Source organism: Netta rufina (genome assembly GCF_964035555.1).
Source record: "Netta rufina genome assembly, chromosome: 9".
Lineage (NCBI taxonomy): Eukaryota > Metazoa > Chordata > Aves > Anseriformes > Anatidae > Netta > Netta rufina.
Window position 1 is genome coordinate 2,576,720 of NC_140132.1, and position 72,089 is coordinate 2,648,808.

Here is a 72,089-nt window from a genome sequence, read left to right on the forward strand (position 1 = left end):
GTTCAGGTTCTGCATGGCCTCATTTATAGTCTCGCCTATGTGCAAGACCCATAGAATAAAAACTGATGCGATAAGAGCCACAGTAACTGTGTGAAAGAGGAATGTTCCACGGCAGAACAGAAACAGCCCTTCAAATATTTGTCCAAATATTTCGCTGTACATTTTCCATCCTCTGTTTTAACTCATTTTAGTCTAATTTATGCTCCTTAGTATTCAGTATACTAGATCACTCGTGTTAAATAACAATCTTTTTGTCGCTAAGGACAATTCACCTTATATTAAAAATAAATAGATAGAACAACCTTATTTCTAGGCCAGCTTCACTTTTTAAACACTACAACTTGTTTGCTTTGAAGGAGCCAAAAACACGTATTTTCCTGGGCAAGTACACACCCTAATAGTGCAGGTACACAGTATAATCACAGTATAGCCTGTGGAGACAAAACCCAGCCATTCCTCAGACATGTCAGCTGCACTTACCTCAGCCTCTGCAGTGAACATTGCATACATGTAGACTGAGGGTTAAGTAACTACAATCAAAACTCCACAATTCAAGCTACAAGAAAATTTTTTTTTTTTTTTTTTTGCATTTAATGCTTAAATATTTTATGGCACACCTTAATATTTTATACGTGGTAATTATATTTAGATTTTTTACATGTAATATTTAGAGAACTCAAATCCCGACTAGCTGAGTGATTCCCCCAGAAACAGTATGGCCCCAGCCTGAATTCCCCAAGATCTGCCTACTAACAAACCATCCTTTAACAGATGGGGCTGGCAAAACACAGTGCTGTGAAAGGTTTGACCCTCACTAGAACACTTCCTGACATGACTTCTTAATGCTTCAAGCCTTTCCCCTCTGTTAGAGGAGAGGGATGGAGTGGGAACAAAGTGAAGTTGTTCTTCCTGAAAACAAGTTTCAGCAAGGCTTGATCTTTTAAGACAAATTAATTTTGGATGAAAGATGGAAGCTTATGCTGTTATACACCTAGAGCGTGATAAGTTCTGGGTATTAAAACTCATGTATCTAACCTATTCAGGATAAATACAGATGCCAGATTCCTCAAACACCACTCAAAAGTGAGGTTCTTAAGACCAATGGACAATTTCATAGATTGCAATATGAACAAAAATTATGTAAAATTGAGTAGCTGCCCAAACTGGAAGACCCATGAAATTATTTAAGTCTGTATTGTAGCAACACCAATAGAGATGAGTGAGAAAAGACTGCACAGTGGCCTTAAAAATTAAGGATGTTTATATTTTTGCACATTTCCTTTTAGTACTGGGTCAAATGTCTAACAGCTTACTGAAAGCCTCGTGCAGTAGTAGCAGCTGATTCCCCTTGAAACACAATTATTTCCAATGATGCTAGAATCTTCAGCAGACTTTTTTTTTTTTTTAACTGATGGGTACAGCAATCTGCCTTCTCGAGTATGTTTCTCTTCAGATGTTCCTTCCAAGCAGTGTGTGCAGAACCAGCACTGCAGAAGCAGCTGACATGGACCAAAATTAAAACACGTGTCAGCTGGTCACAGAACAGAAACATGCAGCAAACTGGACAGCCTATCTGTAGCAAGCTGTTCCCTTAACCACATATTTCTCCTTTATGTTTACTTCCAGTTACACAGGTGACATTTTCAATAAAGTTAATTTCAATAAATATTTATAAAGTCCTGTCTGTGCAGCTGAAGGAATTCCAGAATTTTATGACTGTCCTGAGGACATTATGGTGCAGTAAAGTCTCTATTTGACTTTTATTAAAATTAAAAACCCCTTCTCAGCTGTTGTGTAACAGTTTTATGTTCTAAAGGAAATTAAGAGATTCGACTTTTATAACTGCATACCTTAAAACAGGCACTGAACTGTTCCACATCAAAAACTTGCACAACCTTTGGCAGGTCACACCCAAGAGCTACCTTAGCCACACTGCACCAATACACTACTCTCTGCTGCACCCATTTTAGTGTATTCCTAATCCCCCTATGACCAAAAACAGTGTTAATGGCTAATGAACATCTTAGCATCCTCCACCCCCAAGGTTTGCATTGTCCAGGAACCCCTGCACCTCTTAAGGGGGTCAAGTGTACCTCTGGTCAACAGCCCCAGACCAAGGGGCCATTCCCCAGGCTGTGCAGAGCTTCCACAATTGCTTGCTGACAAACCCCTGAAGAGCACAAATGGTGGTCTGTATTCAGACAAGCAGCTACAGAAGTTTTTCAGTCCACGCAAAAGCAAGAATAGAGCAAACAGTTCAAGGGGTATCACAACGTACCACATTTCTTGACTATGAGTCAAGTGAAAATCTAAGATTGTTCTTAACTGGGAGATTCATACAATCTCTCCTAAACAATTGCTCTGGACTTGAACAACATGAAGAGTTCATATTCCAGCCTCTCATCACACGGGGGCACATGAGGCATCCTTCCACTTTTTGGTCTTTCACATCTTGCAGGAACTCAGTTGCCTTGGGGGCATTTGCTCCCCAGATTGACTGATGGGCTCCAACTTCATGGGCAAAGAGAGGAGACAGATTGAGGCACGGCTGCCAGGCGAGGGCCCCGTTCTGCGGTTCCTTCCTCCCATGCACCTCATCACACAAACCTGTCCACCCCTGTGCTCAGTTTACCTTCCCACAAGGAGAGTCAGCCTCCTGAAGCAATAAAGCTATATTTTGCTTGTTTTGTCAGGCTACCTTTTTCCAGGTTTAGCAAGCTCATGCAGGTCACAGTGGTCAAACAAGCATGAGAGGTGGTGGCAGGAAGGCAAGAGGAGAATGGGACCAGGAGTGGGAGTGAGCGGGCTGCAGAGTGCAGCATCGATTCAGCCCATCTTATCCAAACAAATGCTCCAAAAGAAAACACTGTGGATGAAGTCACATGTTAGCAAGTGAACCACTAACAAAAACGAGCAGAATCCTGAAACAAAACAACAAGAAGCAACAAGCTTTTTCCCGCAAGAAACGAGGTTGATCCTGCAAGAAACAAGGTCACTGGTAACAGCAGGAGGAGAGCAGCAGCCATTACGGCTTGGCAACACAGGCAGAATCAAAGTCAACCACCAGAAGAGCTGGCTAAGCCAGGGAGCTGTTCTCAGCAGAACATGCATGAACATCATCACACTTCACCAGGTTTAAAAAGAAAACCATTTCTGGATATTGGCAAACTGACAATTTTATTGTCACCATGGCATTTGGAAAATTTTCTGCGTTGAATACAAAACGAAAAAGACAAAAAGGTTAACGTGAAACTATCATTTCCTCTAAATAACCACAAACAGAAAACTTTCCAGCTTATGACAGAGTTACACAGTAAAACAACCCTGTACAAGATTAGACATCAGAAAAGTAACAAACGGAACAAGCTTACCCATGAAAATTGACTGTGCTGACAGAAGCAGGTTGAAGAAAAAAATGTATGCAATTCTTTAAGATTTCTGCATCCGACACAAAAAATACATGTGGACAAAACTAAATTAACATCTGTTATGATTCTGAGCAACAGAAGTTAGAGCAGCAGCATGAACTGGTGGTATACTGAAAGTCTGGCAATATCTCATGCAGTAATGAGAACAAAAAGAAGTTTCCGAGTATTACCATGAAATATTTTAATGAAATATACATCTAGGAACTTAACAGCCTTATTCAAGAGAGCTCACTCTCTTTTCAGGGTTTGACTGCTAGTATGAGATTTATAACTTGCCAAATCTCATATTACTAAGCAGCTTATTTTAAAAGAACTACAAAATTTGCATGTGTATTACTCCACTGCTGCTGTCTTCAGCTGTACAGAATTTATTTGTCTTGTTGGACCCTCATAACTACCCCAAAAAAACTAAATTGTTTTCAATAAAGAAGTACCTAGAAAGTAGACTAAGCTTTACTTGGAAGGCAGTGATTCAGATGTCCTTCAAAAACTGCTTTTACCTTAATGTACCCATGTATGAGTTCTTATGGAAGCATTCAGCATAGACTCAAAATACTTGAGAAAGTCTCTCCCCAAATTCTTCAAGTAGCTCTATTAAAGTACAAGCAAGCAATCTAAACACACAAAATTCAGACCTTACTCCATCTGCAGAAATACAACAAAGAATGCTTCAAGTTTTTGTTACAAGCATTAATTCCAACAAAGGACTGTGAATGTGTGTGGATGGGGGAAAAAAAAAAAAAAAAAAAAAAGATTGCCTGAAGTGATCAAAGATGCTCAAAATGAATCTGCCATTTTTGGCTATCTTGTTTTTCATCACAAGATTTCTTTTACAGACACGGTTAAGAGACATAAATATTTTCTCTGTTTAATATGCCAAGAACATGCCTTAAACAACATTTGACCCTTAATTCCTCCTAAAGATAAAGGTGGATTTTCCATTTTAGTGCTGCATAACCTAAATGTCTCAAACATTATTTGTGCCAGAGTGGACTACCAATGCAGTTGTTATGACATTAGCTTTAAAATCTGTCTCAGAAACACATTAAATAAAAACCAGTACACATTTCGAAGTTATCCCAACGCTGGGGTCTTGAGTCAACTACCAGCACATGTTTTTAAGGCAATAAAAGTCTTCATGGAAATCTAGCATTTAAAAAATAAAATAAAATAAAATAATAAAAATAAAAATAAAAAACATGATGAAAAATCATTAGAGGGTATGCACACCAATATGTATCCTCAAAAACTAAGACTTGAGGGGGGAGCATTTTGAGGGTTTCGTTTGTTTCAAAGAAACCTATCTGGGGCAAGTTTGGGCTTAACTTCTTCAAACTATGCAGCTTTTTTTTTCTGTTGTTGTTTTAATAAGTATTACCTAGGACAACAGCAGCATAACTTCGAGAACTGCCTGTACAAAATTAAACTACATCCACTCAAGACACACTATCCAAGTAACAAATATAAAGTTCATAATCAAAAAGGCACTGGAGTAACTGCATTCAAAGAAACAATGAATACAGAACTTCAGCACTTTAAAAGGGCTCGCTAGTGCAGAAGGTGATTTATAAATGCAGAAAGCAGCATTACATTCAGTATCACTGACACTGATGCGCTAGTGAAATCTTCAGATGGCTACAACTCTAAATAGATGCTCTGTAAAACAAGATTTGTCATCCGTGGGCTTTATCCTCACACTTCTAAACATGCAAGAAGGCAGAACTTTTGCACAGTGCCTAAGTACGAGCCTGACATTGACGTTCAGAAACCAACTCTTCCTCAAATAGCATTACAAAAGGTATATGCAGCTGGTGTGCAGAGGAGTCAAAGGAAGTCACAGGGTTTAAAAAGACAGTTAAGTTATAAACACTTCTGTAATACCGATAAAGAAAACATTTGAATTTTCAGGAGTTTCTATGCAACCAAGTAGTTTTCCTCCCATGAGATGGGGTCCATTTCCAAAGTGTGAGTGCAATTCTTAGAGACTCACAGAAGTCAGGACTGGTTCAGGAAAAAAATATTAGACAAACATTTAACTTCTTATCTAGGTCTTTAAACAAATACGAATGTGCTGTAATACTCAATGCTACACAAAGCACCAGGCAGTCTTCGCCAAAATGTATGAGCATGAGAGGCCCTAGTATGTTACTAGGGATATCTAATATATACTTAATTTCTCATGTGAACCCCTTTCCCAGGTCCTGACCCCACGTGGCGATGACCCTTAACAGCTGTTTTTTCAGGCTGCAGGGACGTTACTCAGCCACACAAGAACTCAGATGGAGCCAGCTACTCCATAAAGCAGGGCAGGAGCCCCTTATCCATTCATCTGTCCTCTCCCTTCCAAAGCAAAGGGTTGGTTGCTCACTGACTATGGAGTATTAAAGCACAGTGGACTCTCCTCCTAAAGAATCACAAAAAACATCGGAAAACACTGGATTACACCCCCTTCAGGTTACAGCTTTTTTCACAAGGATTCACCTCAGTTCCACTTGCTGAATCCCGGGATGACAATTGTGCCTACCCTATGTTAAGTAGGTGATTTTTCACCAATTGACCTTAAAATGCTACAGAGCATTAGTCAGTCAAACCCAAGTCACACAGGAATGGACATAGTGACTACACCTTGTCACTCTGCCAAAAATAAATACACCATAGGCAGCCTAATTTTCAGTCTTCAGTACTAATTTGCAGTCTTAAAAAAAAAAAAAAAAAAAAAAATTACCAAAATAGTGTTTCCCATATACTTTTCTTTGCAGAAACACCGAATTATGAACAAAAGCTATTCATAAAAGCAGGGAAGAAAATGCAGAGTAGCCAGAAGCATAGGATGTTATTTTCAACAAAACTGCTACACAAAACTGTTACTACATTAGTAACAAAACTGCTCTTCTAAAATCAGGGATATGAAGCAAAGAGTAAGAAAGAGGTAGGACAACGCTTATATAGATGGTGGTTAGACAATAAAGATACTGACAATAGTTATTATAAAACTACTACAAAGCAAATACTACTACAAATGGGTGTGCTCCTTTAGCTCTGTAGCTACTTGGCTTGAACCTTTTATAATTACTGATTGAAGTTTTATAAAAGCTGAAATCAAAATTAATTACTGAAAAGTATGGCTAACCCATATGCTAAGTGATTGCCTACCCTGAGGATTTTTAAGCTCGTAAATGAAGTACAGAACTGATTCTGAAGATGTAATATTCCTATGCAAACTATCCTCACTTTACTCAAAACAGCACCATTTATCATCGCTCTATTTACAAGCAGCTCCAAGACAAAAAATAATAGTTTTAAAATAATAGTTTTAAAGAAGTTAAGCAGATCTGAAGCAAATGATTTTAGTACCTACTTTTTGCTCTAGAAAACTTCATGTAGTCTGTGCCAGGTCTGAGTAGAATGTATTTAAGAAAAAATTAACTTAGTTTCTAATAGTTTAGCTGCCAAAGTCTGTACATCCAAAACACCTTGTGTTACAGGGAGAAATAAAAATATAAAAAATAAACTCTGCATATTTCTAAAACAGATTCTTTATAATGTAATATAAACAGATATAAGGTGTATTCTTTTCTCATTATTTAGGAATCTATTCAACACCCATTCTAAGAAAGTCTTTACAGTACACATGTAGTCTCCGTATTTTCAGCATTCCAGGAAATCTCTCAGTTCTCATTAGCAAAGTTCTCAGTAATTCTTCACTTAGTTCTTATGTTTACGATTTATATAATCCTATAACAAAGTCCACCACCAGGAAGAAACTGGAGAAAATATATGCTCTTTTTAAATTAAACATGCATGTTTTTCAAGACATTTTAGGTCCTGCTTCTGAAAGGGTTGCTTCTAAGGCTATACACATATACAACAAAAGGTTTTTCCCATCACATTTACAAAATTCTAACAAATGTATAACCTCTAAATACACAAATGTGATAGCAGGCCATCATCCAGCAGTCCATGCCTGTAGTAAGTACAGCTTTTTGCTTTCAGAAACAGCTCACAGGAGGCCAGATCCCTTTTAATTTTATGTTTTTATTACAATGTGCCCATACCTCCAAGTATAAACATTGAACCCTCCAATTTCTCAACCCTCCCCCCGCCCTACCCACAGAAAGGTTGCATGATAGAGACCAAGGTGAAGCGATTTAAAGCCACATCAATGCCTAAACACAAAACAGGTTTGAAGGGAAAGCCTAACATTAAAAAAAAAAAAAAAGCTTAACAGCCTCTCAATTCCAAAATATTAATAAATAAAATATGTAATTAAAAAATCAGCTTTTCTCTCTATTTTGAAGAATTTCCACAACAGAGGAATAAATCCAATAAAACAGTGTAAAAGTCCTTTCAGAGTAAAAATAATTTTTGAAAACAGTAACGTACTGTAGGTTGCAATTACTGTACTTATACTTGAGGGAGAAGTCATAGAGCCCCATACTTGCTGTCCTTGTCCCCAGTAAATGCCACAAATATGGCTTGTTGTTACATCATGTCTATGTATGTATCAACACGTATGTATGTAAACACATACACACAATTGCATCTCTGCAGAGGCCCCGCTTTTTAGAGAAAAAAAAAAAAAAAGCTCAAGTTTCACATGTATTCCTTGCTTTTAAAAAGCAAAATACCAAGCAAATATTTACTTGTGAAGCTCATAGTTTTAGGGACCAGGCTGCTCAATTGTTCTTACAGCAAAGTATCAATGTAGGAAAGAAAACCCATCCACTGGATTCAAAAGGTGTTTTTATCTTAATAATCAAACTAGAGATAACAGGAATAGAGCTACTACTATACTGAAGATCTAAGCAACATAGTATGTCTGAAATACACGGTACTTCCAAACAAACTATGAATTCCTTTATCAATCCGTATCACCAGTGGGGCAAGAAAACAACATCTTAATTTTCTGTTCAGATTTTATTTGAAATCTAATTCAAATTGTCAAAGCTACAAAAAGGGGGAACATTTGAGTTATTTCTGCTATGTCACAACATTCTAAAACAAAATATCACTACTGCCAGCAGATCAGTTACACACGTATCTGATGAAACTTCTAAACACAAAAATGTTTCATTTGGGAAATAGCCACAATGAAGATATTTTGTACAATATAAAACAATGACAGGTCTACAGATGCAGATACTCATGAGTATACACGTGCATTCACAAAAAAAAATCAGGAATGCTTTTTTTGTGTGTGTGTTTTGTTTGTTTTTTTTTTTTAAACAGACTGTTCAGGCACAAAAACAAAACCGCATTTCCAGTAAGTGACAGCATCATAAAAAATATTAACATTGTCAGTGTTTGCTTTTCTTTGACTTCTTGTGAGATCTGTGAGGAGAACGGGACTGAGATCTGGATTTTTTCCCTGACTTTTTAGGGGATCTAGATCGTGATCTTCTGGATCTTTTCGGTGTCCTGGAACCAGATGGCGACCTGCAAAAAAAAAATTAATATTCAAGTCAAATCGTAATCGATAATATCAGCTTTTTCTACAGTTATTCGACCTTTGTTTTTTGACATAATCTAGGTAGATTTTTTTTTTCCATGTTGAAGGGAAGTAACAATTATCTTGGGATTTAGAAAAAGTCAATTTTTACATTGTAAGGTTTTAAACGTATTTTGACTTAACTGCACTGCTTGAAACCAAAGGAAAAATGGCACCAACTTGTGTCCTTCTGAAACCAAGATAAGGAGTTTACCAACTTCCACATACGCCTCAGCCACCATGGCTCTAATGTTTATAGCAGCCTATATCCACACAGAAGACAACAGAATTATCTTGAATTGTTATGCTTTCAATTCTTGTTCACAGCTTATTACATTACTTCAGGGAAAGAAAATGGACACTGTCATCTCACCCACACCTATCACAGAATTTCTAGGTTGGAAGAGGTCATCGAGTCCAACCTCTGACCTAACACTAACAGTCCCCACTAAACCATATCCCTAAGCTCTACATCTAAACGTCTTTTCAAGACTTCCAGGGATGGTGACTCCACCACTTCCCTGGGCAGCCTGTTCCAATGTCTAAAGGTAATGGATCTCATAATCTGAATTGAATCTTAACTCTATAATCTGAATTAACTCATAATCTGAATTGAATCTTAACTCTACCAAAATGCCTTTCTAATTCTAGTTGAATTCCTAACTCGTAACACAAGATTCTGACTACTGTAAATATGTACTCTGAGTTTTTCCCTCAACAACATCACAGGAATTTCTTCAGCACATCTCTGCAGTAAGATATTCTAGACCTCTTAAAGAAGTGGAAACTGAACTAAGACAGAAACAACAATCAAAATATTTAAAACAACAAAAGGACCAATACAGTAATAAAATCTCATACCCGCCTTAACAATAGCTAGATGTTTATATTTGTGTCAGTTTGGAAATTAGGTAGTATTTATTCCTGTAAACAAAACCCCATGACCAGTATCTAATCTAGATTTTATTCATGGAAAAAAAATGTCAGAGAAGCTTCACAAATGAGAATCAGTGAAAGATGGTATGCTCACTGTAATTCTGTAAGTTCTATGATTTGTCCTTTGAAAATAAAAAGCTCATAAAAGAGCAGGTAAACAAGAACACAGAAGTGAACTGTCTTGAACTACCAAGGTAGAAGAACATGCACATTTCAGATACCAAGCATCCAAATATGTTAAATCAGGAACAGACAGTACAGTCCATTGAGAGAAAACACTTCTGTATTCAATGTGCTCTGTTAAAAATCCCCAGAACTATGTTTCCAGCTTTCACAAAGCCTGAAACAGAATAGACTCCAGCTTACCTTTTGGCTTTTTTACTGACATCTCTTGGAGAGTCTTTATGTGATGACCTGGAACGTGAACTCTCTTTATGGGACCGTTCAGAGCGCTCTGAGCGTTCGGATTTTGGTGATGGGGATTTTGCTCGTCTACTGCCACTGCTGCGAGATGGGCTAGGGGAAGCACTGTGTCGCCTTTTCCTTTGTAAAGAAAGCAAATACAGTTATGTACACACAGAAGAAAAAATGACTATTAAGAAAACTGAAGTAAAAAGTAGTGGGATTCTAATTACTGAAAAATCAAGTTCAACATGTGCACCAGACCTCTGGCTGAAAAAAATTAAGGCCTATGACTCATCTTTGTTTATAGCAGTGTAAAAACATTCTGTCACAGGTTCTTGAACAGCAAGGCATTTTACCACTTAATAACACAAAATCTTTCTCTAGAACTATTATAAGATTACACAATTACTCTAAACTTGCTGTTCTGAAGAATTTTCACCATCAGATGAATAACATTTAAGCCACCACAAGTTATTTTGTGGTATGACTCCATTACAGTTTTCTGAGTAATAAACAGCAGTAAATTTACTGCTAAAAGCCTGAGTTAAATATACACTCCTTTCAGTTGGTCATTATCTTATCATGTTTCCTTCAGGGCTTAAATGAACAGCATGAGAATTCTATTCACAGGTTAAGTTACTCAGGGCAAAATAAAAACAGCAATTCCTTTAAAATTTTGAAACCTTTCAATTAAAAAAAGTTTCCATTATTAAAACAAGCATTTTGATTCAACAGAAATTCAAGGCTTCCATTGCAAACAGATATTAACCATGAGGACTTTCCTCCCATTCAGTTTACTTCAAAGTAAAGTAGTACCTCTCCTTTCTCGTTGGTGTACATTCCTCCTTTTCTTTCTTATCTTTGGACCTAGAATCAGATTTTTCCTTGTCCTTTTTGTCCCTCTCTCGTTCTCTTTCCAATTCTTTTTCTTTTTCCTGAATTAGGAGAAATCATTATTTCAGATGAGATTAAAGTAAGGATAATCAAGAAGCTAATCACAAACAGCATAAAAGCACTAAGTATTGAACAAACACAGCACTTAATCTAGGAAGAAACTATTGGTCACACCATACCCACTATTCAAATCATTACTGCTGCTTCTTACGCAGGATAAATATTATTAACACCAGCACTGACCAAAAAAACAAACCATGAAAGATGGCACCCTATGTGAGAGAGTATATCTGACTATCTAAGTGGAAATGGAACAGTCTGTAATTTTAAAAATTTCAGGGGAAAATTACAGCTGTAATAGATTTTCTAAACTAAAATAAACATGAAAGGAATACCAGGAACCTATTTCTACTTAAACATATGCATTCAACTTTGTTACTCCAGATTGAAATTTGAGACAAATTTTCTAACTACCAAACATTTAAAAACAAAACAAAAATAAAAATAAATTTAAGAAATTAAAAAAAAAAAAACAGAAGACAAATCTGACCTATGTCTATACATCACCAGGACCATTTTGAAAGAAAATATATACTCTAACAGCTCTAACAGATCATTAGAAAATTAATTATATATAAAAAAAGAACTAGAACAGCAAGTCTGAGCACGAATAGATATGCTTCTTCTAGTACTAACATGGAAAAAAAAAATCTTCCATAGCAAAACACAGATATTTCACTGTGTACCCCATATGGAAGGGAACACAAAAAAGCAGTCATTTTGCTAAATGAAAGAAGGGGCGGGGGGGGGGGGGGGGGGGCAGGGGGAGTGTAGGGATAATAACAACTGCAAGAAATAGCTGAAGAATGACACTGTACCTAGTCTCACACATTCTTTGCACAGAAAAACTGCAATTAACATTTAGAAGTGTCCCATATCATTAGACCTACCATTAATATCATTATACCTACCATTACATGCTATTGTTAGATTCCACTAATATCACTGGACTCTTAAGATGTGCCTAGTTTATTTGGTAGCATAACTAATTATTTTATCTTAATAAATAGCAATAAACAGCAATAGGTTCCTATTCTGTAAAGAATGTACAATACGAGCAGGAAGTTTACTTATAGAAAGCTTATTCTATAGTAAATTAGACAGAAAATGATGACCAACTAACAGGTTTGTAAGAATTATAATCAAAACTCATGTTACATTATTATAAAAATAACTTCTGTGGAGCTAAAGCAAAAAAAAAAAGTTACTTTCTTAACAGTGGAGTTATTAATGTATTAACAAATATATGTTATAATTATCATGAAATATTTCTTAACTATTAACTTAGTTACTGAAAGGAAAAACAGAAAAGTGAGGTAATTACTAAAAACCTACAATATTGTAAACCAGTTGAACTAATTCAACACAAAGTATCTAACAAAGTTACTAGGATTAGAACTTATGAGGTTTTTTTGGATGACTGTCACACTAAGCATTCTGTGCTTACTGTATATATCACCTCCTTCTCCAATTACAGAAAACACTGAGGAAGCAGGATGTTTTAGGATGCAATTGTATGTAAATCAAAAGTCTCTTTAATTCAAGGTACTGTGCAAACTTACTTTAGTGAATTAGTCAGAGCTTGAGCATTAAATAACCCAAAGAATGAGTGAGAAACACCAGGTGAGAACTGCTGTGTTTGTATGTAGCTTCCAAAAAGCTGCATGGGTATCTGTAATTTCATTGTTGATCTGTCAGACTGTGAAACCAGATTATAGAAGCAGACGCCACTCACTCTCTCTCACTAAACACATTGTCAAAAATGGTTACCTTTTTTTTTTTTTTTCAGTTGTGTTTCAAAGATTCAGACATATATAATACTAATTATTAAAGCTGTTCTGAATTTGTAGTCCCAATAGTACTACCACAGTAGCAATGGTACAGAATTATCCACTTTCGGGTAACGGTATGAGATGGAATTATCTAGAAAATCATAAACACTGGAGAAATCAGAAGTGCGTTGGCTGCTTAGGACTACTCCCTTTCTTCTTTTGGAAGCTTTTAACATGATTGGTCAATTACAAAAAGCAAAACTAAAGTCTGATGAACATCTTGAATTGACTGTGCTCTTTCCATTCCCACACCTAATGATTTGCTTTATGTAGTTCATCAAGAAGTGAGCTCTATAAGGTTTTAGTATACTCCAATGATACTCATCTGTACAGTGTGAAGTATTACATTTATTTTGATCTAAAAGAGATTGCCTCTACTGTGCAGAAAGCACTTGGACTTAGACATGCAGTTTGACATTACATTACAATTTTAACAAGAACCATTTGTTGTTATACTTAACGCCACCTTATGCTTGATAAACTCAACAAAAGCCTACCATAGAATCAGAGCCAAACAAAGAACATTTCTTACCCTCTGAAGCAGCTTGTCTCTATAGTGTTCAACCTGTTCCTGAAAACTCTGGCCTGGTTTCTTGGGTCTTTTCCCAGACTCTAACTCATCCTGAAACTTCATCACCTTAAGCTGTGAAAATAATACTGACCATTAGGTTATTGGGCTTATTATTATCCAGTCAGGCAGGTGGCTGAAAATGAAATTTCTGTAATTTATAATCTGTGTTCTTCATTCTTTCCATACAAGTTTGTGCATAAGAAAATACTGACTTTATTCAACTGGATCAAAGCAACAAAACCACACACTTGTCTGCAGGCACCTGCAGTTGTTTACAGACGTATCAAGAACTAAAAATAAATGGATTTTTTTTTCCTGTCACTCTACTAAAATCTGTTCCCATCATTAGAACACTACGCCCTTACATTTCTTAGATGATCGCCTTTTTCTTTCAAAATGACACTATTTATTGCAGGTGTCTTAATATACCGCTTCAATTTCTCGTCTGAAGTTGTCCTTCAGAAACTGCCTTTTCTCTATTTAACACTAAATATTAAAAATCAAATGACTGACGTACAACATAAAACAAGTTAGTTTCCTCTTCAAGACAGTTGCACAGAGTGGTTGGGTGAAATGATTTCTCTCAAATAACACAATACTATTTCATGCACCATATAGTCAATCAGGCCTACTACAATCCCTGGCAAAGGATACCATGTGTTACAAAATGCTGAGGTAACAGCTCACTACAGAAAAATTATTTTCCACCTGCTCTCTCCACTCCTGTGTTCCAAAGGGCCTCTCCTCCATCCTCCCCTTACAGCAGCAGTGCTTGGCCAAGCCTTCCATGAGCCAGGTGAAATCACTAATCCAGCAGAATCCTAGCTCACAACCCCTGATTTTTTCCTGCATTAGGGAGTTGTACTGGGCTCAAAGAAAGAATCAGCTAGTGCCAAAGTTCACAGGTAGGATCAGGATGTTCCCTCTAGCAGAGATGAGTGGTCAGTTCAGCTCATCCCACACTTTGATGTATAGCAGCTTTTGCTACTTGCTTGATTTGGTCATCTCCCTTCACCATTTCACTACTCCTGGCATACTGGCTGTACCAAATGCTCTTCTGATTGCTTCGTATAAGGTATATATTTATCTTCTTCTCATAGAGCTGCAGATACCACTCCAGCAGGAAGAGATCCTTAAAACTGAGGTTTAAATCTGCTTCAGCATCTAATTGAAAAATGCTGTAAACATTCCACTTACTTAATGTGCATTCAGAAGGAACTGATATATTCCCAATTGAATGGTTATTCTTCTTAACTACTCTTGTACATCAGAGAAAAACTTTTAAGCCCCTTAATTCTTCGGATCAGAGATACTGACTTTTTCTAGACCATCTCTGGGTGCATGCTAATATGGAAGAGGAATATTTTTCATGTGCTAAAACTCTGGAATGCTAATTTCTTGTTTCTGTTTTAGACAGAAAGTCTCCCACAACAGTTTAGAGGTCTTCATTAGCCGTACAGCCCTTAACGGAGACTGCAAAGTTTCAGAAATCTGGAGTTCTTATGAGCAATTTCTACTGGATGCTCCATGCTCCAATGCAGGGATCATCTTTCTCACTAAACACTAGGAGGTATCTCACATAACTTTAAGAGAAACAGCTCCACAACACTGCCCCTTTTCTATCAGTTCTCATTTTGAATGTTTTCCCCTTTCCTCAAACTCATTAACAAGTCATTTAAAAGAATCAGTCTTCCCTAGAAGTTGAGGTTTTCACTACTGAATAACCAGTATCAATTTACAGAACAGGGTAACATTTTGCTACCACAATTCAGACAAACCACAGATTGATACAAACTAAGCCCTCCCTGTAGCTTTTTCATTATGACACAAACAGATGTGCTGTGGATCCCTTGCTTAAAGGAAATCAATTTTCCAAAATTGCCCCTGGTATTCTAGTTTTCTGCTGATACTGAGCTAATACACAATGGTCTTGGGGCAAAAAGACTTTTTAGCAAGATATTATTGCACAAGTATACAGCCTCAGAACTTAAATGGCCAGGTTCAAACACTACTTAATTGAAGCAGAGTAGCCGTGTATGAGATGCTAGGATTAACAGGGAAGTTAATCTGCAGATCATTGATGAAAGAAGAGTTTCTGGCTGATGTGTAATTGCACTCAAATCTAGAGGGATTACATACAGAATATACTTCTGAGCAGCCCAAATTGCTCTGCTCTTCTTTATAAGACGACAAACTGACAATGGCTGCAACATATCCTAGACTTCACCAGAAGCAGTGCAAAGTATTACTTTGGAAGCTTCAGTTTTCCAATGAGCCTGTGATTAGCACGATTTTCGCAGCTGAAGTGTTAATAACAACAGATAAGAGATATACTAATATGCAGATTTGAAATACCTCTTCAGCCATAACAGAACTCCGGGGTGCTCAGTCACACACCCAGGATGCCATATGGCTTGGAGCTAAGCAATTTCTCAGTATTGTCTTTGTGTAAAAAAAGGTAGATTCAAAGACTTACAATAGACCAGAATTTCTGCTGAATTAAGACAGTCATTATCCTCTAAGGAAGAACTGCTATAACTAGCAGAACTTTTGGTCAAGCAAGAGCCAATCTATCTCATCTGTTATGATGAAACTGCAGTGAGTACCATGTTCAAAATGGCAAAAAGATAACATATTACAGTGGCCTCAATTAAGCTAGATACAGACACCTCTGCAGACTGTAGAGACCTAAATGTTATATTGTTACTGAGATCATTACAAGCCTTAGATAGCTTCTATGAGTTTTATGATAAAACATTTAAAAAGATAGGTATTCTGAATACTAAACACCATAATCCAGAGAAAGAAGTAACATAAACTGCATGGAACTTTAGTTTCTTTACAAAAATAGAGAGAGGGCGTTTAAATCTAAAAGAGGTCTTAGATACAACCTTCCCTTGTGGATTATGTTTAAACCACTCTTACCTCAAGCCCTCAGCATTCTCCGTTGGAGTCTGAATACTACACTAAAGGAACTTTAATCTGGTATGGTACCACAATCCGTACCGAGAAAGTAAAGACAACAACCTCTTTTCCTTTGTGACATACAGAAAGAATCTCTTGGGCTCTTGATAGAAAAGTAAGTTGTTCCTCAATACCATGGCATATTTCTGTGGAGAAAAAAAATCTCCCTACTTATGCACTGGGCAGGGGGTTACTGACAGAATTCTGCGTGACATAATCCAGCCCTACATCTCCTGTAGTGGAAAGGCTGTATGGGAAGACTGAAGACCACTAGTTTTCTACCTCTGATTAAGAAACCAAACATTACTTTGAGGTCTCAGGCGGCTCACACAGAAGGTGAGCAATGGCAGGTATTAAAGAGGACAATCTACTCTGGTTCTGACCCTTTTAGAAGCACTGATATATCTCAATTTATGAAAAGCCATTCTGCTGCAGATAAAGCCTATGCTGTGTTTTTTTCAGGGTAGGATCATAAGATCTTGTGCAGCACAAAACCAATCAGTAAACTTCAAAGGAATTAACCATCTAGTCATTTTGTTCAGAAATATGCCCCTGCACCTTCCAGAATGAGCACCTCTGTAATAAGAGAGACTTTAAGATCACAAGTTACCATCTGCAATAGAAAACTGGTATTACACCTGGCTGAAAAAAGCAAACTGCCAATACAAAAACAGTTGGTTTTCTGAAGGCCTGAAAACTAGCATATCCAGGTGATTCCAGCTTCTGAAGCAAAGAAAATTTGCATCATTTAAGCATGCCAAAAGCACTTGGTGTAGCTCTAAAGCATGAGAGAATGCAAGCTAAACTCAAAACAATTCTTGAAGCAGATTTTTAGAAAGGTGCCTCTGACACTTCACAGGAGACAGTCATGGACTTCGGAGCTCAAAGTCTTCCTGTAAATTGGAGACAGAGGTGAAGTACCTTAAAGAAAGGTGCAAGAAAGACAATGCTGCTTCATTTCGTCTGAGAGTTTTTGTATGCTGAGAGGAAATAAGCTTAATGAACTATTAGGCAATATAAAAATCCCCATTTTTCTTTGCATCACTGAGTTCGCTTTACAGACAAGAATATACTTTAAAAAAAAAAAAGTTCCAGAGAGAGGGAGGCAGATGCAAAGCACTGTAAAGACCACCCTTAAATCTGAGTTACACCAAAAAGCAGAGCAACAATCTTTACAAACTTAAAAACTAACAAAAATAAAATACAACCACAGTTAAGAAATCACTGTTCTTCAGTATTATAAGAAAGCCTGTCCTCTTGCTAAGCTCTGGAAATAACTTATATTTCAGCAAGGTTAACAGTTACGAGTAGGAGAAGAAGCAAAGGGTTAAGTAACCTGCCTCCTCTGGCAGCACCAGTCTCTGCTACATGTAGACAGGGGCAATGCTTGATAAGTTCCTTTATTACTCTACTTCCCCCTCCAACTGACAAATGTAATTGACTAACTGCGCCAAGGGGAAGAATGGTTGCTTGCATGGCATAAATATCCTAAAAATGTGTTAAAAAAAAAAAAAAAAAAAAAAAAAAAAAAAAAAAAAGCTTCAGCTTTCCCAGTAGCCACTGTGTAAAATTCTAGAGAATTAGACTTTGACAAAAAATCTTCAATGGTATTTTAAGTTATGCCATCTAACATTCACTGTCAAATGAACCAAGAAGTTTTGAGTATGAGCAATTTAAAGTAGCACATACAGTGAGCACTCATCTATCAATGACATATCTGAGCAGAAATTTGAAAATAAGTACTTCTACCTAGTGTCTGGAACGTTCTGAAAATTAAGGATTACATTCCTGTTCTGGTGATTCCAAAAGTCTGAAACCAATACGGTAATTTACTTACCACAAATAATATAGATGGCAACATACATTTGAAAAACTCAAGATGTTTTCTATTTAAATCTGTTACAGCCAGGGGATACACACATAAATGCATCCCCTGCAGTGTAAAATTGGCAATGGTTGAAGTAAACCACTTCATAACCTACCTCACCAATTGCTAGGATAACATGTATAAAAGATGCCCAATCTGAAGCGAGCCCTTTTCCATGATTGCTACCATCATTACCACAGCACAATGGAAACTAGTTTCATTTGTACTTTCGTAAGTCTAACATCACAAATTTTCTACAAAAACTACTGCCACCATGAGTTAAGCGAGAAATAAGTTTCATTTAGCTTTACTCAAAGAACTCAGAACCTACTCACCTCAAATGGCTATGTACCAAGAATTTTCAAATCACTATGCAAAGCAAGAGGCATGTAAGTGCTTAGTTAAAGTCTGTTATTTCTGAGAATTTGAATTATTAAGTGGTAACATATTTGGGAGAAAAAAGGGAGTGATGTTTTACAATACCATTGCTTGTATATCTTGAAAGAGTATTACAGAAGTTTGCTGATGTCCCATTTTAACTAACAAGTACGTTATAGCACAAATAGGTAGGCATTTACAATTCCAACTTCAAAATTGTAATTTGTCACTTGGAGATGCTCCAACTGCAACAGCCGCTTAGCAGTTTGCTAATATTTTAACGCACTAAACAGAAGGTACAAAAAAGTTCAGTATAAATGTATTATGGGTTTTAATGCCGAATAAAAAAAAAAAAAAAAAAAAAAACAAGAATTAGCATGTGGTTTTAAACTGGATTTGCATGGCACTGTATGACATGAAAAAAAATCTAGCTTCACTGTTAAACAAAGCTCGTGCTAAATTCAAGTTCTAGGAAGCTGCTCACTCGACAAGAAGCTTGGAAGCATAAGAATCTGTGCACCATCCTTAACATCCATTCTAACACTTAGGCTTGGAGAACAGATTTAAAAAAACTAAGCTCTATACAGTGGATTCAAGTCTTTATCTGAAGTCATCTGAAGTGCCCCTATTCCAAGACACCTGGATTAGTTGTGCCTGCTTCTTTGTTTGCTCACTGACATAGTGAAAAGAGCAACTTTTAAATGCATTAAGATACAGATGCCAGGACTTCAATGCAACAGAGAGAACAAGAAAGGTGAAGGGCTAAGGTCAAATCCAAAAATCACTCCCAAGTCACTGCCAAGAGAAGGGAAGCATAGAGGAACCCAAAGAAGCTAACACTGCCAGTGGTACTAAAAAAGATATTGGGGAGAAAAGACAACAAAAACTAATTATCAACCTGCAGTATCCCGACTCAATCTTTCATTTTTTTCCTGTTATTATTTTTTAAGTGAGCATAAGCAAGGCAAGGCTGTAAACAGGGGCACCTTTATAAAAATATACCAGACTAAATAACCCTATACAGGAGAGCTATAACATTTAAATATATTTAAATATTTCAAAATAATTCCCTGTAGTATGTATTGAACTTGGGGGCAGAGGAAATTGGAAAACTACAGAAGATTGACACAAAATGTACCACATGCTGACCTCAATCTCTCGGAGTTTGGCACGCTTCTCTTCACTCATTTCTGAGTATTTGACTGATGACTTAGATTCAGGCATCTCTTCTTTAATAGGATTTGAATACATGTGTTGCTCTTCTGACTTAGAGCTCTGAGTGTCTTCCTCATCTTCACTTTCTTCTTCTGGACTTGAAAGAAAACCAATACACACCAGTTAATTCTCTAGGACAATCTGTTACAAAATTTACCATCTCTACTGTTTCATTTCTATGTTTAGTTACTAGTTTTGAAACCTACTAAATATGAGTACATCAAAGTGTGCAATTATGAAATATCTTGATCTGTGAGGTAGGTATCTTAGTATTTTCATTTAATTAAATCATTAGTTTTTATTACTCAGATAATTTATATTTTTGGTATAAACAGATGACAAAAGGATTCTTGAAATTTAGAGTCAGCAAATCCAGATGGAAATCGTAGCTAAAAAACAAGCTCACTACCTCAACAAAATCTCTAATTACTTTAATTAACGCTACAAAAGAACAAAATTAACTACATTTTCTTTTTAGAGGCAAACCAGAAACGTGGCACATATGCAAAATGATATTACCAGATTGGCCACTAGAGAGCTGCAGCACAACATTTAACACTCTTAAGATGTTTTCAGTATTAATAATAGATGCTTTCAAATTGCCTAAAGAACAAAGTAAGAGTGCTCAAAAACAACACAAGGCATGGAGCCTAATAGTGTCCAAACACAGACAACAGAACATTACTTGTTCTTGTGATAACAAAGAAAGGCAGAGTTTTAGTTATTCGCATACAAATTTGACATTCCATATTTCCTAACTGTAAAATACTACCCTAGTTTTTACTATTTAACATAAGTTATCAAATCAGCATCATTTTAAAGATTATAGTTAACAACTCCACCACTTTAATGTTTATAGAGGCTAAAAGCATCCTGCACTAAAACTCTGATTCTCTCCATTTTCTTATTTTCCTACTTGGAAATTTTCATTTTTGCTCTGTTCTTGCAATACATACAAAATTTATAGGAAGTTTCAAGACACTCAACCTCAGAGGTAGAAAATGAATACTTTTTCTTCAGAATGAAAAATTATTTAAGTGCTCTCAATTTTAAGACACCAAGTAAATAATGTGATAAATAATGTGCTAGCAAGATACAACACTAATGCAAGTATGTGTTTAAAATGTTATGTTGCACCACTGGTTTCAGTTACAGACATTTCTTTAAAGCTAGATGCCAGACATCTAGACTGAAAGAAAAAATTCCAAATATTTACTTTTGAATTTCCTCCTCCTCAGATTCTTCATGTTGGTCAAAAAGCTCCCACTTCGAAGTAGTCACAGCTAGAAGACAAAATAAGATAATTTCAACAATAAAAATCTATTGCTTTTTTCTAAAAATCAGTATCTCTAGATATGATGAAATTTACAGTATGATAAAAATTTACAGTATCTACTACTTAATACAGACTTTGTTTCATAAATATCCAAGTTGCATTTTATCAGAATATTTACTCTATACAGAGATATTCACTCACACTGCCTATTATGTTTCAGTAAACCTTTCAGAAGCAGCTAAGTATTTGTTAGTTTGTAAAAACCTTATCTTTCACAGAAATATTTGGAAAAGACTGCCAGAATACCCAGATTCTTCCAATACTTATCATTAATGAATTGAAAATTAGTTTTAAAGGTTGGTAGGTTACTGAAGTAAAACAGAAACATAATACACCATTTCCTTCACTGAAGACACAACCAAAAAAAATCACAATAGAAAACTCTGTTGTATTACTTTAGAAATCATATGAACGTTTTTAAATATACCCTTTGAAAATAATAATTAAATAGGTAAGTGACACTAAACTTTCAGTTTACTTAGGAAAGGCTTTTATTTTAACAGATGCTTTGAAAACTAACCTTGAGCTTCCAATTCTGATTCATCCACTGCTTCCCACTTCGAAGGAGCAACTTTAAATATAGGCTCATTCTTTTTCGAATCTTCAGCCGTATCCACTGTTGAATAAAGACCCAGAAAAATCATTTCCAAAGCTCTTCAAAAGTTCAAACTGAAAAATCCTAACACAACAGTCCAATGTAAATACTGAAGTATATTGTACCATTTCATTAAATGCAAAGAAAAGAAATTCGGATTTGGAAGCTGATGTGCACCTATCTATATAACATCAAAAGAGATCTGCTGTGTCTCCCAAATCAAGTACAATCTAAAAGAAATTCTTCTTAAAGAAGAATTAAGTTGAAATTTATGAGATACTAAGCTACATGGCATATTCTTGGCTGCTCTTGTAAAAACTACTTGTTTTTAAAAACTATAATGAAAAATTGAAGATTCAAATTGCAAGTGAGGTTGGAATGTTTCATACAGGGTACTCCATCCAGATCGTCATCCAGCGATTTAATTGGGACTCCATCCAGATCGTCAATAGGAGCAGCATCAATAGGAATTCCATCCACATCTTCTAATGGGGCACCATCAAGCTCTTCCTCAATGGGAGCACCATCAAGATCGTCTGGCACCTCCTGAAAGCAAGTAATATTGAATTCTTTCAAGAATAAATTTAACTTGTTTTTCTTTATAGGTTTTTTTTTTTTTTTTTTTTTTTAAGGAGTAGCTTTAAAATGACCTGGAACACTCAAAAAAGCCCTTGACTTTATCATACCAAGTACAATTGCTTATTGCAGAGGAAAATGACAGCATCTTCCTACACAAAACTATAAGCAAGAATCTAGCATTCGTCCACAACGCACTAGAAGCTTTGCAATATCTATTCAAATATCTTTGCAATGTCTTGTATTCCAAAGAGGTTCACTTGCAATGAGCCAATAAAGATAAATTATACTTACTACATAAGAAAGATTCCCTGAAAACCAGTAATTTGAACAACTGCCAAAAATACTAAGTATTTAGCAAGAACACATGTCAACGAAAAGCATGTCTACGTATTATTTCTAACATGCTAGGCACTGTCCATCATATGTGCATTCTCTTGGCCCCACTGCTAAGGGAAATAACCTAACCTTCCAATTACAGCAGTTCACCTGTTATTCTGAAAGACACGTTTACAAACAATTAAAAAAAAAAGTTTAGGATAAACATACATCTATTTATTGGTTTCTTCTCTTTAAATAAAATTTATACATAACTGTAAACAAATCAGTACACATTCATCCAGTGCCTAAAGTATTCTAGAAATTTTAACCATTGAGCTTCAAATATTAACAGTTTTTTAAATATTAACGGTTTACACATTAGTAACTAAAATTCCCTAAATACCTTGTTCAAAATAATCCTTATGTGCAGAGAGGAGAGCAACTGTGTAGCTTAACTAGGTTAGCAACTTATTGCTGTAATAGGATGCACAGGTGAAAGTAGAATGCCACCAGTGTAAATGATCAATCACAGCTTTCCCAAACTAACAAAGATCAGATGGCTCTATTAAACTATGTGCGTGACACTCACACAAAAAGGAAATGCACGGTTCATTCAACCAGATGCCAAGTTACTTAGAACTCCCAGAAACTAAAATTAATGCCTGAAATTCTAACTCAGAATTCACAGATACTACAGAGTATTCCCAATCCATAGATAATGGCTGTCATTTTGTGTGGAGGAATGGTTAAGTGAAGTAGGTCATGTGAATGTTGAGCAACTTGGAGGTCGCGAGCTAAGAAAGTATCGAACGCAGCTCATATGAGTCTGAGAAAGTACGTAACGTCTGGGAGCTAATCAGGCACAAGGACACGATATCTGTTGGTGGTTTGGGAAAGTACTGACTGTGTTATTTCGGTTGATGGGAGTGAGAAACTAGCTGATAAAATAGAGAAATGCACTAACCAATCATGAGCTTAGCTTTTGCAATACGTATGAGCTAATTATATTGAATTAGATAAAAGACGACTGAGCTATCCAATAAATCGAAGTTCACTGATCACTCATATTGAGCATCTGTGTCTTCCTTCCGTCGACAACAAATGTCCTCGCAACAATTTTGCACTAGTCTTTGCTCTGAATTGGTTCCACAATGTAACTGCACCATAGCACTTAATCTGCAAGCAGTGAGTGTATAAACATATTAGATGGTATTTGCATCTCAAAATATGTTACACCTGTCTTTAAAATATTATACCTATCTTTAAAAGCAAGGATTTGGAGTTTAAAAAAAAAAAAGGATTGTGGTGCTACATGTACCTAAGCATGCTAATACTACTCATGTTAAATAAAAATCCATAAACTGCTGTTACAAAGAGCAGCGTTAATCACCTAAACAAAGATACCAATTATTCCTTGCCAGTTTTGTTTTACGCTTAGACATTTTTTCTCACTACCTGCTAAGCATCACTACTAAGCTTACCTCTGTTTCTTTATCTTCCATGATATTTACAAGTCCCAAGAAGATATTCTGGAGTTTGATCAAAAATGGTTCTGGGTAGATGGCCCAATCTTCCCACGCTCTGAAGCATGTCATCACCCGTTGCTAGAAGTAATAGGAAAAAAAAGTGCTCTTTCATTAAGAAATTTTAACTGATTGGAAATACACCATCGAGATTTACTCCTAAAAAGGTCCATATTGAAGTATACTACAATGTACCATGTTGCACAAGAGTAGTAAAGTAAAAATGTATACATACACAGGAACTACTTTTTTTTTCCCCTTTAAATAAATCACTTACAGTATCACTGGGATTTCATTTTCCCTTTTACTTCAGATTACACTGTTTATCCATTTTTGCTACTCACAGTTCCTATCCTAATAGTTCTGAGTGAAGATGATAAGAGAACCAGTATAAAACCTATAATATGGGAAAACTAGCTACACTGCAAATTTCATATTTAAACTAAAAAAAAAAAAAATCTACTGTTTTAAAGGAATCTTTACACCAGCAGAAGAAGAAGGGCCAAGTATATGAGAACGCTAGAAAGAAGAATGCTGCTATCTGGAAAATTACTAACTACACATGCTCAGACTGCTCATCAAACCTCAAAAAAACAACTCTATTTATCACCAAAAATGTTAAAAAGCTATTTTATGCTGTTAAGTCCAGACATTTATTTCCTCACTAAGAAGCAAAAATATATTTTTCAAACTAAAATATAGGAGGTACTAAAATAATTAGGAAGCTAGAAAGCCTTGTTGGTATAATACAAGTACTAGATATGGTCTCTACTCCCCAACTAACATCTACTGGTACATTTCATCTGTTACACATTCATTTTCTTCCTAATGCTTCATTGATAATGCTTTCTCTTGTGGAGGAAAGTAAGTGTGAAATACAAAAGATGCTTTTTCTTCAATAATTTTAAAAGACCACTGTTAACTTCAAGGCTATCTTTGCAAGAGAGGAAACAGAAAATTAGCGAAGCTTAATTAGGAAGCCTGAGTTTCAAACCACCTATTTTAATATTCAATAGCTTGTGCAGGAACATCTGTTTATTTGACTTATACATCATGTAAATAACAACAAAATACATACCTTGAAATTTTCAGACTGTAAATGGCCTTGTATTGTACGGTAAGTAGCATTGAGATCAGAGAATATCTGACATAATTTTGTTTCAAAACTAGAATTAAACATATACATTTCTTCAGTTAAACTTGGTAATATATCTTTTCTGGACATACATAATTCTTGAAATTACCTGGGATACAGGACTCAGAAGCAGACAGTTGCATTCCCTACAGCAGCTATGAACTTAACTATAAGGTAACAAGTAATTACTACATATTAAGTCACCTTCAACAACAACAGAACTGTGAAGAGAGATCTTCACATCTGCTGGAGTCTCCTTATACAGCCTGAAAAGACTGGAGGATAAAAGGAGTTTTACAACCTTACGTACAAAGAACTGTCAAAGAGTTCAGTTTATATTTTTAAAATTTCTTAGTTATGTTTCTATTCTCTCAATGAAAGGCCCTCAGTGAAAGCACAGTGAGGTGAGGTAACAGCTGCCTTGCTTCTCTTGAGCGTATCCTCAATATACAAAAAATAAACTAGCAAAGACACACTGCAGCAAGAAAAATGATTTGCAATCACTACAGTTTTGCAACATGCTGAATATTCCCCATCGTGCTATCATAACATTAATGAGACTCCAAGCAACAGACACAGCCAAATATCTGTACAGAGCAGAGGTTCTCTCCCTTGTACATTTTTAGTAAATTCTGCTCAGCACCTTAGAAACAAAGTACTCAATCCCCTTGTAAGGTCTCCAAACCAAACTTGGTGAAGAGTTTAAAAAAAAAAAACAAAAAAAAAAACACTTAAAACTAAACCTCTATTACAAAAATGTACTAGTTTGCATAGATGATTTGCAATATCAGATCTGGAAAATCCTTTACAGCTTCCCATAAGGAGACGTACACATGCTATCCTCATCTCTGTAAGGTTCCACGCAAGTGGTCACTCGCATAAGGTATATAAAAGAGCTTTCTTTGTATTACAAAGCATCTTATGCACTGATGTGCTACATCTTGGTTCTATCTCTTTGCATGAAAATGTATATGAATGTTTTAACAGTATCTTCAGAGACAAGTGTGAATTTCTCTACTACTATGTTATAATTATATTCTTTTTTTAACCAATCACCTAAAATATTATACTTACAATTTTCTATAATAGGAAGCATTGGCAACTTTAGCTGAAGAGTTGTACAACACATCTGACACCAGATATAATCTTGCAATCTACAAACAAGAACGTATAAATTAGATTTTTACTTATCCTGAAAATATATGCATTTTTCCAGATCTAACACAAGACAGTTTAAACTATTGAGAACTATGAAGTTAGAACTAACCAGATGTAAGTTAGCCCCCTGTTGGTTAATAACCTGCACTGCTAACCACACTGTAGGATGGAATATATTCATTGCATAATATTACAATGGACAGATTGCAGCACTCCACGTTTTTTTTGTTGTGTGTTTTGTGTGTGTGTGTTTGTTTTTGTTTTGTTTTTTAATGTTTGAACAGACTACTTTTTTCAACGTCAGAACAAGGTAGAACACTGCTTACAAGCACGTCCAGCAAGAATGAAAATATATCGCAAAATCCCACAGGGAAATAAAAAAACATGCACTTAAATTTAAGCACAGGTTTTAAGTAAAAAGTTCGACACTACCTGAGACTTATGAAATAATGCTTGTAAATTACATGCACAAACAGCTAATTGAGCTCTTCCCCAAAAACAGAAGTATGATTATACAAAATCTTCACACCTTCTTAGGAAGTGGAGTCTTCAGAATGGACAATGATTCTGTAATGCAGTCTACAATTTCTTCAGCAGCTTCTGCATTATTTAGACAGAAAACCATTGCATCACCAATATCATTCTTCCGAGGTGTTAATCCACGCAGAATTTCCTCCAATTTATCTCTTTGTCTGAAATAGCAGGATTTTTATACTTTCAATATAAAATGAACAGTACTCAATAGAATTTCCATTAAATAATGTTCTTGATTTTGCCATCTTCGGGACCAAAGCAGTTTAAAATATTTTTATATTCTGCTCCTAATTTTTTTCAATGATTCACAAGCACATCACAAAAATACACGCACATCACAAACAAAATACAAAAAAATTTCCACTTAAGTCTTGACTATATACAGAAATCAAGGAAACCTAACTGAGGAAGAGCTAATACAGAAGCATAATATTATTGATAAACTATAACAAAAAATATAATTATTTTAAAATGAAATGAAAATGAATAAATGTAAGGTAAGTAATTTCTGAATCTAATTACTCTAATTCTACAGCAGAGAGCTGGTAAGAAACAGTTCTTTCATGTTTTCCCTGAACTTGGTGTATAAAGATCCCTCTTAAAAAAAAAAAAATTAAGCCTTTTCAAAAATAAGATAAATTACGTATTAAGGTGTCTAGAACCATAATCTTAGATTTACAACAAAATGAACAAAAACAACAAAAAAAAAGTTATGAACACAACTTAAACAATAATAGTAAAATTTTTTTTAAAAGTGCATATATTTCCACTACCATAGGCATTCCCACCATGCTTACAATTCACAGGAAAGAACTCTGATCATGTCTCTTCCTGCTAATTACTAACTGCTCCCCATTTTAATTTCTGATAAGCAGTATCAACAAATTTAAGACTGTAATAACCGTTCAGCTTCATTCAGTTCTAATAATGCTGAGATAGGCGCGACATAACCTCACTAACAGATTGGAACAGAAAATGAAGAAAGCTCTCATCCTCCCCATTCCTTTCAAAGGGTTAATGCCAATTCCATAGAAAGGATCCATTGTTCAAATGAATACAATTCTAACAAAATCCAGAGTGTATTTTTGTATCATCAAAAAAGCATTAAATAAAAAAATGAGCTCGAGAGTGTTGATTGGTGTCATTCACAGATGACACCAAGCTGCACAATGCAGTCAACCTGCTGGAAGGAAGGGATGCCATCCAGAGGGACCTTGAGACGCTTGGGAGGTGGGTCCATCCAAACACGATGAGGTTCAACAAGGACAACTGCAAGGTCCTGCACCTGGGCTGGGGCAATCCCAAGCACAAATTCAGGCTGGGCAGAGAATGGATCAAGAGCAGCCCTGAGGAGAAGCACCTGGGGGTGTTGGTTGACAAGAAGCTCAACACGAGCCAGCAATATGTGCTTGCAGCCCAGCAAGCCGCCCGTAGCCTGGGCTGCACCAAAAGCAGCAGGGCCAGCAGTGCAGAGGAGGGGATTGTCCCCCTCTGCTCTGCTCTTGTGAGACCCTGCTCTGGGCCCTAGCACAAGGACATGGAGCTTCTGGAGCCAGTCCAGGGGAGCAAGGATGCTCAGAGGCTGCAGCCCCTCTGCTATGGAGCCAGGCTGAGGGAGTTGGGGTTGTTCAGCCTGGAGAAGAGAAGGCTCCGGGGAGCCCTTACAGCGGCCTGCCAGTGCCTACAGGGTGCCATCAGGAAAGCTGGGGAGGGACTGTCTGTTAGGGAGTGATGGGACTAGGAGTAACAGCTGTAAACTGAGAAGGGACATACCTAGATTAGGCATTAGGAAGAAATTCTTTACTCTGAGGGTGGTGAGGCCCTGGCCCAGGCTGCCCAGAGCAGCTGTTGCTGCCCCATCCCTGGCAGTGCCCAAGGCCTGGATGGGATCTGGGCAGCCTGGGCTGGTGGGAGGTGTCCCTGCCCTTGGCAGGGGGGTTAGAACTAAATGGTCTTTAAGGTCTCTTCAAACCCAAACTATTTTATGATTCTATAAATATTATGGCAAGAATGGTAACATTTCAGGGATGACAACTAGAAAAAAAAAACAAAAACAGGATAAAAATGCAGAATAGCATTAAAAAAAAAAAAAACAAACACTACAAATTGACAGAAATCCATACTCTTCCTTAAGTGCACCCTTCTTGTTTGGTTCCTCCACAAATGCCTCTGTTTCTTGCTCTTCTGACATCCCATGTAAATACGGATTTAACGGTGGTGGCCTCCAAAATGATCCATTTTTGAACATACGGAAATCTTCTGTCCTCCACTTGGTTGGAGCATCTCCCTATAAAAGGCAAGAGTTTTTTAGGTTTGTTTTTATTTCATTAGCTCGAAGCTACAAATTGACAATAAAAAAATCTACTTGCCTGAAGAATTGAGTAAAGCTTCCATCTATAATACACATGGGCTGGAGTCTGGTTTTCAAATAAAAACCTAAACCAGAGAACAAAGAGACACAAGATGTATTAGAAGTTTAGAAGTTATTTAACTGAAGAAAATTCAAATATATCTAACTACTATCCACTTCTATATCACTTTGGCTATAGAGTGAATTCAAGATAGCTAAAACCACATACATCTAAAGCACAGCTGTACAGAACAAGTGTAATTGCCTCATGCACACATGCATGTACAATCTGCAAAGTGTAGAATTCCACAGAGGCAAAGCACGTCTCATAAGAAGTTTAGATGTGCAGGAACTCATAGTTATACAGTTATGTTACTCAGACTGAATATATTAAGTGACTTGAAGTTTTCAAATGTCAGAACACTCTTACGAGATCAGAAATAAACAACCAATTTTTAACAGCAAGGTGTTTTACTTGGACCTGCGTAATTTCCTTGATTTGTACATAAAATCAAAATGAAGCACTTCAACCTTAGTACCAATAAGACATTTTTAGAAAGTCATTTATTTTAGAAGGTCATTTACTTCCCTGAAAAAGTTTTTCAGGTTGCATTTCACAAGAAATTTGGAAATTTTTAAATTCCATTCATGACAAGAGCTGCAAATTCTGACAGCTTCACTACAACAAAGTTTAATCCTAATTGCATAGGAAATTAGGCTCCAGAAAGATGACTGCGCATTGAGTTATTCTGCCTGCTTTTGAGGTATGTTTTGTTGTTTTGTTTTTAAATATATGCTACTGCCTCTACTGATGACTTGGAATCCCTCAAGAAAATAGGAATTAAGTATTTTATATATGTGTACAAATTTATTTCACATATATATTTTTTATACAACAGTATTAACAATTAGGATAGAATTGTATTGTTCATATCAAACAGCATAAGCATCTGCTGTGTACAATTTGTTAAATTTAAAATTGCACACAAAGAGACATAGGAAAAGCAACTTCTATTAGCAATTCCAAAATGCAAAATATTAGCAACAGCAAAAATTAACTTTTCAAACTGAAGCAATATAATAAGCACCTGAACATTGGATTGTTGATTTCTCTGTTCATGATCATGGCTTCAAACATAGGCCCTTCCCGCACAACAAACTCTATCATGCGATGTATCAATGCGAGCAAATTCCTACAACAATAACACAGTTAAAGAAAAATTGATTCAGACCTAACACTATATAAACTACACTCCATCTAAGATACTATAACTGTGCAGGAGATTATTTTGTTGTATTGTTACAACTGTATAAAAGATAAGGTAGCATGGAACATATGATAGCCTTGCATCATAGACACGGGCACTCTAAAATCAAACCATGCCTAAAAGTGGTAGAGTAGTAACTTAGCAGGAGACCTCATTCCTGAATTTCCACAGCTTAGCCTACAACCACCTCATGCTTAGAAGCATAATAGTCCTTGCACATAAAAATGGGCAACTGAGCACCAAAGTGCAATTAACTATTAAAAACTCAGCCCTCTCATCTAAATTATCTAGAACTAAGGCCGAAGTGTTAACTGAAGTTCTACTGATGTACAAATGGCTCGATATTGTGCTCAAAATTAAACACAAATAGTTTTAAATGTTCAATAGAAACTGCATTCAGCTTTCAAACTAGTCAAGTATAAAAGGAAAAGTAAATAGCCTTCTTGATGCCAAACAAGGCAGTGGTTTTATTAAATTTAGGTAACCTGGTTTTGGTCAAGACTCAATTATGTGACATAGAATAAAACTGTCCATCACTTCACGTCATAGCACTCAATGTTTCCTTCCTCATACACCCAAGTGAACCAAATCACAAATCAAAAAATAAAAATCTGCATTCATTTCATTCAGCACTACATCCTGAGACAGGCAAGAAGTGTATTTGAAATGCACTTTTTTGAAGTCGCATTTGAAAATATGGATCCATTTGTAAGTGTAATAATAGCTTACATATATAGTGTCATATAAGCTTTATAAATAGCAATTTCAGTTTCCAATCTTTTGTATTTTTTTCTCAAGAACAAGATCCTAATTTTCCAAATACAGATTACCTACACAAAAAAACTTCACAGTATGTGTCCTTTGAATGTGATGCAAACAAAAAAAATACAGATTTTTACATTTTTGGATTATTTTTTTAATGTAACAAACTGATACAGGTTCTGGAAATGTATCATACTATAATTTTCTTTTACCAAATTAATTATCAGAATTCAAAAACTGTTTCATTGAAAAGGTGAAGAATTTTCTATCGCTTCTTCATAATTAGGTGATTATTTTCTACCATGAGCATTCAAACTTCTGCCACAGGTATAATGAACTAGATTTAAAAAAAAAAATAAATAAAAAAATCAACTTTAAAATGTTGCAACTTAATTGCAATAAACCTACCCATCCATCTGCAAACTTGGCAAATACTGTGGTTTATGCCAGCTAGCATTAAATCTACATTTCCCTCTCATATCATAAATACAAAACATGTTACCTACAGCTCAAATTTCCTCTCCTTTTGATTTTTATGATCCCTTAAAATATTGTAAAGAGGACCGTCACAATACTTCCACAACCATTTTATTTAAAACAGTGTTCTGAAAGTCTAAATACCAAGTCTGTTTTTGTTACGTGAACTGTATTTGAAAACATGAATATGAAAAATTACAATTAGCTTTCAACTTTGAGATATTATTTATTTTAAGGCAAGTTCAATATGACCAATTCTGGCTTCCTGTAGAACCATGCCACGGGATTTCATCTAACTGTTTTCTCATTCAGTAGAATGAAGTTACTTTAGAGCAGCTTCTGGCTGGACAAGAACATCTGCTTTGGAAAGACCTCAAATGTATTAAAAAAAGATCCAGTATACCCCGTAGATGAAAAGAGGGTGTTACATGCATATAACGTCAAGCATATAAGACATTACTACCTGAAAGTGAATTTCTCAGAAGACAAAAAAAACTTCACTGTTTATATGCAACATTTCTCTATTTCCCTTTTAGTAAGTGCTAAGACATCAATGTTGGAAATTTTCAATAACAGTTTTTAAAGGAGAATAATTAAATGCAATATACCACTGAAGCTTTTCAGGATTTTTACATGTTATTCACTGTGTAAGACTCTTAACAGTTATCACTAGCATCTTCAAAAGTGATCAGGAAGCCAAGGAAAATTAATGCAATGTATTTTCAAATACAATTCAATTAACATGAGCTTTTCTTACCAACAAGCTTTCAAAACACTCCAGTAAATAAAATGGAAGCATATTTTTCTCCAAAAGCTAATTACTTTGGAAGCACTGTACAGTTTTACAAGTACGTACTCTACTACTATGTTTTTCAAATTATGATTGCTCCCAGTCTCACTAACCATTCATGTCTCTACTTAATAAAAATTGAAAAAAATAGTCCTAAAATTTCATCAGAATTACTAGTCAAAATGCATTTGTGCATTTAATGACAAACACATTAATGTACTACTGTAACTAGCTTTACAAATATTCCTTCCCTCCCACACACACGCAAAAAAAAGACTTTGTGACAATTAAAACAGTGTTGTACAAAAAGATGATAGCTTTAACTGCATTTAAAATGTCATTTAGCTTAAGTTGGCCAACAAAAAAAAAAAAAAAAAAGTTTTCTAGTTATAATAAAACCACATTTATTGGAGCCGATCGTACCAATGGCTGGTCAAAAACTGTATACTTTCCCAATCCATCCCATGATGTTTTCCTGGTCCCCCGCTGCCGCAGACAGTTCAGCTGGTGTTGCTCACCAAGGCCAATGTCAAAGAGAATTTGGTAATCTTTTGTGCTTATTTACTTTTAAAACAGTGTTGTGTTCCTGTGTTTGGGAAAAGGTTTCAGCTTAACTGAGCAAGAGTATACCTAGACTAGAGCGAAGGTAGAGGCACTGATGAAGACCAAAACACAAAAATACCCTTGCACTACAGAACTAACTTATTTGGCAACCATAATTGACTGTTGCATATTTTAAAAACAGTATAAACTAAAACCAATTTTAACTGCACTACAAATTGTACAATTGAAAAAAAGAAAAAAAGAAAAACAAAGCACAGCACCACATTGGAGACAGCTGCATCCTAGCTACAAAGTACTTAAAGGTTTATGCCTGGACTTACAATGCATCACTAAATTAATCTATTTCTCCCTAGAGTTCACTCATAAAATTACCCTGCAACTATTTCTAGTACTTAAATTCAATTAAAAAAAAAAAAGATAATTACTTCAATTTATCCTCAATAAGAAAAAAAAAAAGTTATTGAGATAAGGATAATAAGACTGTAAAACATCTCTCTCAAGTGTTATGAAAGAACCATTGCTCAGTCAAGCCATTACCTTTTCCTCAACATCACAATTTTTCTTTAAAATTCCGAAGGGGGAAATTTTCTATATTTAGATCAGTAATAATAAAGAAAAACATGTACCTTTCTGTTGGGATAACCACTTTGACTATGGCTTGCGACAGAGTCTGTATATGAAGTCACATCAGATAATAAACATAGAATATGTGAGTATTGTTAACAAGTAACAAGCAAAAATATACATATGCAATGAAAATACTACACATCTATCACAAGTTTTGCAGGCAATCACTGCTGTGAAGTTATAGCTAAGCAATTACACAAAATGCAAATGGTTGTGTCAGTGAACCATAAAGGTTCACTAATTGCAAAGTATCAGAACATTCCTGTCAGAATGTACATTGATGCACTGAATAGGTACTACACTGAATATAATTAAGAAAGGAGTTCTTAAGCTTATGAAACAATTCTGAACTATTTGACTTGGATCGGGTTGGTATTACTTTATTCCCAAGTCTTAGGAAGAAAAATAACCCTAACAATTAAGTGTCATTCAAAGAATCAACAAATTCTTACAAATGTAAATCAAGTTGGTTTGTGATTACGAGATACTTACCCTTCATTTTTATCAGCTAATATTCCAGAAAAGAAAAAGGTTGAAAATGGACTCCATAAGTAGCATAAAATACTTACTCAACGTCCAGATTAATTACCTTCTACACAAAATATATCAACTCCTCTAGTGTAAAAATAATGCTACCCAAATTAAAACGTAGTATTTTCTCTAAATAAAGTAATTTAGATATTGCAATTTGGCAGCCAACAAAAGGGGGGGGACGTAGGAGAAAAATATCCAGGGAGCCTGGAGGGGGAAAATGAAAACTGGAAGATTTAAAGCAGCTCTAAAAATAAGCCAAGACCCAATACATCATATCCTAACACAGACATGAGACAGGCTTCGGGAATTAGTCAGGTTCCCTTGGGCTACAGCAGGGAGCCAATGAGTTTGTACACTAAGGGCTGCCAAAGTCAGCCTGAACAATGTAAATCTACGAAGTCATTGAAATACTCCCACAGATGTAGTATTTAACAACGAGATATGGCCCAGGGTTACTTTAAGTTACCTTCTCAAAATCTTCCTTGTTTTTTGGTGGGGGTAACATTGGAGCATTAGGATTCTTCAACCTCTCCCTAGGCTGGGCATTAAAAGGCAGTCCTGATGGAGGAGGCGGGAGGGTATGCTCCATCATAGAAGGTGGAATGTATATTGGATGTGGTGGTATAGGTACAGCTTTGCCCCAGCCTAGCTTCATTTCAAAGGACATTATCATCTTGCCTGAGAAAAGCAAAAACAGCTGTTATAAACTGGTTCTGCATCAATCAACACTTCTCTGTGCAAGTGCAATATTTAGGTAATAAATATTAATATTTGTAGTAATATTAGAAATTTAACCATTATTCAAAAGTAAAGGGCCTATTTATCACCAATTACTGAGAATTACTTGCTGTGCATTAGTCAAACTTATGCACAAGAAGTTCATTATTGAACTTGTTCATTATTGGTAAACTGCAAGTAATACAGATTCCTTCTTTAATGAATCTGTTCTCAGAGCAGAGAAAAAACATTACCTCTCCTTCACATCTGCAAAACAGTTAGCAATTTTACATCTAGTAATGCAACACCCTTGTATTTGCTATAGTTTCATGTCAGTAAAACAGCCATTGTAAACTAAAAACACTGCTAGCGTCCTATCTACTACAGTTTAAACTCCCAGTATTTCCAATTCTTTTCCTGGATTCCTCAGGAAAAACAGTTGCATTACATCTATCACCAGTCTGACAAAGAACCTGAAGACATGCTCAGTTACTCCTCAACGTTCCTAAACAGATAATTAAAAAACTGAAAAAAATGTTTACCATTTAAATTCTTTAATGCTCTTTCAGCATCTCTCCTGTTCATAAATGCAACAAAGCCACAATTTCTTTCTCTTGCTCTTTCTTCATCAGTTCTTGGCCACATGATTTTAACGCTTGCTAATGGTCCAAAGCGTCCAAATTCTTGACATAACATCTCTTCATTCATCTAGAGGAAGAGAAGTAGAAGGTAGTATCTTGTTGCTATACTTCTATGCAATTCCATTTCATATTAGTGTCTGCACGTGAAGATTTTAATTCTCTCAGTTTAACAAAAAGTTAAAGAGTAACTCTTTTCATCTTTTGATGAAGAGTTTAACTCTTCATCAATACCTCACCTACTAAACCTACTGCAGAACAGTAGTAACAAGAAAACTGAATTCTAAACAAAGCACAATCAAATTTGAGATACTATCCTTCTCACAACGAGATATTAATGGAAAAATAATTTTCACTCAGTATTTTTCCATCTAGTAACAATATTTTTAACCTTATTTTTTGCAGCATCATGTTAAGAGCATTTATTCAAAAGAATACTGTCTCTACAACTGACAACTGTTACCTCATATCAGATTAAACATACGCGTATGGCTTAAAATAAAAATGAAGGAAAAAGAATCACAGAATCACAGAATTTCTAGGTTGGAAGAGACCTCAAGATCATCGAGTCCAACCTCTGACCTAACACTAACAGTCCCCACTAAACCATATCCCTAAGCTCTGCATCTAAACGTCTTTTAAAGACCTCCATGGATGGTGACTCCACCACTTCCCTGGGCAGCCTGTTCCAATGTCTAACAACCCTTTTGGTAAAGAAGTTCTTCCTAACATCCAACCTAAAACTCCCCTGGCTCAACTTTAGCCCATTCCCCCTCGTCCTGTCACCAGGCACGTGGGAGAACAGGCCAACCCCCACCTCGCTACAGCCTCCTTTGAGGTACCTATAGAGAGCGATAAGGTCGCCCCTGAGCCTCCTCTTCTCCAGGCTGAACAAGCCCAGCTCCCTCAGCCGCTCCTCGTAGGACTTGTTCTCCAGGCCCCTCACCAGCTTCGTCGCCCTTCTCTGCACCCGCTCAAGCACCTCCATGTCCTTCTTGTAGCGAGGGGCCCAAAACTGAACACAGTACTCGAGGTGCGGCCTCACCAGAGCTGAGTACAGGGGGACGATCACCTCCCTGGCCCTGCTGGTCACACTGTTCCTGATACAAGCCAGGATGCCGTTGGCGTTCTTGGCCACCTGAGCACACTGCTGGCTCATATTCAGCCGACTATCCACCATCACTCCCAGGTCCTTCTCTGCCTGGCAGCTCTCCAACCACTCATCTCCCAGCCTGTAGCTCTGCTTGGGGTTATTGCACCCCAGGTGGAGGACCCGGCACTTGGCCTTGTTGAACTTTAAGAATTTCAGCTGGACCCAAATACGCCAAAGCTATGCTTCACAGCATAGCTCCAACTTACTTGAGGATTAATGTTTCCAAGATACAAATTTGTTGTGCTTGGATCTCCAACATCATGTGATCCTGGTGCATAATCATCCAGTACTACAGTGATAGAAGGGGGAAATAAAGTCATAATCCTTGGTACACATTGAAGTGACAACATTATACTGAATGAGAAAAGAATCTATATTACCACCAGATGATCTGTTTCTTCTTGAAGGAGCATCCACTAAATAAATAGAAAGTACATATGTTTTAGTCAACAAATCTTACAGGCCAAACCAACATTAAAAAACCAACATCTACTCACTTGAACGACGCTGGCCATCTGAATCTGACTGGGGTGGCTCAAAACGACTCAATCTACCTTTTGTTTTATGTCGTTCATCACGCTCCTCTTGTATTCTGCAAAACAAGTTGAATGTAAGTAATAAAAACTGAAATATTAAAAAGTTGTTAAAAACAATCATCTTTAGAAATATGAAAACGTTTAATATTTATTAAACAATGAGCTTGTTAAAAACTTCACATGGCCAGTAGGATTTAATTTTTGGTTAATCAAGTGGAATCTAACCACCAGAATTATTCCAGCTGGATGCTTCCTCATTCATACTGTCAGGGCATTTTAATCTCAAACAGAACTGACAGAGTTTGAGAAGCTTTTTTTTTTTTTTTAATTTTTTTTAAACGAGATCAGAAATGAGAAGTACTCTCTGAAAGAGGGACTTGAATTCCACATTTAAATGACACAGATCATTGACTGTTCAGTTTACTTTTCAAGATGCAGACAACACCTCAGTGTCTACTTCTATTTTTTCTAAACCTTGTTCTCTCTCTGCAGGCTGTCACCTTCTACAACGATAGGACAACTCCATTTGACCATTCCCAGTACATACAAGACCTCATCTCTGTTTATACCTCTAAAGACAGCACTCACACTAGCACACTAGTAACTGCTTGGTTCTTTGTAATCGGGTTTTAAACCCTGGTAACAAAGATATTACGTATGAGCAATACAAGACTGTCAATTCAATTCATTTACATCAAGTAATAAATAATTTATGGATTTAAAATGCAGTCCCTCTTGCTTTCTAACATAGACATTATTTTATTTTCTGTGTCTAACGTCAAGACAAATATATTGTATTCGGTTACACTCCGTACATGTGATCTTCTTCTGTTGCCTTATATACTTAAAAGGGAAATAATCTGCTTTTTGAAGCATAATTCAGCTTGTTTTTTTTTTTTTTTAATTATGCAAGAGAAGTACATCTTAATTTAAAAGTCGCATTTGTGATATAATATAAAAGCTCTATCATATACCACAGTTCCTCTTGATATGCTTTTAGAGACACAAAACTCGCTCTTCCTGATTCTGATAGACATTTAAATTTGCTACCAAACTCTTTATCAAAAGTTACGTAAACAGCAAAACCCAAACACACTCATCCCTTATGATACCTACTTTAGTCTTAAGTAACGCATGATGCCATGTTCATAACTGTTATCACTTATAGGCTCACACTGGCTAATTTATAACAGAATTGCATTCCAAGTAATGTAATGGCAGCAGCTGGCAAAGAAACAAACCTGGGTTTCCATTTATTTTTTTTTTTATCTGGGTAGCTGGATGGCTGGCTGAATCAACAAAGTTTTCATTCACATGAACTGATCCAAAATCAACTTAGGTAGCAGCAGAAACATAGCCAGCCATTCACTTACTCTGATCTTTGAAATACTGTAATTTTATTATTATTATTTTAACCGCTCTAGATATTTTTCTGATTAGGAAGGTAGTAATGAATAGTTTCAATGGTCATAATCTGACAAATGCCTCTGAAATGCAGAGAAATCCATTCATTCCAAATAGCAGACTGGGCTTTACTGTTTGTTTATTGATCATTTTTAAAGGCTCTGGTTGATGCTTCATTTTAGAACAGAAGTCTTTTACAGCAACAATGGCAAACTCTTCCTAGCACCAATCAGGGTAACAAAAAGGGAAAAGCATCAAAGAACACCAAAAAGCTAATCAGATGGCAACTAATTATCTACACAAATCATATAGACCTGTAACAAGCATCTACCAGTGCAGCTTCACAACCTCTTTATAAGTATCATTGCCGTCGCTAACGAAGTTGTACCATGCCACAAACCTTTTAGGGAGCAGGGACATTGGGAAACAGGTTAGCAAGAATGATCCTAAACACTGCCTGTAAAAACTAGGAGCCAGACCCCACTCCTCCTTCTTTACTTACAGAAACAGTTACTGAAACTTACTGCTTTAACTCTTCTTTAAAAAGCTCCAAATTACTCTTTTTCTTCTCCTTCTCTCCTTTCTTCAAAGGCTAAAATTAAAGATACATCAGCCAACATTTGAGCACATGAAATTAAACAAAAACATATAAATGATAATTGTGTAACAAAATTTTAGAAAATTTTCATGCATATTTTACCTACAGCTTTAAAACCAAGTAAACTACAGGAGAAAATAAAAGGAAACAGACGTGAAAACATTAAGACTGAATGCTAGCAAACACAGCTAGAAAATATAAAATTAAGGACAGCTTAAACTAAACTTTGTTACTTCTGACTACTACCATGAAGCATATCTGATATAACACTGTCTACAACACACAAATATAAAATACCTGTGGTGTGTTTTGTCAGTTTGGTTCACTTAAAAACTTATAACAGAAATTGATTGCTCTCCTAACAAGCCTTCATGCTCTAATTAAATTGATATGTGTGTGTACTTACACACACACACGTATATACAAGAAGAATTTACGTATGTGTGTATATACATATATTCGAATATTTTTATCCACAGGCAAACATTCTATGTGAAAATAATTTACTTTTCTTGCTTCTTTTCAGATATAAATACAGGTCTGAAGACAGAGTTACTCAAAAAACAGTCAAAGATCTTCAGAAAAGAACTCTTAAATGACAAAGAATATATTCTTTTTTCTTTTTTACTGTAATATATGCACCTCAACTAACTCATGTGAACTTTTATCTTCTACAACATTGTTTTTATATAACCAAATTTAAATGAAAACGTTTCCAATAGGCAGACATACAAAATATTTATTGTGTTACACACTACAGCTTTGGAAAAACTGGACTTCCTACTCACCCCAGGCAAAGTTGTTTGTTTTTGTTTGTTTTTGGGGAGGGTCTGCCAAATAAATAAAATCATTTTTACCTCATTATCTTCAATCACCATTGGACAGGGCAAGTGAGTAAACTGATTGCATTATCTCATAAGTATTTATGACAAATTTGAAAAGCAGTAATACTCTTACAGTACAAATACTTGCATAAGACAAAACAGAACTCAGAATGATAAAAACTACAATTAATTTCTGTAAGTGCAGAGCTTTACATACAATGAGAATAAAAATTGCCATGCAGTTATCACCCCATTATTCCAAATTTCATTTTTGTTTAAAGCTGGAGGAAAGTTAGGATGGGATTACCCACAAATATCACATTATAGCTCATTTCCCACCCTAGCACGCAGTATCAAGTTTCATGTAACTTTAAGAATTGTAGTAAGCTCTTTCAAAGATTTCTAAGACATTAATTACATATTATACACATACAGTAGTAACAGTAATCACATGTAACTATCACCTGAATTGAAAACTAAGTTAGTAGGTAACACTTCCAGTACTTTATGATGAAATCTCAGTTTAAGATCAAAAAAGTATATCAAACCACTCAGAAGACAAAATAAATAAAATAAAAAGGTGTTCAGTCTGAAAAACTCGCAAGTTCTAGGACTTATTTGGTAGAACCCAAAGAGCTGAAGGGAACTGTTCCAATATTAGCACCCAAAAAGCTCATTCCAAAAATACTCTGTATCAATTACACAAATGGTCATGGGTTTTTTGTTTGGTTGGTTTTGTTTTGTTTCGGTAAGCTTTAAAGAACTAAAAACAGATGTTGGCAAAAAGAATTGCTTCTAAAATCCCAAATTCTCTGGACTGTAGGTTGTTACTTTACAACAGTCACCAAATCTGTATACGTAAGTCAATTAGCAGGAACACACTGAAAACATGAAGCACCCAAAACAAAGTGCAGTATCAGGTATATCATGCTAGATACAGGTCTACCAGACCTCTGAATTTTATCCTCTTGTTATTTTCTATGGGATTAAGCAAGTCAAAGGTTCCACTCTCTTTTATTGTGTGACTATAATACTACTCTGCAAATAATACTACTCTGCAAAAATCACACAGACCCTTTTCTAAGCACTTCAAAATACTACCTAGAGTCCTAGAGTAGGGAGTTAACATTCAAAGAAGACACTTACAGGCTTTTTGGTTTCTATCATTAAGAGGGATGGAGGCTTCTCATTTGATGGCTGACTTGGTTGATTTTTTTGATCTGAAAACCGTGATGAAGGTTTATAGATTTTACCCCGTTTCTCATCTGTCTCATGCTCCTCTGAAATTAAAGGCAAATTAAAAACAAATTATATTAACTAATAGTGTACAACACAGTTCATTAGAAACATTGTTCTTTCTGAAATTTAACCTCATCTTTTAGTATGAAGAAAAAAGAACAAAGATCAGTTATTTTAAAACAAAGCATTTTTTCCCATGAATTTTAAAGGACAAATCATGTAGCTAACTACCAAGTAAGTTAAAGAAATTTTAGTATCAAGTTTCCATGACTTCTTATAATGCAATATATTAATTTTAAAATGCAATTCAAAGCCAATCTCCATCTTTACTCAAAGCCAAATGATCTACCGCAACCACACACAAAAAGATTAGTAATACCTTTAGATGCATTAACGATTCCTCCTCTTACAAATGTTTTCACTTTATTACCATCACTTCCCTCAAAGGCAGCAAGAAATTCTTCATAAATTTCTGCAGCAGCCTTCTCATCCTCCTACAGAGCAGATGTTAATCAATTTACTATCATCACAGAACATCCAGTGACAGCTATTCTTAAATTAGCTATATTATATTCCTTTTTGTTTTCTAGAGTTCATGCTACAAACCCTATCAAATGAGTTTCAATTTTAGACAAACAATTCAAATTTTTGAGGACTGTGGGAAGAAAACAGTATGTAATACTTTAAGCAAATAAGGTCTGTGTGCTCACATATGACTATTCATTTACAAGAGTTTACCTGGCAGCTGAACACTGAAGAGATTATACAAAAAACCAACATTATGAGAGTGGTTGGCTTAATAAAGTTGAGTGAGGCAAACTAAATTAACTTTAAAGAAACTTGGTGTTTCTTTACACTAGTATTTTCAAAAATGTAGCAAGAGAAATCCCACTGAAGTACAGAACAAGTTGAGTTTGTAATATCCAAAGACCAAGATTTTCAGAACTTTCACCTTGGCAACTATACGTGTTTCCTAACATTCAGATATTCCTGAGCATCCCAAAATTCAGTATCAAATTTTAATCATTTTGATTTTTCCTATAATAAGTCATTAGACAAAGATGTGTTTTGCAAAACAAGGACATGTACTGAAACAATTCCAGATACAATAGGTACTCATTCTAACTACTGAAATCTAAGGATAGAAAACAAACGGAGAACAGGAAATAATATAAGGCAATGTCTGTCTTCAATCTGAGTAGTACAATAATCAATGGATTGCTGTAATTCAGCACTTCAGACTGCCACAGAGAGAAGCAAGCCTGCCCCCCATCCCCATGGACACGAAGAACAAATTAAATATGTAAAATACAATTCCCTTTCATTCTTAAAAAGCTATAATTATCTAAATCAAAATAAAACTGTTGATGAAGCTGGTTATAATCTACCAGAAAACTAATTTCAGCTCTGAATATGTAACAACATTTTCATGGTATACCATTACCTTCTTTTTTAATTCCTCTTGTTCCTTCTTGCTCAGAGTCCGTTTGGCAGCACTCATTTTACCAATACTGAATGCTTTAAGTTTACTTTCCATTAGAGGCTGTAGAAGGAGTAAGAAAAACAAACTGTTTGTAAAACAAAATATAATGTTACTGTTCTCTTTGGCCAAGACCAGAAACTTTCTAAGTGACTCAACATGACAACCATTCCAGATGTTTGGAAAACAAAATAAAAGGCTACCTCTACTTCTAAACTTGCCAATATCTAATATATTTAAAAATAAATAAATAAATCTGTGTTTTATAAAAACTAATTACCTCTGTTTAAATGAGAAAGCTTTTAATATGTTATTCAAAGACGCCTCAGACAAAAGTGACGGGTACCTGCTGCAAGAGCCTGAGACCTTACCACAATGCAAAGCACAGTTTCTAAAACTCTTGGAAAATATGCTTTGCACCACAACTCCTTTTTGATCATCACAAAAAGGGGAAAAAAGAAACGCTCTAGAAGTTCTGACTACTCAGGCTGGAGGAATGTTTGTGCAAGGTTAAACATGTGTAAGTGAAGACTTAAATGGACAATAAACTTATTTTGTACCTTAAGGTTCAAAGAAGTAATTTTGCTTGAATAGGAAAACATTCTTGACATTTACTTCTACTAGTTAAAGCAAAGAAACAAACAAACAAAAAAAAAAAACCAAAAACACACTTAAATCCTAGATTTCTTCTATTTTGGATAACTTAATCTGCATTGCTCCCTTCTTGAAACCCTGATTAAAAAAGGACTACAGGTAACAGTCATTTCTGAAGAGTATGGAATTAGCATTCACAAGAGTCTATTTGGGCAATTAACAAATGGTAAAGCATTGGGAGAGCAAAAACAGGAAAAAAAATGTTCCGAAGACATGGGCAATGGGAACAAAAAGAAAAAGAAACTTATCTGGAAATTCCTAGTTTAACGCAGTAGCTCATAAAGAACTAGCAAAAGAACAAGAAAAAGGCCCCAAAAGAACAGAACATAATCGATTATCCTCCGTGTTCAAAAAATATTTTTATGCACTGACACAGCTGTCAGGGATGCTCAAAACTACCACTTTCAGAGTAATTGTTAAAAAAAATCAGCTCAACATAATAACACATCACAACAAATAAGGTGAAGGTGAAGCATATGACCAAAATTGCTTGTATTCTTTTGAAAAACATTTCCTAATTCCTAATTAAAAGGAGAACTATCAGTTACAAATTAATGCAGTGTTGTCTTTGGAGTCATCTGGCTTATGATGCTATGTTTGTCAACATGAGCTGCTGTGACACGTTTATCAGCAGGTTTTCATCCATCTATGTGTTTTGAAAGTTAATAAAATCCCATTTTCCTGTTGCCTGAAAGACAGCTTGTATTTCAGTATGACAAGCAATACAGAACCCTGGCAAAATGTGGGCACATTGCTATGGTACAGAGATGCAGACAAATACAAACACCATACTCCTACTCAAGGCTTATCCTGTCATTTGCAAATAGCCTCACAGTAATGGTACAGGATACCTGCAAATCAACCATGAGTTTATGTTATAGTCATATAATGGAAGCAGCCAGACGAGGTCTGGCACTAACTCTTTAGGAAGCATCTCAAAAAAAAAAAAAAAAAAAAAAAAAAAAGACCTTCCAAGTGGCCAGAGCAATATACAATGAACAGGATCGAACCTGCAATTTACATTCCAGAAGGCAGTTACAGCATTAACCATATGCAGCTTCACAAAACTACTAACAACAGACCTATACAAAACTTAGAGACTTTCTTCCTTTACCATATGGATTTTCCTTTACATAATGAAAGGAGTAAAGCAAATGATGGAAGCAAGAGCAAACTTCTAGCTAAGCAACCCAATCATTGCATGAAATCAAATTCACATCAAGCACAAGTGTGTTAACTGCAAGATGGCATAAAGTACTGAAAACCCGGTTTCAGACAATAAATATTCAAAAGTGTTTCAAGAATAATTTTCCAAATTATGTCAAGTGAAGCAAGACAAGAAACAGAACCAACTTCTTAATGAAAAGTTTTTACTATCACAACTTGAATAATGTTATCTTACAAGAAAGTTAACAGCTTATAATTGACTGTGTCATATGTCAAATAACATCTTGAAGAAGATCTACACCACTGATGATTTGTCTGGCATTAACGCTCTTATTATTCATTTAAATATATTCTATTAGAATATTTTAAACATATTCCATTATAAATTAAAACGGAGGGTTAAATTAGGGCCACTTGATCTCATTTGTGAGAGAAGCCAACTGTACACGATAAAAAAGTCAACTTTAATATGCACTGACTCTTGTAACTATTCAGCACTATTCTTCAGCATAAGAAAAACATGCAGATTTTTACACTAGTGTTTTTTTAAAAAAATTCAAGGAGTATTTTCAAATATAAAAAATGTTTCAATACAACCACCTACAGGTTATATATCAAATGCAGCAGAGTTTATCTACAACAAGTTGTTTTCTCTAAAGGACAGGCCTATTTTGAGTTTCTGGGTTTGTTTTGTTGTTGTTGTTCTTGTGTTTGTTTGTTTTTTTTTTAATCTTTTGGACTTACATGTGTATCAGCAGATCCAGTGTTATGTACTGCATCTGGCAATCTGACCTGGAGAGAGAATGCAAAGGAAGTGAGGCACAGAAAAAGAAATGAAGGCGGCAAACAAGTGCTGTTTTTTTTTCTGATTAATTTCTTTGAATGTGATTTTGATTTCAACTTCAAGGTCCAAATACACAAGAGTAAAGATACACACAAATATTTTAAATGATACAGCTGAACATTGCCATAGCATTTACAATTTCAATATAAGGCAAAAAAAGGAATTAACAATAGATATTTTGTGCTACCATTAAAAAACATCTACATTTCCACAGCTCAGTTTTACAATCTTGCCATTAACACCATTCCATGGAAAAAATTAAGTCTGTTGCACTGAATCTCCAAAAGTTGTCATTCAAGATTGCTAAAGATTACGGAAAGTGCTTGATCATATTTGCCTTACTATAAATCATTCCCTAAACTGCTCCTAGTATGAGGTACATAGATGGAAGACGGCCATCTCAAGAACACTAATTTAAATCCAATTTGTGAATATTCATCAATTATCTTTATTACTCTAAATTAAACAGTAACTGAAATTTTTAAAATGCATAGAATTAACGTATGCAGAACTGTCACTTTTAATATACTGCACTGGAATTAAAAATTAGAATTCAGTTATTTAAAGCTTCACAGCTTTTTTCAACTTGCTTATTTTTCAGGCAAGCACACTGTATTCCCCACATATTGTAATCTTCTGAAATTTGAGTGATCTAACAGCAAACGCTGAGTTGCCAATGCCTTGAGACAGTACTCAAACTAGATGATTCTTAACAAGTTTTAAACTACACATGTACTCTATATTCTGTGCTATGCATACTAAATGTTCTGTACTACTATACATACTGTACAAGATGCTTACAGAACAAAAAAAATATTCATATTCACTCCTCTTATTTTAAAATCAATTCTAGGCTACCAAACATGTACACCACCATATGTATAAAATTTGCACAGATTCTTTTTAAAGTAGATTTTTAACGAAGTTGAAGCAGTGCAAACTCCAGCACACAGGACTATACAATGCCCAAATTCTAGAAACCTGATACAATTTCCACAGTTAAGATAAAACTGCTTGATGCACAGTCCTTATCTGGTTTGAAATTTAAAGTTAAAACCGAAAGATTTTCCTTAGCCAGAATCTGTTCACTAGTTACAAAACATTAGCACTTGTTATAACCAGGTATTTATGTTTTCTACCAGAAATAGTATTATCCTGTGCTCATCTCCAGTCTTCCAAAAGCACCAGATGCTACTTTAGAAAAAAAAAAAAATCTAAATCTGTTGCCATTTCCCATCATTTTTTCTTTCTTCAACTCGGACAGACATTTACCTTTCTACAAGTACGTTCCTACATTTTACAGTCAACTCAGTATAGAAAACATGGTGTGGCAGAGAGCAGTTCAAGAACTGGCACGAAGTCCACAAACGGGGAGGTGAGGAGTGGGAGACAGAGAGAAAGAAAGGTACAACCTTTAAAAATGAGACAAAAGACTCCTAAGAAATATATGTATTTTTAAAGAAAAGGGAAAAAATCTGTTTTACTCTCCCAAATCCACTTACCTGCAACACTATACATTATTCACACCTTTGCACAAAAGAAAAAATTCAGCTCACACGTACCACTAACAGTTCATTAAAACACAGGTAGAAGCAAACACCACAAGCATATTTTACTAATATCACTTTCTGCAAACTTTGCTCTGCATTTGGTGTGGGGTTTTCCTGTGATCCACAACTGCCCGTGGCACTCAGTGATCTGCTATCCACAATTCTATGTACTGCGAAGATGTAGCTCCAGGAAACCTGTCCTTCCCTGAGAGCTGATGAATGTATAGCACAACATCGCAGGTAAAAAGCAGACACCAGGCAAAAGAACTTCCAAGACTGAAAACTGCACTCCACCACCCTGAGGCAACCAACACATCAATTAAAATGACACCCTTTACAAAAACTTGTGATTAGAAAGATTTCTCTCAAAGGTGGGCTGATACAGTGCCATCTTCTTAGTGTATGTACTAAGAGAAGTCAAGACATAATGCTTGGGGGGAAGGAGGTCGTTGGGCATTTTTTGGCAACAGCAGAATGAAGTTAATGTTTCTCAAATCTCTTTCTCTCTTCCATCAGAGAAGTTTTAGAAAGCCATACCTTCGAACAAGGACAGGCACTGGGTGCTGCTTACATGGCTGGCACTAAGTAAGGCAACACATACGGTAACAGGCAGTATGGAAGCTCAACACAATGATGTTTAAGACATGATAAATGACATTCTGAGGACGGGGACACAAAAATTTACCAGACACTAAGTCTGTTTCCCGAGAAACCATCAGATACTGCTGTAAGAGGCTTCCAGGGCATGGCAGCACGCAAGAAATTCAGCGGGCTAGCAGCAGGCCTGCAGCCCGACCAGCAGGAGCCTGCAAGCCCCTGAGGCAGAAAAATCACGGGGCCCTCCAAGCACATCTAAAAGCAGCTTTAGCTGACTCCAGTAAATACACAGACCAAGTTTTTTCCTGTGGTAGCTAGCAGCTTGGCAAAGCCATGTTATTCTCCTCCTCAAACAGTTCTTATTTTTAAGGCCTTCTGATCCCACCGATAAATTTAGTTCACGTAAGTGTAGTACTGCTTTGGACCATCCAAGCATCTGTACCCACGCTGAAGCACAACAGTGAAATATTTCCTGACAAAATTAAGCATCATTAGCTGCCAGTTTGTAAATAACAGTGATTAAAAAAACTAATTTAATTCTCACAGCACTGCACTTTGCATCCAGCTGCACCGCCTGGATGAAAGGGGCAATTTTTTTCCTCAAGAGTTGCATCAGCAGAGTTGAGTAACACAGGCTTGTGAGTCCTCACAAGGACAAGCATTTTAGATAACGTTGCCCACCTGTATTGAAACCCACAGGAAGATTCCTTTTTCCCCTTCTAATGATGTTAAGCAGCTCAATGAACTGCTGAAAGAAACATACGCAAAGCCCTCCTCAGCAGCTGATGATTTCTGAGATACCAGGATAGCTCCTTCGCGGTCCAAACACTGACAGGAAATATTTGATGAGTAGATCTTTCAGTAGCATGGCCAGCATAAACAAAGGGCCTCACTCCCAATTCACTGCCACTACCTCTCTGCATGAAACCATTTTTCTCTAAAAAAAAAAAAAAAACACCACCATGGCCTCTTTCCCAGCTGGCTCACATCAGATCCCTTCGCTGCACGGGCCCCTCCAAGGATCATGCCAGCATACCTGCAGCAGCAGTGCAGGCTGCTTAATGGCACTCCAATCACCCAGCCCTGTCACATCACAGTCCTGGAGGTCAGGTCACTCAAAACAACGCTACTCCATCTAGCCAAATTTACTCAACCTTCAAAGGGGGGAAAAAAATCTTGAAAGGACCATGTAAATGAAATTTACCACAAATTTATATCAGGAAGCCAACATGGAGACCCCCCCCCCATCTCAGATTCTGACACTTCAATGTTCCTCCAGCTCCGCAGCAGTTTCCAAAGCAAGCAGAAAAGACTGCTCTTCCAAATCTTCCCTGCCAGCAATGTCAAGTGCCCACAGGTCTAGCTCTTCACAGTTTCCCCAAATTTAACAATCTCTATGTAAAATTGACATGATCACATTATTTCAAAAATGTTTAAAATATGCTATACAAAGCTTTTTTTTTTTTTTTTTTTTTTTTAAGTTAGTACTGATGCCATTTAGTAAAACAACATCAAACAGCAACAAAAGCTGCCAAGAAAACCAGCAGCCAACCCCACAGCCGTCCAAATGCTGGGTGCTACCTTTACAACTCCAACGGCTGCAAGCCTGAGTGCAAAATAAAAGCCCTACTCTGCAGAAACTCGTAGCTTAAGGGCACAGTGTTTGTAAGGAACTCTGGCATAAGACACTCCTGCCCTGTTTCAACACCTTCCTTGGATTCTGCCCCCACACCGGGCAGCTGGAGATGGAGCCATGCTGAACTAGATCACTCTTCCCATCTAACTGTCACTTAAGAAAGAGAGAGCTGGGGAGGTTTGGCCAAGTCAAGTTCCTTTGCACAGCAGGCTGCCCTCACTTTCCCCCCAGAATTACGCCAAGCCATCTAAAGAGGACAATGTCTGGGAGGGAAAGAGTGTATGAGGCTGGGAGCAGTTGGTGTCAGCACTGCCACCAAGAAAAGGCAAACGGAATCACATCTTAAATTAAAAAGTTAAAATCCAGCAAGGGCAGAGAGGCATCCCAACCAAACTTGTCTCTTGTTCTTCCTTTTTCTAACAGTCTAGGACACAAATGTTTACAAACACTTGTGAATTAAGTTTTATAGCTAACCTGTTAATTCTTTGCACTTACTAGACTAGTACACTAATATTATTCACTACTTAGACACCACTTGGGCACACAAAAGTAAACAGAAAATTGTTTCTCTGAAGTACTTGCACGGAGTGCTCTTCCACTAGTGCCTTAAACAGAGATGAAGGGGAGCTGCCAATATTTAACTTGTTACTGCCAGAGAGGAAACGAAAAAAACACCTCCACTGACATATCCATCTAACCAGAAACACCCTTCTGCCTCTCCTGCTCCTGATCACAGGCTGAACAGTAATACAGGGAGAGCTAAAGACCATGCGTGTCACCATCCTGCAGAATACGACACCCAGCTGGAATGCACCATACTTGCACAGATGTTACATCACTGCTCTTCAAACACTCTAACTTACCAATGGAAGCTGTCCGTTCACAGGCAAGCAGTCATGGTTCTTCAACGTTTTATTAACATATTACCAAAATGCTTATGAAATACATTTAAGATTACGTAACACTGTTAAAACATTTTTTAGAATGAAAAATGGCAAACCTACAGCTTGGTCCAAGTGGATAATCTCCTCTGCCACCCAGTACCCAATTTGTGTGGTGCATTATACACAAGAACAGCAGATACGCAATACAGTCACTACTCTCAGAAGATGAAATAAGAAACTGGCAGAATCACCCAAGCAGTTATGTTTCATCACATTGAGATAATAATTGAACAGAATCAGAATTTGCCATTTTAGAATTACATCCTACACTAAGCTCTGGCACAGTCTTGGGCTGCCTCCATTTCCTCTTCCTTAATTTTGTTATTTGTTCCTATTTAAATTTCTGGATATCTCATGCACATGTCTTGCCATTCTAATCTCCAAGTGACAAAGTAATAGCTGATGCTCTTACGACACATTTCACATAAGAGATTGTCAAATTTATTTAGAAGTTCATGGTATTATAAAAGCTACCACCACTGCAATGAGGGCACGGTGTGCTCCTGGACCTCTACGATCTCCACATAAAGTTTTCAAATAGTGAATCAAATAGACTGAAATAAACTTGATTTTACACCATAAAACTGGTTAGACATCCCAGACCAGTACTTGGACGCTAAACCCAAAAAAACAAACCCCACACGTTCCAAAGAGGAGAAACCATACCCTCCTGCAAGTGCTAAGGCCTCCAGCTGCTCGGCCACAGCACTTTACAGAGTGCAGAAAGTAAAACCACGCTCTGCTCCTCCCAGGAGGCAGGCTGGCAGCCAGCAAGGGCACATCTTGAAATTGCCTCTGAAACATGTCCTATGGAGTCTGAGACATATCTGTTTTGCAAGAACTACCATTCTTGTAACTTGCAAAAACACAATGCCCCAAAAGAAACAGTGCCTACAACTCTGATTTTGCTAACGATTTTTTTTTAAATCAAAACGTTTCATAAATAATTACTTGAAGAAATCAAGGAAAATGGTAACTTGTTTAGATTTTTTTACACCTTCATCAGTCTCACTCAGGCACAACTAAAAACACAATTACTCAATCTTCATAGTTAAAATATGACTCTCAGTTCCACCATACCTCTGCAGACATTAGAAAAATATCTATATGGATATACGCACTGCATGTATCCATGAGTTTAAAAAACAAAACAAAACAAAAAAGACAACCCCACCTCCTCAAAAACAATTACAAAGTTGAGGCTGAAGGACACAAATCCCAAGACCTAGGCATGTGTTATTTCACTTTTCAACAAACACATTCTCACGAGTGCACGTATGCACTACCACTTTTTTCTTTGCCACATGTAATAATTTTGGTAACACAAAACAAGAGCTAGAAAGTAAAGCATGAGAAGGTCTACCAGAAACACAGCATATACCTCTAAAGTAACAAGAGACTGAGGGGCAAGGGGGAACTGCACAAAGATAGTAAGGCACAGGACGTCCTCAAGGGCTCCAGGCCTCAAAAAATTAACATGCATGTTGGTTTGACTTGACACTTCCTAGAAGTCCCGCTGACATAGTGGGATGACTTCGTAGGAAGAATGAGGTGCCTGCACATCTCCCTGCAAAACTGAGATTTGGGATAGAAAACAATTCTTATAAGTTAACTACTACGTACTTTAAGAAGAATATCATCAGTACAGAAATACTACACTGACAAAATGAAAAAACCTATGGTGTAACTGTAAAAAGAAAGGGATCCTATCTGAGTCAGTTTTGTGTACCACGTAGCCGGTTACAGTAATCAATAAATTGTTGTTCTATAACTAATTATACTTCAAATCCCAAGATATCTTATTCCCTGGAAGCTTCTTTCAATAAATTAAGGCCTACTTTGCTTTGAAAGTTTTCTGTCCAGATCTTGCTTGCAGTTCCAAGCAAAAGGCAAGATCCAGAAAATGTCTCCTGACAATGTTCACAATAGATCAAAAAAGGGAAACAAAAATAAAGCTCTCCTACTCTAATAACAGCCAACTACTGGGTAAACATGCAGATATTCTCAAAACTAAATTTGAGCTTGTTTCCTAGTAGCAAAAGGAAAAAAATAAAGTAAGAAAAGAAGTTTTAACTAAATAAAAAAATGTGTGTGTATGTGTGTATATATATATATACGTATATGTATATAAACCTACGTCGCCTACATAACTGACTAGAAATTCCTGAGCCAAAACACAGCTTCTCCATTGACTGCTTTACACACTCATATAACAGAAAAGAAGACGGGAAGAATTGTCAGGAAAAAGAGTTACATATTTCTGGCCTACGAACCGTAACAAGGCAGAGAGAAATGAGATGATTTTCCAGAGGGCAATGATTTTGCAGAGAGAGATGGCCAGTGCTCCAAGTGCCAGCTGCAGCCTGCCCCCAAGCCACCTCTTGCCCTCTGCCCGCCCGGGTAGGGGGCTCGGGGGCAGGGAGCCCCGCGCTGCCGCTGCACCGCCTTCAGCGCGCGGCCTTGAAGTCTGCCAGGAGCCCTGCGCAGCTCGGGTTTCCTCACACCCAACCAAGAATAACGATGGGAAAGGAGCAGGGGAGCGAGAAGAGCGGGAGCACCGCGGCGGCGCTGCGACATGCGGACTCCCACCGCGGATCGGGAGGAAAGCGCGGGCCCCGGCTTCCCCCCGCCGTCAGCCCGCTCCGGGCACCCCCACGCGCGGTGCGCGGCCGGCAGCGGGGGGGGGGGGGGGAGCTGCGGCCAGGCGCTGGGGCACCCCCAGCACTCGGGGCGGCCCCGAGGCCCCCCGGGGGCTCCGAGCACCCCCCCCGGGACCTCCAATCGCCCCTCACCCCTCAGCGGGGGCCCGGTGCTCCCAGCCGGCAGCTGCCGCCGGCCCCTCCCGACAGACGGCCCCGGGACAACCGAGGCCGAGCCCCGGCCCCTTCCCGCCGCCCCCCCCCAACGCTCGGGCCCCGCAGGCAGGCGCGGAGCAGGCCGTGCACCTCGCGTCCAGTCGCGCCCGGCGGCCCCGCCGCCCCCGGGCCCCGCCACCAGGCCGAGAGGCCGCGGCCGAGCCCCCCCCGGGGCGGCGGAGCCGCGGGGTGCCCGCGGGCAGGGCCTCACCTTGCCCCCGCCTTTCTGCGAGCCGCCCGGCGCCTTGTCCGCCATCTTGCCTCTCCCCTCGCTCAGCCCCGGCGGCGAGGAAGCGAGCGCCGATCCCCCGATGCCCAAGGAAGAGCCCGGCTGGCCCAGGGCGGCGAGCCGAGCGCCGAGTCGCCGAGAGGGAGGGCCCGGGCCCGCCTCCCCCCCCCCCCGCGGCGGCCGCCATGTCGCGGGGCAGCGCCGGCGGCGCAGCGGCCCCGCACTGCGGGGTCACACCGTGACCTGCACCCGATGGAAGGGCACAGCCTTGATCGAAACCGGTTAAAAAATTGAAAAATAAATTTTTGTTTTGTTTTGGTTTGTTTTTTTTTCTCTCTATTGTAGTGGTAAAAAGTGGTGTGAGAATTAAAGCCAACACGATCAAAAGCCCACCACCGTCAGCTTAGGGCAAATAACATCTCCCAGAGGTACAGCCAGCTGTGGCACGGCCTCAGCCTTGGCCCTGGTGAAAATCCAGCCCTGACAGTTACTTTTCTTTGCAGTCTAAGTTCATGTAGTAAGGTGAGGCAGGTACACAGATGGATACTGTAACACACATGAGCAGCATCTCATACCCAGTACAGGAGACCTAGAAGGAACTACATGTAGATATCTACAAATAATGGGTTATGTGGGAGCTCTGCAAAGAACATGAAGGAACAACACAGCCACAACAGTGCCATGCATCACCCCATCACAGGGGAGAGCCAGCAGTGGCAGGGCCCCAGTGGAAAGGGTGCCCATCTGCCTTCTGCGCCCACAACACCAGCAACAGGACCCCACAACAAGGGAGGACCCCTTGCTTCCTGGGCCTTCCCATGCCCAAAGGTGCAGAACATCTTGGGTAAAGGCCGTGCCCATAGCTATGAGCAGAGCCTGTCCCCATGATACCTCCTCAGTGGAGAGCCGGGAGCAGCCCACTGACAGGGCTGCACTCCCACATCACTTGCAGTCCTGGGGCTTTAGTGGTGTCTGTGTCCCATCTGGGTCTCCTGCTTTCACATTAGCAGAGAAAATCCCAAATGAAGTCGCTAGGCAACGCAAACCTGCTTAGCAACCAGCTGCAGTGAGGCAGTCAGTCAGGGAGCCCTGACAGCCCACACCCACCTGACACCCTTCTGTCCCTCGGCAGCTATTCCTGGGCACATCCGCTGCCTGCGCCAGCCTGCGTGCATGGGCCTGTGCGTTTTGGAGAGGCACCAGCAATGCTCACAGCCGCTGTGAAGGACACAGTCACAATGAGAAACCCTGACAGCAGGGATCTCTATTCAGATAAAAAACATTGACCTGCATTGCCTAAGCCCCTGCAAGGAGAGGAAGAGTAATCATATGGGGTCTTTTTCCATCACCAGACATCTTCCTGCAAGACTTTGAGAGATAACAGTAGGGAACAGCTCACCTAGTCACCAAGTAACCTGTTCACTTGAGGCAGAAGCTTGTGGCACAGACAGGACAAGGACTTTGCTGAGAAGGCCTGCAGGGTGGTCATGCTGCATGGAGATGTCTGTAGTGCTCTGGGTGCACAGAAATGGCCCCAAATATGTGTTGGGAATATGTATGGGAAGGTCTCACACAAGATCAGCATGCACAGTGCATTGCATGGCTGCAGAGCCCAGTGCTCTGGTCTACACAGCTCTCTTCAACCACCGCTCTGTGTTTCCAGACACTGAGCAGTGCATGGTCATGCAATTTAGAGGTGAGATTTGCCCCTAAACATCTAACAAACTGAAACAGAAACAACACTGGTCTGAACAATATCAAAACACTACATCACATCGAGAAAAGCCCAGGAATAAATCAGGAAAAGGATAACACAGCAGATCCCCTGTTCCTGGACTTGATAGCACAGCACCATAGCAACTTTTTTATTGAACACTGCTTAAATGGAGATTATGACACATCACATTTCACATGATTCTCACATTCCATGTTTTCAGGGGTTTTCATCATGACATGAAAGATGCTGGGGTTGAGATAATACTTAAGAAAAAGATGGTAGGTGTGCAGAAATGAATGAAAGCTTTGAATCCACCAACTCCCAACACCTACCATCCTGTAAGCTACAGAGAGGTGCAGGGCCTACAATAATAACCACAAAAGAAAGCAGAAAGAGTGTGAGAAGGATTACAAAAAAAAAAAAAAAAAAAAAAAAAAAAAAGAGCACAAGCATGAAAATTGAAGGGAGTTGAGAATTTAAAGAGCAGTGCAAGGGAAAACAGAACATAACAGATAACAGAAGAAAGAAAAAAAAAAGATCTGAGGAAATAACACACTGGAGGAGGAGGAAGGAAGGTAGACAATGACCTGCTGAGGTAACAAAGCACACAGACCTCACTTCATGAAGGTACCTAAACACATGCTTAATTTTAAGTGTAGAAGTAATTCTGTTGCTTTTAAAGAGACTATTCATATACCTGGAACTTGGTATGAGGTTAATCTGCGTCTTGGCGAAGGATGGAAATAGGCCTCTCTGCTTCCCTTACTTCTAGATTAGATTGTACCTGCACATCTTCCTCAGGCTGACTCAAGAGCTTCAGGAAACCTCACTGACTGCAGAAGGCATGTGTCCAGCTTCTCCAGAAGATGATCTGAAGAGAACACATTATTCAGCCAGCAGCTGTCCTGAAGGTAGCAGTTTTAGATGTGAGTCTTTTTATGGTTCTTGTTCCATACATCATAGAAACACACAGGTGCTGAAAGCTCAAGGAAGTTAAAGGATCTGGGAACATCAGCTTTGGCAGTATAGGGAGAGATACAAATTGGAGATGACACAACAATAGCTAAAGAGAAGCTATTGTCATAGTACAGGCCCTGAAACTTACTGTCAAATAGATCACAACAAAAAGGACTGAGCACTTATATTACTGGAACTAATTGCATTATGAAAAACAACAATCACTTCGGAGCTCAAAAAGGAGAAATATCTCACTCAGAAATGGAAAATCTTGATCGCTACCTAAGTCCAGCAGCACAGACACCAGTAAAAGCTATCCGCAGCCCTTTCCCGTACCTCAGGCAGGCAGCCGGTGGGCAGGAGGCAGCGCCCCAGAGGAAAGCAGCCGCTGAGCTCTGCGGTGGGGCCTCGCCGGGCTCCCGCAAGGGGCCGCAGGGGCCGAGGGCGCTCTCCCGGCCCGGGGCTCCCGGCCCGGCACCGCCCCGCAGCACCGCCCGGCGGCCGTGCCGGGAGCTGCTCCCCCGCGGCTCGGCGAGCACCGGGGGTCTCGTTGGGCGAACATCGCTGGTGTCGCCGACCTGCCTCGGGCAGCAGCATTCAAGGGAGGGACTGGGCACCGTGGTGTGTTATCTCCTGCCTACTGCGAGCAACTGGAGTTTAGGCAACACTGCTGCCAGGAGGGGTGGCCCCACACTGCTCAGTACGGGGTGGGCCCAAACTCCGACCTGCTGATTGTATTAGTAATTGACAAGGGAAAATAACCTGGAGCCACCTGCAGGGAAACCTGCACTCTCCACGGGTGAGCTTCCCCGGGTCAGAATGGGCAATGATATCAGTATCGTGATACTTATAATTTCTACTTCCTGAATCATGCCAAAAATAGCCAACTGATACAAATAATTATGTAGATACAAATTGCTTTACTCTCCAATTAAGTATGCAAAAATTATCTGGTAATGGATCGGGAGTTAAGGATTAAAAGATGTCCGATGTTTATTGAGCTCCCTTCAGAGGGGAACCTAATTTAAATACCACAGCAAGCGTTTGCTATACCTACGGCTTGCACAGCACCACCAGCTCGCCGCTCGCCTTCCCCCCCGAGGATGGCTCTCCATGCCTGGCACCACCTGCACCGCGCCATTTCCTCTGGCTGCCCCACAGCTCTGCAGAAATCTGAAGTAGAATCGCTGCCAGTTTAAGAGGAGGAGGGAGAAATAAAGCTCATTCTTTGACAGCAGGAACTGGGGACAATTCCCTCAGTCTTTCTAGGATTTGTTGTGCTCCAAACTTGCCTCACACAGAGAAGCCTTTCCACAGGAAGGAGCAGTGTTGAGGCCAGGAAGCGTTAGAGGCGGATTAGGCACGTTTCTATTGTTTCACAATCCCAATAGAATCGTTTTCCTCCATCTTTCTTAATGTTTTATTGAAAACTACTTCAGCAGATTGTACAAGCACAGGATTAGTTTCATGACCTCCTTTAGGGGTTGGGGGAGGGGGAGGTGTGTTATTTTTTGTTTGTTTGTCTGTTTGTTTTGCTTTGCTTTGCTATGTTTTTGTTTTTAATGTGCTGGTGGAAACAGGTGCAACAATGAGTTGGAAGCAGACCAGCTGGGAACTAGTGCTGGATAGAAGGGGCACTTAGTGCCACAGGACGAGAGGCTAGATATGCTCAGCTCTCTTGGGACTGTGTTAATAAACCTGGTTTGAAAGAGACTGATGCTTCTGGGTAAAAAGAAAGCATCAAAATGGAAAAAGGAAAGTGTCCTTGGATGCTAGGGGTTTAGGGCCACTAATGTTTCAAAAATTTGTGCTCCATTTGGCTTCAATTCCTTTATTTAATCCACCTCATTAATCATTTTTAATTATGCACTTCATTGTTTAAATCCTCTGCTTACTGCTCAGCTTCTGTACTCTTTTGTAATTAATAAAGTGCACCAAATTAAGAGCATCATGATCTTGTTTTTGCCTGCTGTGAGAGGCAAAAACAAGAAAGATACAGTTAGTGTTTCAAAGGTCATCTCTAAAGATACTTTTTTTCAGAATGAACTGTGCTGAATCTGTGCTATTTATAACATATTGCAATAGTATAGTAGCAATCACGTACAGTTAGTAACTGACAACACCTGTCAATGCCCTTGGCTTAATGGGAGAGGAAGAGGAAATAGGAAAGGAAGCAGTGAGATGCAGAAATCTGAGGAAATTTCATGCTGGAAAGGATAGACAAATAATAATATTAAAAAGGAACTATCAGACATTTTTTCATTGTAATGAGGTAGCTCTGGTTGTATGCAAATGTGGGAGTTATTAACTGTTGTTACAATTACAGCTGTCATTAGGTGCAGATATATACTGGGGAAACTCATTATTTATCTTAAATAATTAACACTAAACTACATTAAGTAAACTACATGCTGTGGCACGTTACCCTTGTCTTTCTGGTCATTTTTGCCCACTTTCAGAGAAGCTCCCTCTGTCCCTTTCATCTTAGGCCTGAGCACAGCTCTGCAATCCTTTTGTAAATGCGTGAGGGAAGGAGAGAGGAAGGATTTAAGGTGCCGTGGGTGTTCCCTATCCTGTAGCAAGGAAGGCACATTTGAAGGCACAAGGAGAGCCTATCAGGAGCAGGACAGAAGTGTACTGGGTGGACAGATTTGTAACCCTGAGTTTCATACTGCTGGTAGAGGCTCGCAGATCCCTAAAGCCACAGTCACTACGTGCTGTTTTCCCCTGGCTTAGGCAGCAGTCTCCCAGCTTCTTTTCCCTTTTCCTCCCTCTGTCTCCTCACACCCCTGCGACTGAAAGCCACTGTGCAGGGATTCCCAAAATAGGTAGACTCATTCTCCCCGCATACTCACGTACTGCTAGGAAGCCATGGGTGTGCAGCATGGGAGGGGGGTGAGGTAGAGAGGAGATGCAGTTGGTGCCCACAGCCAGAGCAGATGCTGTCTGGGCTGCTAGGAGCTACCAGGCTGAACAGAGACGCTTTAGTAGGGACCCCCGGAATAACAAAAAAGAACAACAGGGTGGGCGAGAGAGGACAACTTGGCTCCGAAGTTCCCTACAGCCTGGGCTTGTTGCTCTTGCTCTGTCTCCTGGCTGGAGCCTTCTCTGTGTTGCTTCATTCCTTAGCCGTGCACTTTGCAAGTGAGGCTTCAGACCTGCAGTCCTCACAAAGGACAGGCTGCTCTTTGCTCTTGCTATAGGCACCTGGTAGGTAGGACAGTGCTGGATTTTGATCACAGAAAACATACATGAAATACGCGTATAACCAAGATGCTATTCTTATCACAGTGAAACTAATTCCGCTGCAATACTTATGTTCAGATTTGCTGCTGTCCAGAAAAATATAAGATCTGCCCCATATCTTTCAAAAACAAGACCTTTAAAAAACAAACAAATAAAAATATCACCATTTAGATAAATTTTCTTTAAATGTGTGGTATGTGTTTTTTGCAGTTTGTACAGTGCTTAAAGTTTTTAAAGCATACAGATGCTTCATCGATGATCTGGACGAGGGCATTGAGTGCACCCTCAGTAAGTTTGCAGATGACACCAAGCTATGAGCGTGTGTCGATCTGCTTGAGGGTAGGAAGGCTCTGCAGGAGGATCTGGATAGGCTGCACCGATGGGCTGAGGTCAACTGCATGAAGTTCAACAAGGCCAAGTGCCGGGTCCTGCACCTGGGGCGCAATAACCCCAAGCAGAGCTACAGGCTGGGAGAGGAATGGTTGGAGAGCTGCCAGGCATAGAAGGACCTGGGAGTGATGGTGGGTAGTTGGCTGAACATGACCAGCAGTGTGCTCAGGAGGCCAAGAAGGCCAACAGCATCCTGGCTTGTATAAGAAACAGTGTGACCAGCAGGGCCAGGGAGGTGATCGTCCCCCTGTACTCGGCTCTGGTGAGGCCGCACCTCGAGTACTGTGTTCAGTTTTGGGCCCCTCGCTACAAGAAGGACATCGAGGTGCTTGAGCGGGTGCAGAGAAGGGCGACGAAGCTGGTGAGGGGCCTGGAGAACAAGTCCTACGAGGAGCGGCTGAGGGAGCTGGGCTTGTTCAGCCTGGAGAAAAGGAGGCTCAGGGGCGACCTTATCGCTCTCTATAGGTACCTCAAGGGAGGCTGTAGCGAGGTGGGGGTTGGTCTGTTCTCCCACGTGCCTGGTGACAGGACGAGGGGGAATGGGCTAAAGTTGAGCCAGGGGAGTTTTAGGTTAGATGTTAGGAAGAACTTCTTTACCGAAAGGGTTGTTGGACACTGGAACAGGCTGCCCAGGGAAGTGGTGGAGTCACCATCCCTGGAAGTCTTCAAAAGACGTTTAGATGTAGAGCTTAGGGATATGGTTTAGTGGGGACTGTTAGCGTTAGGTCAGAGGTTGGACTCAATGATCTTGAGGTCTCTTCCAACCTAGAAATTCTGTGATTCAGAGAACAAACTTGAAAATGTTCATCTTGAAGGTAAACAGAACAGAAAATTAGAAGCTCCTGGTGAAAGAGTGGTTAAAGTAAAAATTGTTATGCAGCCACAATTTTGTGAGTTTCCTTTGCCATACCTCACTTTTTTAACCTTTATTATTTTAGTAATAATACTATAGCCAAGGCTTGAAAATACAAATATCATTTTCACTTTTCTTTGCTTATCTATTAAGGAATAATGTTTATAAAGTATAATTGGCCCTAATTAGTTACCCAAGAAGGAGAACGTGATGCAAGGATTCCTGTTTATCCAGTCTGAAAAAGATAACGTGGTAGCCTGGCTAAAGGCAAGTTAATCCCTTCAATACTAGATCAAAGCTCTATGCCTACTCAATTATTGCAAAAGCTCATAATTGGTGCAGTAGAAAGTTGCTCATCAGGACATTATTTCAAGAGATCAATACACACTCGAAAAAGGATGGAATAAGTCATATGGAACTAAATGCTAGTGAGACTCTGTCTGTTCAGATGTTGTCCCAGAAGCAAAGATGATCTGCAAAGATGAGCTACATCAGACATTGTCATGAGCTACATTAGACATTGAGAGGCTAGAGCCTCTCTTTTAACACCTACGCTTTTTAAATTAATAGAGCCAAATTCTATCGTCACCCATGGTCAGTGTGGTTCTGTGGTGGGTGTCAGAACAGATTCAGATTTACTGAAGAGATTTTAGTGAAGAAGGATAAAAATCCAGAGCAAACAGGTTAAATGTTTTTAGTCAGATTAAATTTATTTTTAAGAAAGAGTTGAGTAAAATTTGGCTCAAAGGTAAAAATATAGAAAAGGCAAAAGAAATTAAAGCAAGAGTGTTTTATGGTAAGAGTAGTTTCATGGTTTCATGGTAAAGGATTACATCAAGCAAGAACTCTTGAAGAACAATGTTTGCTATGGTGAATGGGCTGATTGAGTGAGGCTGAAGGTGTATCTTCAAAAGCAACTTAAATCTTCCAAACACTACCAGTGCTTGTTAACAAGAGGACTTGCTCTCTGGTTGTAGATTTAAGTTAATTTCTTTACTCACTCAGAAAAGCAACGGATAACAGGAAGGCTAAGTACAACCTCCTCCCTAGCATGCTGAGTATATTAGAGGGCAAAAGTGGAAATTAGCTAACTGAAAGGCATAATTTCATTGGGGATGATTGAAGCAATTCAGAATATCTTACAGAGCTTTTGCTATTGCAGACAGAATGATATATTGTGAAAGGACGTCAACTGTGAATAAAATGAAAGTATAATATAGAAACAACATCACATTTGGTATTTTGGCACATCTTTTTCTTTGAGTCTTCTTGCCAGCACTGATTAACACTATCTGCCATTATTTACCTCATAGACAGTGCTTTCATCACTGTTTTAAAAGTCTTCTCAAAGGTTATTTTGAGACAAAGCCTGCAGAACACTCTACACGTGCTAGAAGAAACCCTGGTATATGCTGATCATGCCCTTCTAAATATAAACTCTGGTTTGGAGAAATGTACTGAGGCTTATTCTCACACAACAGTATGTGGACTCCTCTCTGTGACCTCCAAATGCTCGACTTTCCCTTCCTCACCACATAATAGTCAAGTAATACTAACCTTGATGGACTACATACAAATAAGAGGCTATTTTAAAGTAATAAGTGCTTTAAATTGTGAGGTTCCTAGTACACTACTCCAGCTGGCTTGGGAGCAGAATAATTAACTCTATATAAGATGCATACAGTCATCTTTATGAAAGCCCAATCTGTCCTCAGTGCCCATTCTCTCCTGTGAGACAGCAGCCTTGGGGGGAAAAAAAAAAAAAAAAAGGAACCAGATTGCTGGTAATGAGTTTCATTAATGTAGCTGCTAAAGCTACAGGAAATTATGTGGTCTTTAGATGCTCTGAGATCACCATGGCATCCTTTCTGTCCAGACAAGGAAAGCCCACTCGCACACGTGCAACATCACCTGAGCACATGGGACAAGCCAAAGCTGGATCCTCAGATATGGGCAGAGGAAAGAAACTTCTGATTTATCTGTGGTACTGCTTGTATTTATATATAACACAGTGTTAGTGGTATACCCGCAGGAACAGAGCAAACAAAACTAGATAGTTACCATGAGCCTGTTCTTCCTCCAGAAGAGGCTGGCATATTCAAGTCTCTCAAGTGATTCTCAGCTCTAACCAGGCCTCTCTCGAGGAGCATGGGGTGGTGATCTGCTCTACTTCCCTGCGAGGCACCAGTTGAAAAACATTTTTCTCTTTTAGCCCACAGTCTAGGGTGCACAGGGATACAGCCTGGGGATACCGCTGCAGGCTTAGCACAGCAGGGCAGAACTGATTAGTTCACAGCATCGTTTTACCTCTTTCCAAGGAGCCCAGGCACTGTATTCAGCATCTTCCTCCCCAACCCCAGCACTGCAAAACAGGAAGCCTCCGTCCCCACAAATATCATCTGAAAACACTACAAGACAACAGTAGTAGGGAGACATTTCCAGACACTTCTCTTCACTGCAGTGAAAGCAGTGAGAGTCATCACCAATCCCCAGACAGTCAGGTGGCCACCGGGACTGGGGCACCCTTTAACCACAAGCAAATTCCACCTGCTGCTCCCAGCCTGGGCTGCTCCCCATAGAAACACAGCCCTGGCAGGTGTTTCTTGCAAAAAGAAAGGAAAGAAAAAGAAAGGAAGCCAGGAGATACCCCGGTACTCCCTGAGGCAAGAGGGCTATGTGCCTCCCTCACCTATGGGAGTCTGGTGGTTGCACGATAGCCAGAAAGTGCCGAATGAGCCCTGCTGCCAGGCCAGCAGTCCCCACCAGCGTGGATGCTGTTGGTGTGTAGCTACCATCTTTTGCAGCAGCTGCTGGTGGTTTTCCAACAGGCTTTGTAGCACAGCTCTAAAGCCACGTTGCTCCCAGCCACCCACCTCTCCTTACCTAACCCTGAAGAGGGAGGCTGAAGACCACAGCCACACCTGCCTGCCTAGGGCCCATGATGGCATTCACCACCGTAAATGAAAGCGGTACTTGGGACTCGGGTGAAATGATCACCAGAGCCCCGGAGCTGAGAACCTGTAGCTGTGGTGCCGTGGGAACAGAGCAGGGGAGGAAACACCTTCTCGCTGCCTGCCAACTGCCTCACCAGCAGGGACATCCGCGGTGATGCTGCCTTGGCACAGCACCCAGCCCATCTTGTCCTCTGCAGGGCCTCTGCAGCACACGATGGTCCCTCAGATCAGCCCCTACCAGAGGCTGGGCGGTTTTTGTTTAAACCCAAAGAGTCTTTCCCTACCCCACACTGTGCAGAGCCCACAGCCACTGGTGCCCTGCTAGCCCCAAGGAGCGTCGAGTGGGAATGTTCCTGTGTGCTGCCCATCACACATGCCCACCTCCTTGCCCCTAAAATACAAGGACATCTGAACACATCAGGCCCATTATCTACCAAACAGGTCCCTTAGTTTAATATTTTACACCTCCTGTTAACTTCTCAGCACTGTTCAGTTGTGTTTGTTTTTCTGGCAGGACACCTGTGTAATTTTTATAAAGATTTTAAGCGGTGTCATCAGTCTGCCCTACTTTTGGCAGGTCTGTAAAATCAATGTTTATTCTGTAATGAAATATGCACTGAAAATAACTTTCAGCAACACGTTTTTACTACTTCCTTTGTACTGTTTTTTAAAAACATATTTGTGGTCACCTGTATGTTCACAAGATTTTGCATATTGTCATGATTTACTGTTGAATAAAGGATTTTTATAAAAATCTTAGTACAGTGTCCTAATTACACCAGACCTCGGTTTATACTATAAGAGCATACATATGTATCTGAATATGACAGTGTAAAGAGACAAACGAAAACCTAGAGCTATATTTAAGACCATCCACAAGTACTGAAAGCAAACGAAAAGGAAATACACTGAAACAGCAGACGACAATCCCATCCTCTGACTCCTACCTGAGCCTGCAAGATACTTAACTTTCTGTGCTACCTCCTTTACTTCCAGCTCCTCTTTACTTCCAACCAGAAGGAGCAGTCAGGCTCTGAGTTGCCCAGGGAAGCGGTGGAGTCACCATCCCTGGGGGTGTTCAGGGAAAGGCTGGGCGTGGTGCCTGGGGACATGGCGTAGCGGTGGTAGGGTGCTGTTGGACCAGTTGACATTGGAGGGCTTTTCCAACCTTAATGATTCTACCCTATAACTCGTTACCGTGCACTAATGCGCTTCCAGTGTTTTCCCCTGTATTTTTATACTCGCATTATGTAACCATGCGGCTTGCATAACTGAAAGCTGATAAATGTAGGATTTGTCTAAGGATCAACTCAGAGCAGCTACTGTCAGCCTGCTCCAGTCTCCCCACGAAGCGCGCCGCTTGGAGCGCAGGGATAAGGTGGGTGCCGTCTGCGCCAGTGCCACACGCACCCTTTGCAGCCTGGGCCGTGCACGGTTGGCCTAAAATAACTTTTCCATTCCCTGCATGACACGATGTCACCGAGGCACCCGCTCTCGGCCAGCCCCCTCCAAGCGCACCCTGCAGAAATCCCCCCGTTCGCCAGCTGCCCCCAGCCCGGGGCATTTCCCCGCTGTGCCGTGCCCGCTGGGCGGGCTCCCCCCACTCCTGCCCTGCCTTTGTCCCCCCGCTGGCCCGGCGGGCGCGATGCAGCACCGTGGCCACCGCCCGCCTGCGCCCCGCACCCCGAGCTGCGGAGCGGGGCCGGGCACGGCCGGGGGGGCCGGGGGGCTCCTCAGGGGCTTTGAGGCCGCCCCCCCGCCGGGCCAGGCGCGCTGCGGCCGCACGGCATCAATCATTAACCGCGGCTCGGGTGTCCGGCGCCTCCCTCGCCGGGAAACCGAAGCCGGGGCGGCGGGGGCCCCTCGGGCGGCTCCCCGGCAGGGCTGGCTGCGCCGCCGGGCTCCGGTTACGGCGATGCGGGGCGGCGGGGCGGGAGGAGCCGCAGCGGGGCCGCCAGTGCCCGCGCTGCGATGAGTGATGCTGCCGGGGGCGGCGGTGGAGGAGGAGGAGGAGGAGGAGAAGCGCAGAGCCACCGCGGCTCCTCCGCCGGCGGCTGCGGGAGCGGCGCCTCCGCCTCGCCCGGGAGGCGGCGGCGGGGAGCGGCGGGGAGCGGGCAGGGGGCGGCCGGGGGGCCCGGGGCCGGCGGGGGCAGCGGGGGCAGCATGCCGGCCGGAGAGGGGGCCAAGGAGGAGGAGGAAGAGGGGGCGCCGCCGCCCGGCCGCCCCGCCGCCCTGCTGCGGTGGGACGAGGTGCCCGAGGACTTCGTGGAGTGCTTCATCCTCTCGGGGTACCGGCGGCTGCACTGCTCGGCGCAGGAGTGCCTGGCCTCGGTGCTGCAGCCCACCAACGAGACGCTCAACTTCTGGACCCACTTCATCCCACTGCTGCTCTTCCTCAGCCGCTTCGGGCGGCTGCTGCTGCTGCGGGGCGCCGGGGACGTGCCCTTCCACCACCCAGCCCTGCTGCCCCTCTGGTGCTATGCCTCGGGGGTGCTGCTCACCTTCGCCATGAGCTGCACGGCCCACCTCTTCAGCTGCCTCTCCCCGCGCCTCCGCGCCGCCTTCTTCTACCTGGACTACGCCTCCATCAGCTACTACGGCTTCGCCAGCACCGTGGCCTACTCCTACTACCTGCTGCCAGGCCTGAGCCTGCTGGACGCTGGCGCCATGAGCCGCTACGTGCAGCAGCAACTGGGCTGGCAGCTGGACTGCAGCCTGCCCATCGCGGCCTACCGCGCCCTGGTGCTGCCCGTGGCCCTGGCGCTGGCCGTGGGCTGCACAGCCGCCTGCTGCCGCAGCCGTGCCGCCTGCTGCGCCTACCCCTTCGCCGTGCGCACCTTTGTCTTCGCCATGCCACTGAGCATGGCCTGCCCCATCATGCTGGAGAGCCTCCTCTTCGACCTCCGCACCCGCAACCCTACGCTCTTCATCTACTTCTACCGGCGCTACTGCTGGCTGCTGGTGGCCGCCTTCTTCAACGTCAGCAAAATCCCTGAGCGGATCCAGCCGGGGCTTTTCGACATCGTGGGGCACAGCCACCAGCTTTTCCACATCTTCACCTTCCTCAGCATCTACGACCAGGTGCACTATGTGGAGGATGGGCTGGCCGAGTTCCTCAAGGCATCCCCAGCCGCTCCCACCTACTTGGGCACCGTGGGGTACATGCTGCTGCTGACGCTTTGCCTGGCTGTGGTGGTCAGGAGGTTCCTCAATGTCGCAGACCTCTGCAAGCAGGACTGATCATGCCAGTGACCACCCTACATGCAACTCTGGGGCTGGAGACCCTTTAGCTGGTGACCTTCAGACTGGCAACCCACAGAATGGCCCAAGCGTGTCTTCAAGATGCCGTGAAACCTGGGGGAAACGCCTGTAGAAGAGCCAGGTCCCTTTTGTGGAAGGTTGCTAGAGAAAATTACCATGGTGGAAATACTCATGCTCGTTAAACTACTATGTTACCAGGGGAAGCAAGCAAACGCTTACTGGTATGTTGCTGCTTAGAGTATAAGCTGAAATAATTTAGTTCTGCTACTAGGAAGAATGCATGAACTGAGAATGCCACTTACTAGTTTCGTAACAATTCAGTTTAAACTAGCTATGTATATATACATACGTTTATATATATAGCTATTTATTTATTAGCTACATATATATATGTGTATATATATACTTCTGAAGACACACTTGTGCAATGATTACTTATAGACTTTTAATCAACTCCTGTGTGAAATTTTCTAGCAGATTATGCACTGACATTTATTTTCCTCTGTGATACTGTAACAGGCCTTTGTAGCCACATACTGGATTTTAAATGCAAACAGATTAATAGCTATCAATACTTTTTAAGGTCTTGCAGCCTTTTCAGCCAGGGAACATAACGGATTTAATAGAGAGAGCAAAACCAGCTGTGAATTATTACAGAATTACCAGTTGATGGAGAGACTTTAATTAGACAGGCAGTGAAGCTTGAGTGGTTTGTGTAACCACTAGGATTCTGAAATAAAATACAGGGATATGTAAAATAACTGAACCAGAAAGGGGTCAAACTACTTTGGAGTGGAGGCAGGGGGGAGGAGAAAGGCACTGCATAATGGCACGGCTCTTCCCTCAGTGTATCAGGAACATCTGTTCCATTAAGGTTGGGTTGCTAGGGGACCCTTTTATCTTCCCTGGTAAATCACCCCAAAATCAACCCTTTAGAGTCAAAGTCAGATGCCAGACTTCCTATAAGGCCCTGCCAAGCTCGGTGGGAGTTCTGTGGATGTAAAGAGAGTAACTGATGCATGAGATCCCATTCTGGATCTTTTAAAGAATTACATGGAACTGGTTTCTTCTGCTCTTTAATTAGAGCACTCTGTCAAATTTACCATCCTAAAACTAGTTGCAGAATATGGTACTGCTGAGTATGAGTTCAGGACCTACAAGTACTGGATATGGGCACTTTAACATCATTCCCTGCTTTATCCTATTCTGATTAGTTGTGGCTATAGCTGGGTGTTTTGAAGTCCTCATTCATTAGCTTTGGCGGATTTCAAAGAGAAGAACTATGAGATATTTCCAGTCCAGGTATTATCTTTCTCACACAACAAACAGCTAACTGCAGATCAGATTTAACCTACTCTTCATATAAAGAGATTTTTTTTCTAAATTATATGCAGAATTCAAACATGCATTTTGATTCTGTCTGACAGAACAAGTAATATTACACCAGGGGATTACAACTTGAAGTTCAGGTGAGAAATCGCTTGTATATCCCATTTTCAAAAAGAAGGGTGGTACTTCCTTGGGAAACGCTGATGTCATACCACACAAACAGCATAGTGGTTCTTTAACTCAGCCTCTTTACCTATTTTGCAGAAATACGTGTCTGCTTATATCTTTCCCATTTTCATGGACATGACATCCGAACTCCCAAGTATACGTTTTGAATCCAGTCCCAGAGTTTTCTGTACGACAAAGCCCCTTTTGTTTATAACAGGAATATAGGAAGGACTGCAGATAGGGATTATGAGGTCATGTCCTTAATATAGGTCAGAATCATCACAGAAACCAGTAATTGGCGTGTCCTGTACCAATGTCAGACTTGTGAAAATTTCCCTATGCAAGTGTATAAACTAAAAGAAAATATAGGTTTGCTTCATTTTCTCTTTTATCTCAACCCATTTTAATGATAGTGGATTGGATATTTTAGATTCTCAGTGAAAAATGAGAATGGCCTTGGAAAAATATGTATCTTTTGCCAGCCACATTTCTGCTAATAATTTGTGGTGGGGTGACATATGGTCTTGTAAAGAGATTTGGTTAGAATTGTCAGAAACAGCGTGCAAGTTGTGCACTTGTGAGTTATCACTGGTGGTCCATAAAAAACAGCATGCCCCTGTTTGGCTGTCTGTGCTGTTTTCATATGCCAGCTTGCACTGAAAGAAAATGCAAACTACGTGAAGTAGTTTTAGCTTTATATATTTACAGTACCTTTTATCAAAATTATGGCATTGCTTTACTTATCTGCCAGTAAAGCAGAAAATGATCTGCACCATAGGAGAAGAGGTTGGTTCATGTCACTGTCATGCTCTGAAATGTTTTTTATATTGTGAAAAGGAAAAAAAAAAAAAAAAAAAAAAAAAAAAAAGCAACCAAAAGACTGGAAACTCACACCAGAAAGCGGGTGGATCAAGACTTGCAACCATGTCATGCTATGAATTTCCATGACTTCATAAAGAGGCCAAAACCTGAGATATGCTGTATTCAAGTTAAAATAATAGACACATAATAGTCAGAGCCCAATGACTCATCCAAGTTTCAAAACTAATTATTTAGAAATGCCTTGCCTGGGAGATGCCACTAGAATGTCTGACCAGCAATTAAAAACTAAGAAAGGAATTAAAAAGGACAGAGACAGCAAATCTCAGAACTAGAAGACAGCTCAGAAACAAGCAACATTAAAAAACAAATGTAAAAAAAGGCCTTTAAAGCATACTGTATAATGAATTATATTTGTGCTTGTCAGCCACAATGTAGAGGACATCTGAAGAGGCAATGTCAAAGAAGGCTGTTGCTAACTTGTAAAAATACATTTGATATTTTCGGTTAGGCCACATAGGGTCGTCTATATATATCTCAACTACAGATAACAGTATAAAGGTTGGATTGCAACCAACTGCAATTTTACTGGAATCTTATTGCTGTTACAAGAGTTGCCCGTGAGCCCCAGTCCCACTGCAGGTCTGGCACCTGGATCTGAGATTAAGAATATTGCTTCATTCAAAACATTTCTGTTGGCAAAATGTCGAGGCACGTGCGTGAGCCTGAGCACTTTGTGGAACTATTTGTACGTGCTGGTTGCAAGTACTCCTCTCTGAGCCACTGTAATCAGACTGTATGTATCAGGAGTGAATGAGTGGAGGGAGATGTGATCAATTTTTAAGAGTTCTAATTAATGTATGTTTGTTTGTTTGTCTGTTTAAAATGTGTCTACAAATTAAAAGTTACAAGGAGTGTGGAGAATATATAGGGAAATGCTACTTGAGTGTGTATTTATTCAGTAAAGGACACATTATGTAGATAATTGCTCCATTTGCCATGTTCAATAGCAAATCTCCATGAACATAGACAGAACAAAACTGAGTTAAAGAGGTTAAAAGTGGAACAAGACATCTATAATTATAGTGCTTGAATTTGCTCTTGTAGAAGTGAATGTCAGCACTTGTGTGGCTTGTCAGGGAGCAGGATCTCTTTTCGATTTGAAAACACACATGGCTGAATGTCCCTAAGCATGTCCAGAGCTCAGACAGGAGGTCTGACCCGCACACTGCATGCATAAGGACATCCTAGAAAACAAACTCTTTTTGTGTAAGTACTTGTAATATTATTTTTATTGCTTGGGTACTTGCCATAAGGTCTGCACTGTGGTTAGGGAGCAGAGGACTCCACAGCTCATCTTTAAAACCAAAAAGGCTTTTCAGGGCTTTTGTGGTAGAGCCTGTGTGGGGATGAGGGCCAGGGTGGAGCACATGGGAATGGCCTGAAAACGCGTGTTTTTCTTTCTTTGGCCGACACTGACCTTCAGACTGACAGACCTGTGGCAATGTGAACAGACTGTTGAAGGGGCCAGTTCCAAGAGTGCTAGTGATGCTGGTGACATGGACGCTCCCCTTTGCACATTGCATGTGCCTAGAATTGCAGTCTACACACTGGCACATACTGAATAAGCCCAGCTTCTGGGCACTTGAGAGTAACCTGTAAGCTTCAAGCACATCTTTGTGTAAGATAGATATACCTGGTCTGTAGTAATTATCCCATGTTATGTGGTGGAACACTGTTTCTTCTTCTGCAATGTATTCATTTGAATGTCACTATCCAGGACACCTGCACAGCTGTGAGCTGCTTCATTGGCACGACTGGAGTCTGCAGTCTGGAAACAAAGGGAAAGTTTTCATCTGCATGCTGCACTTGTAGAAATTTAGCAGTTAGAAGTACAAACACGTTGTTTTTTTACTAAACTGATAGCTTTGCTTAGTTGTTCGAGTGTCATGTTTATTATTTATTTGCTGAATCCAGCTACTGTATGATGTTTTTGTCAACAGTGCCCCAGCAGAAAATGACAGTCTGAAAGTTTTACTCTGTGTTTAAGTAAACTCTCTGAGGCAGCACATTCATAAAGTATTATTGCACTTACTCAGTTGATTACCATCCACATGCCTTACAGAAGCAAGTCATACCTAGAGTAATTGCCCAGATTATGCTGTCTTTCTTTGTCTATGAGAGTAAAAATGACCAAGTGGCCTGTAACAAGCTGAGGAGTAAGAACTCCTGTGTTCTCATCCCTGCTTTGCCACTACCTACCTGTTCTGTGAGCTAGGGCAAGTTATTTCAACTGTGTTCATTCTGAATGAATCTAATTCATGTAAATCACTGGAATTGTACCAGGGTTGAATGTGGCCCTCAGTGTCTCAGTTTCCACATCTGTAAGATGGGGAAAATATATTTAACTACCTCGCAAGGTTGCTCTGAAGACTAGCTAATGTTTGTAAAGCACTTAAAAATGCAAAGACCCTCCTAGGTGCTAAGAAGAAATATTGCTGAACTCCAGCAGAGAGAATGTCATATTTTCAATGAACATGAACGTTACTAGATCATGAACTCTTGGGACAAACCCCCATCACTGTTACGCTCCTAGGAAGTTCATACCCTGTGTCCTTTGGAGTCAATGGCAAAATTTCCACTGGCTTCAGGCAGCGGCAATCATGACTTGAAGCAGTAGTAAAGCAGACTGACTAAATGCATAAGGGTCAGGAGTAGCAAGAAAATATACATGAGTTAAGT

At 39.5% G+C, this 72,089-nt stretch overlaps 2 protein-coding genes across 9 annotated transcripts; one reads left to right on the forward strand and one right to left on the reverse strand.

The window, feature by feature from the left end:
- Positions 1-7,567: 7,567 nt before the first annotated feature.
- On the reverse strand, positions 7,568-53,721 carry U2SURP (U2 snRNP associated SURP domain containing). 8 transcript variants are annotated; one of them, XM_084292029.1, is made up of 28 exons: positions 53,636-53,721; positions 45,743-45,790; positions 43,142-43,240; positions 42,077-42,191; positions 41,605-41,738; positions 40,423-40,464; positions 39,561-39,628; positions 37,594-37,688; positions 37,480-37,512; positions 37,303-37,385; positions 35,848-36,013; positions 35,055-35,266; positions 34,054-34,097; positions 30,655-30,759; positions 29,586-29,652; positions 29,340-29,503; positions 27,212-27,374; positions 26,599-26,678; positions 25,468-25,555; positions 24,348-24,470; positions 22,359-22,515; positions 21,895-21,990; positions 21,255-21,321; positions 19,973-20,135; positions 13,576-13,686; positions 11,074-11,192; positions 10,219-10,395; positions 7,568-8,864 (listed from the first exon to the last, which is right to left on the reverse strand). In XM_084292029.1, exons 1-28 carry the CDS (start codon positions 53,678-53,680, stop codon positions 8,726-8,728), a joined length of 3,003 nt encoding a protein of 1,000 aa, XP_084148155.1. In that variant the 5' UTR covers positions 53,681-53,721; the 3' UTR covers positions 7,568-8,725. The 8 variants fall into 8 exon arrangements, with proteins under 8 accessions (XP_084148155.1, XP_084148153.1, XP_084148154.1 ...); XM_084292027.1 differs by having other exon boundaries at positions 37,477-37,512; XM_084292028.1 differs by having other exon boundaries at positions 29,340-29,499; positions 29,582-29,652; positions 37,477-37,512.
- Positions 53,722-65,685: 11,964 nt separating this feature from the next.
- On the forward strand, positions 65,686-67,010 carry PAQR9 (progestin and adipoQ receptor family member 9; the record flags this gene model as incomplete). Its single annotated transcript, XM_084292052.1, is given in 2 exon segments — positions 65,686-65,718; positions 65,721-67,010. Coding segments are annotated over 2 exon segments (1,323 nt in total).
- Between the last annotated feature and the right edge of the window lie 5,079 nt (positions 67,011-72,089).

Coding starts and splice junctions, on each gene's coding strand:
- U2SURP (XM_084292027.1), bottom strand. CDS start 53,680: ATGGCGGACAAGGCGCCGGGCGGCTCGCAGAAAGGCGGGGGCAAG. Junction 37,513..37,593: donor AGATGGCCAGCGTCGTTCAA/GTGAGTAGATGT, acceptor CTATTTATTTAG/TGGATGCTCCTTCAAGAAGA. Junction 36,014..37,302: donor TTGGAAACATTAATCCTCAA/GTAAGTTGGAGC, acceptor CTCTTCCTCTAG/ATGAATGAAGAGATGTTATG.